Raw genomic sequence first — 72,089 nt, forward strand, 5'->3', positions numbered from 1 at the left:
ATCTCACATTTATTAATAAACCACACTCTTAAAAATAAAGGTGCTTCACAATGCCATAGAAGAACCTTTTTGTTTAAATGGTTCCATAAAGAACCTTTTGTCACAGTTTGGCTGAGATGAGGAGTGGAGATTGAGCAGGAGAACTGGATTGAATGAGATGTAAACAGTTTATTAAATCAAATACTGAAAATACAAACAAACAAACAAACAAACAAACAAACAAACAAACAAACAAACAAAAACCAGGAGCAAGAAATGAGCACATGTAACATTAACGACGGAACAAGGCGTGGTTACAAACAAGATAACGAGGTGACGAGGGGGAAATACAAATATGGGCAAGACTGAACCAACTAAACACAAACCAAAAGGGGGAGACAAGGACTAAACCATATGGACTAGAAACAGAAGGGGAAAAACATTGGGAAAACAGAACAGAACAGAGACAAAATACTGACACCTTTAACATCTGGTAAACCTTTCTGTTACCCAAAAGGTTCTTTGTGGTGAAAGAAGGTTCTTCGGGTTATGAAAAGGTAAGAAAGAGATGGTTCTTTAAAGAACTTTTGACTAAATGTTTTTTTTTTTTTCGGAACCAAAAATGGTTCTTCTATGGCAATGCTGTGAAGAACCTTTTAAAGCACCTTCATTTTTAAGAGTGCATATAAATCACAATAATGAGCCTTTAATTACCTACACAGCCTAAGATCTCAAGCGCATGCAAAAAGAGCTTGCCACAGCACACTGGCAGATATAATAGTTATGAATGAGTCAGGGACAAAAAAGCAAGGACACTGCATTACATTTTAATAATTTATTGATAAACTAGTGCTTTCTTTGTTTTCAGTTTAAGAGATGCAGTCAGCGACACTGACTCTCGTCGTCTCTGCAGTAGTGAATGCGCCTGTATGTTTCATACAGATTACATAATTTGAGAATATTTGTTTTCTATTTGAATTGGTTCATTTAGTAGACATTTCACTCTCTATAGATATATTTTTCATGTCTGTAAGGCAAGTATACACAGTTTTGATGTTTTGCACTCAAGTTCACAAAGACATGGCAGAAAGCGTGTCCTGTTTGCTTTAACAATGCAATGCTTCGTTGTTGTTCTGAGTCTTTACAGATTCATTACTCTTAGATGTATTACTCTTATCTGTATGATTGAAAATTTGAATTTTAAGAGCAAGTGACTGCATTGGTAGCTCCATCTGTCTTGCAGTAAGCACGCTACTACTCACCTTCCACACTTTGCACAGACACTTAAATGGTGCACATTTTTCTTGGTAGATTGAGCTGCAATGTAAATGCCATATTTGAGGTTGATGAATGATAGGTGAGTGTTTGGATGTCCTGCCCTATGTACTATATTACCAAATAGACCAGCCACTGGTCCGTAACGGACTGCGTGACTTCGTCATGCCCTGTGTAATTTGTTTTCTGCGACTAAGTGAGTAATAAAATTTTGGTCGTCCAAGCTTCTTTTTGTCAACTAACGGTTAGTCGACTATTTGGGGGCAAATCTAAAATATTGTGTCATCATTTTCTTACCCTTATGTTGTTTTAAACTCGTAAGACTTTCGTTCATCTTCAGAACACAAATGATGCATTTTTAATAAAATCTAAGAGATGTCTGTCCCTCCATTGAGAGCCTACACAACTAGCACTTTGATGGTTCAAAAAGGTCATGAAGAGATTGTTAAACTTATTTACATTAACTGAATGGTTTAGTTCAAATTTTCAGAAGAGACTAAAATAAGCAGATTTAATTTAGGCTTTTATTCACATATTTACATTAGTCAGCAAACATAAACATTAGCTTGACTGTACTTGCTTGACGTGTGAGAACAAACCTAATGAGTTCTTACAGAAGCTCAAATGTGCTTTGTAACAAATGAGAATGAACCTCAATGGTTCTCTGTGAAATTTCAGCTCAAAATACCCCACAGGTCATTATTGAAAATGCACATTTTGAGTGGAAGCAGAAACATGCTGTTTTCGTGCATGCCTCTTTAAATGCAAATGAGCTGCTGCTCCCCGCCCCTTTTTCCAGAATAGGACTGTGCCTTTACAGCTTGTGCCTCAGAAACTCTATACTATATTAGTTTAAACTTCTGATATATGGTTTTCTGAGTGCACACATCCGAAAGCAGCTGCCACACGACATGTAAATACTAAATTAAGTTCTCTTTAATGTCTTATTGCACTTAAACTGTCAAATACACTCAAGTTTATGTTAAAAACACACAGGATTTACAAAAACAGTTGGTTATGTCTGTGAACCCTGGTGAAAAAACCAGCTAAAACCAGCCTAGGCTGGTTGGCTGGTTTTAGCTGGTCAACCAGCCTGGTTTTAGCTGGTCATAGCTGGTCGCCAGGCTGGTTTTAGAGGGGTTTTGGCCATTTTTCCAGCCTGGCCAGGCTGGGAGACCAGCTAAAACCAGCTACTTCCAGCTTAAACCAGCTAATACCAGCCAACCAGCCTAGGCTGGTTTTAGCTGGTTTTTTCAGCAGGGAAGGTAAACATCTAGGAAAGAAATTGCATGTTTATATTAGATCTGTACGGCAGCAGTGTAATATACAGTAAATAAATTGATAATTCCACTGCTGTCTTGTCTCCTCTGAGGCTGTGACTCTAAATAGTGTTCTGTGCTCATCTGTGTATGAATGGCAGAACAGTTAGCATGCTTTGCTTGAGCTTTTGCCATAGCGTTAGAACTGGTATACTGTTGTCGCTTACAAAAACAAGGCTTACCAAAACAAAGTTACTGAGTTGTCCTTTTTCACGTTTTCTGGGTTGGTAGATGCATTAGAGACCTGATTATAGCACTTAAACACAGAATGATTTTATGATATGGCACCTTTAAGGTTATTTTATTGTAAAATTTTTATAAAGTGAAAAATGCATCATGAGAATTCCACATTACAAATGTAAGAATTAATTCTACCCATTAAATCCCTTGAGATGTAGATGATGACTGACTGCAGTTTGCTAAAATTACTGATGATGAAACTACAATTTATTTAGTAAATGTATCATTTAGCATGACATCTCAATGGGAGCCTTTGCTGTTTTTTGACTAAGGAAATGTTATCTAAAAGCTTTAGACTGAGAAACCATCTCTGATAATGGATGTAGTAAAAGCAGGGGCAGTTCTGAAAAGTGCTTTTCCAAAATGTCACTCAAACTTTCCTCTACATTTACCAATGGACACTCTTCACCCAACATTGATCAAATGCATCATTTCCAACACTGAGCTCTTTAAAGTGCCTCTCAGGCATTCTTTCTCTTAACAATGCAGACATCGAACTGCTACTTTCTGACAGCAGCAGTTCCGTCTCTCAAGCAGGTTGAGATAGCAGGACAATTAAAACCTCTTCATACTTGTGGTTGCCTGTCTCACAGTTGCACACATGCAGGCCACAGCTCTACGCTTAATTACAGGTTTTTATATAAATGTGGAGACGGGTTGGCTGGTGTCATTAGTGTTTCAATCCCAGTCTGGAGCTGTCAGCAACCTGCATTATTCACACGAGATGTGTTGAGCGTTGGTACGCGGTTTCTGAAATCCTCAGTGTTGGCATGCTGCTAAGCTCTGGTATCCCTCGAGAGGAGAGCCAGAGAGGAAGAAGCCAGCAGCCTGAAAGCACTTCATCATACACTCTAAAAAATCCTGGGTTATTTTTTCTACCCAAATGTTGGGTTAAGCCATTTGGGTCATTTTTGGGGGTTATTTTCTCAGTCTTGGGTAGTTTTTGAGTAGTTCTACGTAACCCAACCGCTGGGTTATTTTCTGGGTCATTTTCACTGAGAGTTGAATCAATGCACCCCTCCCCGACCCGGACGCATCAACCCAGCTCCTTGGGTCAAATCAACTCAGGCACAGGGTCAGCTCAGGTAGCGAGCGTAGCGCGGGCTGACTGAATTCGAGGTGGAGGTGGAGGCCACACACCCTCTGGAATTTGGATAAATAAGGTTCGTATCAGTATATTCATACGAATAACATGTGTTTTTTAACCTGTTTATACACATAACAATAATAATATTGAGGGCTAAAAGACAAATGTGCGATAAGAGTCTAGTTTACGTGCGCTGAGAGAGTTTCGTTCGTTTTGGTTTTACTGGTTTCTAATGTCAGCTTGTCTGGACAGTAAATAGGTTTCTTCGGTTTTCTACTTTTAAAAAAATGTTTTAAACGTTCCCTTTGGTCCATTACATATCTTAACCATATCTTTAATACATTTTTTTACACGTACAGTCAAAGCTGCACATCCCCCACCGCCCTGCAGTGCTGCTGAGTCAAAACAACCCAGTTGGTGGGTCATCTGTCGCGGGGATTTTTGAATCGTCAGCGGGAGGAATTCTAGACTGCACTTTTCAAGCAGACTGTCTTCAGCGTTTTTGTGGTGAAATAAAGGTTTGTATTTGTCTTCATATCATTTAATCATTACCGACTGGAAAATGTGCCTTTCTGAATCTAAAATATCACTATAATGATGGATCATAACAGCCGAGCGATCGCAACAGGCGGCCTGTGTGCATTTCTTGTTGCCCGCGTCCTGATGAAGCAACTTCAATTGGTGAGCTGATGTGCGATTTTTATCACAGAAAGAGGCAGATAATATATTTTATACAGTAATAATGACTAGTCAATTTATTATAATTATACTTTATTACTATGAAATGCAGATGGTTTGAAGAACACAAATAAACCATATATTGCCGCGTCGTAAGTTTTCTGTCCTAGCCTAACGTTACTGTCTTTGAGATTAGATTCAATCACACATGCAATCTTATTCATAAATGACAAGATTAAACGTCTATTAGAGCCCTAATCATGACACTCTGATTTATATTCAAAACTGCACTGGCGCTGATCTAGAGAGAGCAGTTTACATAATTTTATATGAAACATCTTTACAAAGTCGTTTGTATGGTTATTTCTGGATTACAATCTTTCACAGAAGTACTGGAATACAAGATAATATTTCGGATAAACACTGCTGTCTACAGAAGCGATCAAATCACCTTAATAAAGAGTGTATCAATTACAACATATGCCAGCAGGTGGAGACAAGAGACTTAAAATGGGATTTATTCAAAAACGTTGATTCGTTCAGGAATGACAAAAAAGTTAAATTTGACAAATCAGTGAAAGTTATTGAACCATTTGTTTAACTTATTTTTTCATCAGTTCGTTAAATATTGTATTTTATAAATAGACTGCAGCCGTTTTACTAGAAACTCTAGTAAATTACATGTTATTTTGATTAGTTGTCTGTTGTTTTTCAGAATCATTGTGGAAGAATGGTGATATGTATTACAAATGTTTATTAATACAATATAGTTAATATAAATATGGAGAAAAAAACTTCTTTCTAAAGAAATTTGTAAACTATATTTGCTCAGGTTTTAGCATTTTGAATTTGTTCAATACTAAGTATGAATGCAATTTTTTGTATTAATATTGGAAAGCAAACTTGTAATCCAAGTTTTTTGTTACTTATTTTTATACTAAATCATTATTAATGGTTATAATTAACAATTATTAACTTGCTTACTTTACAGTAAGGTCTCCTTTGTTAATATTAATGTGTATAACAATAACAATAAGCAATTAGCAAAACATTTGTTACAGTATTTATACATTTTTATTAATGTTAATTTATATATTAAAAAATAAATAAATAAATAAATAAAATTATTGTAAAGTGTTACCAAACCTCTTTTGACTTGCTTTGTATGCCTGTCAGTGGCTCTGTCAAAGTGGGCCATAATAATTTTCAGATATTTTGCCTCATCCAAAGCTCTGGCCCTTGATTTAATAAACATTTTGGATTAACTCCCCAATCTAACATACCCACACCCCAATATTCTGTTTCACATTTATTAATTTGCATTATCTGTCCTTTAGGTTGGAACAAATATGGTGGAGTACCTCCAGCAAGCTGAAGCATCAAGACCTTACCCTTACGTACTGTCACTTGAAAATGGACACATTGTCTCCCAGGCATTTGTCATCCTCACAGGAAAAGCTTTGGAGCAAAGCACTCTCATTGGGGCAGTAGATGTATACTTCAAATCATTTTATGTTTTTGACATAAACAAAACAGTGTTTCTATTGTTGGGAGTTTATTAAAAATGTTAATGAGTTGGAGCGAAGTGAATCCTCAACAGTGAAATTTTACACTTTTTTTATAACCAACATACTGGTGACTATCAATTACATTTTTGTGAAAATGTTTTACTGGCAAAATGCTGTAAGTTTTATTTTTGTGTTCATACTGTAGACTAAAAACAACATGTTCATAATTTAGTCTAAAAACAATACTGCTTTGTAACATACAGTTGTTCTTGAGATATATTATAGTTTTAATTTCATGTGCATATGGATTAATGTGCAAACTGTTTTACTAAACCATGGGTTTTGTGGAGTTCATGAATTTTTTAAACACTGTAAACCCTAATGTTGTCTTTACTTAAACAATCAAGTTAGGTTGACTAAACATTACTTACAATTTTGTGTGTTGGTCCTGTCACTTAAAAATGTGAGTTAATTTAACTTATTTACCATCAAAATGCATAAACTTAAGATTTTAAGTGTTGTGAGCTCAAAATCATGATTAATCCTTAGGGGAAAAAAAACATTTTCAAAAGGTCAGTTTCATAAATGTAGTCTTTTTCCTTTTTTAAAAATTATAATACCATGTGCAAGGTCTTTTCTCTTTTTTAAATCAGAAAACAAATTGCTTCAGTTACAATTATTCACCATAATGGGAACACATTTGGGCTACTTATTTTTATTTATTTTTTGTGACACTGGGTTGCACAGTTTGATTTTAATGCTTTTAAGCAAAGCTGAGGAGCTTCTACTCCCTTCGGAGAGGCGTGCAAATCGTACGATTCCCCACATCCACATTCAGCTGTGGTGCTTGCATTATGGTAAAAACAAGTGTTTTGCAAGAATTTTCTTTTTACGCTTGAACCAGATATTAACAGCACAAAGTATGCCAATCTTTATGTAATCCATATAGTAAACTAGTTTGTAAACTCTACAGAGAGCGCAAAATCACATTTCAACTACTAATAGCGAAAGTGCTTTACCGGAAATCTGACATATTATTATAGTTTGAAAATGGCCCGCGTTTACATGCTCACATTTCGCAGTTCTTTATTTTAATGTGATTGGACATGCAAGGAGTTCCGCCTAGCAACAAGAGAGCTCATTGGTCCTTTTGCCGTCGTCTGTTTTGTTGCTGACAAGTTTGAAGACAGATGTTTTTCTTCTATGTTCGGTAAGTAAATTATGTAAATGTTAATATAAAGTGACGATTTTGAGTGAAATATGCTTATTTAAGTCCTTGTGGTACGTTTCTATAATAAAAGACAACACAGCCATGGTCAAACTTTGACAGCGTAACGTTAGCCATCAAGTAACGTTAACGTTAACTTATATGGATTTGAGATGGTATGATAACTGAGATATCAAATTAGTCTTTATTTGATTTGTAAAACCGAAACATATTAGTTAATTCACTTAATCATAGTGTAATTGTGTATTTCTGTGGGAAAGAGCATGGCAGCCACTTCTGAGATCAATTAATTAACAATATATTGTGCATAAAGTTATCAAAGTATGAATGAAAAGTCGACAATTTTGACTTGTACAGAGCATTTGTAAAGTATGCACATTTAGTTTTATTTTTGGATAACGTTGTAAGACTACAATCTTAATTATAGAGTAATTTTTTTTTTTTTTTTTTTACTGATTGTTAAACTTATTATTTTCAACTTTTCTGTTACAGGTTACATGAGACAATTACATGTGGAAATGTAAGTATTGTGTTTTTGACTCTGCAAGCATTTTTGTTCAGCAAAATAAAATCATGTGTTTTACAACAATTTTCTTTTTTTTCTTCTTTTTTTTTTGTGGTCTATTCCTTTAACATGATAAAGAAAACCAATTCTTAGCCTTCATTATTTACTAATTATTTATTAGCCTGTAAAGCATTTCTGTGTGGAAGCTAATGTGATTAGTGACCTGATGTTTCCCCCAAGGTTTGCATGGAGTTCAACAGAATTAAAGGCAAAAATCTAATGCAGGAATTCTAGAAAAACCTGGACAGACACAGTTCATGGACCTTTGTAAAACCAAAAGGGGGTCTCCTGGTCAGCGCTTGTTGAACTTTTTACAGCAAATAAAGGTCAGTAATTATTTTAACATAACTTGAAGGATAGAAACCAAAAACGGAAATCCTCTCATCATTTCCTCACCCGCAGTTGTTCCAAACCTGTATAAATTTCTTTGTTTTGCTGAAACCAAAGGAAGATATTTTGAAGGAATATTTGTAATCAAACTATTTTGGTGCAGCACTGACTTCCCTATTTCTTTTTAGTATGTACATGTGAGTGGTGCATCAAAACAGCTTGGTTTGGAAAAAAATTTAGGGTGAGTAAATGACAGTATTTATTTTAACAATGTAATTTATTTATTATTTTCTCATATCAGTAATCTTTTATGTATTATAATCTAAAATTTAATTTATATCACATACAAATGCTTAAAATAGATTGAAATTGAGTTTTTTGGCTTTAATAGAAATTCATGTTTTAAAGTCAGCCCAGCCAACTGAGGTCCGAACCCTTGTTCTTCGGGGACTGCCTATCATGCTTGGAGATGATGATTCTTCTTTCTTCCAGTCATGTTTAGTAAGTAAATCTGTTCTTAAAAGGGATAGTTCACCCAAAAATTATTACCCCATGGTTTAATGACAATCAAGCCATCCAGTCAGAGTTATAATAAAATTTATCCTGGTTCTTCCAAGCTTTTTAATGAGAGTGAATGGGGGATGAAATTTTCAATCTCAAAAAATTCCATCCATCCATCATTAAACTGCCCAACACGGCTCCAGGGGGTTTGTATCAGTTTGTCTAAGAAAATATCCATGTTTGATTAGAATTAGTGTTTAAAAAAAAAAAAAGCGGGCATTCTGTTAAACATCCATTGATGATAAACCTTGGATTTCTGATCACAATACTATATTTATACGTCTTTTTTTCACTAGGTACCTGATGATCACAACACTATCCTTGATGTGCCAGTGGGGATCTTATTGGAGGACACTGATCTTCAGTCTTCCAATTCCTTGCATTTGACTTCTTTAGTTGGAATAATTCTTGAAGGCCAAGTGGTGATGGACAAAGTGCAGGACCTCCCACAGGCAATCTGACTTCTCTTCGGTCTGATATACGCACTACACCTGAATTAACCAAGATCACTTACCAACAAGATTGATTTCATCTGGCGTGTACTAATGCCAATGGGACAGAATGCTCTCAAGCCAAGAGTGCAGTCTCTGGCAAACCAACTTTTGCTTAAGAAATCACTGTGATACTTTAACATTCTTGGAATAAAAATAATGTTTAAATTGTTAAATGCAGAGTTCTACAACTGATGTGTCGTAGTTAATTTGGTATATTGTTACACATCTGTAGTATGGTTTTGACAGCAATATTTCAGTATTTTTTTTAATGAAATTTTGGTGAAATACACAATATGCTGAGTATGTTTTATTTTAGTTTGCTATGTTTGCACAAAGCTTAAATAGTCAAATGCAATGTTTAAATTAAAATAAATACTTGATACTTGAGTGAAGTATATATGTGACCCTGGACCACAAAACCGTTGCTGGGGTATATTTGTAGCAATAACCAAAAATACATTGTATGGGTCAAAACTGTTGAAGTTAAGATCATGTTCCATGAAGATTTTTTGTAAAATTCCTACTATAAATATATATAAATGTAATTTTTGATTAGTAATATGCATTAAGAGCTTAATTTGGACAACTTTAAAGGTGATTTTCTCAGTATTTTGATTTTTTTTTTTTTTTTTTTTTTTTTTGCACCCTCAGATTCCAGATTTTCAAATAGATTTATCTTGGCCAAATATTGTCCTATCCTAACAAACCATACATCAACAGAAAGCTTATTTATTGAGCTTCTATATGATGTATACATTTCCGTTTTGTAAAATTTTTATGACTGGTTTGTGGTCCAGGGTCACATATGTGCATAGAGTTGTACAATTGATGTACTGCACTAGTTTATTTATTTTTTTAACCACCTTAAGGTGTGGCTATAACTGATTTAGATTACAGTGTAGTGTTAACTGTATTTTCATTAATATTGTGACATCTTGACAATAAAAAAAATCAAAGATTAATTATCTTGTTCATTGTTTTATTTCAGTTCGGTGTGTGCACTAAGAATGCAGTCAAAAATAAGTTTCAGTTTATTTCAGTTACTTTCCATGTTGAGTTAACTTAAATATATAAGTGCATTTGAACATAATCGTTTAAGTATATTGAATAAGTACAAAGTTTATTGAACTGAATGATTTAAGTGTAGTCTACAAAACCGCTAAGTTAAATAAACTTAAATATGCAAGTTTTGGGAGACTTCATTACTCAATTAAATTGAGGCAACGAGTTTACTCAATCACTTTAGTCCAGTCAACTTATTAGGGTTTTCAGTGAATGTTAAAACATTTGCAGTTTTTCAACTTACAACTACAAAGAAATAGTTTTGAATGCTGTATATAAATCGAATTTTATTGTATATATTAAAAATATTAATGAAAAAATAAAGCTAATACAATGTTGACCCTTTTATTCATCATGTGGTATATTTCATTTTAAAAGATTATTTTAAAAGGCATAAAAATAAATTATTTGAAAATATAACCCATTTATTAAATAAAATTAACCCATCATTTTAGTAAAAAATAACCAAGTTTTGGGTAGAAAAACAACCCATTTGGTGGGTTAAAATTAATAACCCAACTTCTTGGGTTAATTTAACCCCATATGGGTTCTGTCCTATATTTACCCAGCCCCTGGGTTAAAAACTACCCAATTTGGGTTGTTTTTAACCCAGTGTTTTTTAGAGTGTAGGTTTATCAATGAGGTCAGAAAGAATATACAGAATTTATATTTGATTGGACACTGGATGGCCAATTTGTGCTCCTCTACTGTAGGTTTAGCAAAGGGTGATTCATCAAGGTCAAAACTTGTTGTGGTAATAAATAACAGATGAGTCATTGTAACTTCTGTGGCTGCATTGTTACTTTTTAAGGACAATAACATGATTAAGATACTTTTGCACTACTTTTCCCAACCACTTTTTCTCACTGCGAGCCAGCTCATACTGTCTCCTCTAGAGCAGGGGCATTGCTAGACTTTTTTTACTGGGGCACGGTTCTAGTAAAATACTGCTATGCCCCAGTAAAACATTACTGAAATATCATCAGTAAAAATAGCACATAAGGATTTATCAGTAGTCAAGTCATATGTGTTTTCTATGCACTGTTTATAATTAGAACTGGCGCCAGATATATGAGGGAATCGCTCTTTTTCTTCTAATTGGTTAAACAGGTTTGCAAAAAGGTCTGAATTTGTTCGCATTTCAGTTTGATTCATTCGGACTGTGAACTTACACGCTGGATAATTTGCAACGGTTTCTCACACCAAAATAGTAATGGGTTATTTTATAAGAATGGAAACAAAAAGAGTTGATGATGATTTTTTTCTTACTTTTCTGAGCCACTTTTTTAATTATTATTTTTTTTACCATTTTTTTTTGTGGATTTTGGGGACTTTAGTTTAACAGGTATTGTAGCTATGAAAGCCTGTTTACAGCACTGAATTAAAAAAAAAAAAAAGGTTATTGCAACTTTTTATCTCACAATTCTTTTCACAGTTCTCCCATTTTTTTTTCTTGTAATTGCAAGGTTACGTCTCAGAATTGTGAGATGTAAACTTGCAATTGTGAGTTATAAAGTCAGAATTGTGAGATATAAACTCACAATTGCAAGGTTATAAAGTCAGAATTCTGTAATATATACTCACAGTTCTGACTTTTTTTTCCTCAGGATTGTGAGATATAAACTTGCAAATGCGAGTTATACAGTCAGAATGGTTAGATATAAACTTGCAATTGCGAGCTATAAAGTCAGAATTGTAAGACAAAGTCGGAATTCTCAGAAATAAAGTCAAAACTGAGATATAAACTTTTTTCACAAAATTGAGATTTTATATCTTAAAATTGTGATTTTTTTCTCACAAATGCGAGTTTGTATCTTTCAATTCTGACTTTTATTTTCGCAATTGCGAGTTTATACCTGTCACAAGGAGGGTCAGACTGAGACGTGCGGATCCATTTGCAGCATTTATTGAGAATCGTCAACAATCAAGAGTAATCACCGGAAAACAGGAACAACGTAGGAAATCCAGTAAACGGTTCGATACTCAGGCAATGGTTGCAATGGCAGGTAGCAGGAATCGTCAACGGGGTACACAGTCCAGAGTCATACACAGAGAATCCAACACAGAGATAAGCGCTTAGAATTACGACCATAGGAACAATAAGACTTCGCAGAGTGGCTGTGTGTGTGAGAAGCTTAAATGCAGTCAGTGTGATGAGGTGCAGCTGTGAGCGGTAATCAGTAAAGTGAGAGCAGGTGAATGCAGTGATTAGTGCAGTGGCTTGTGGGGAATGAAGTCCATGAAGTGTGGTGCAAGAGTTCATGATGACAGGATAGACCTAGATACGTGACAGAGCCCCTCCCCAAGGAGCGGCTTCCAGACGCTCTAACCACCTAATACAACCTGGAGGGTGGTGGAGCGGAGGCGGAACAGGGGGAGGGATGGAGGGCCAGGTCCATGTAGGGGTACTGGAACCACGAACTGAGGCGGAGCCGACGGAGGGAGAAGCCATGGTGGAGGAAGGGTTGGCTCCTGCCTGGGGCTGACCGACGGAGGTGGAGCCGGTGGAACCCGAGGCGGAACCGGAGAGTCGATGGTCCTGGGCGACACAGAGGATCCTGAGGGCCAAGGCGGAACCCAAGGCTCTGGCGACCCCGGCGGAGATGGAGGTCCGGAGGTACGCAGCGGAGCCGGAGTGACAGAGGATCGAGGCTGTGCCCACGGGAGGGAGGAGGTCCACAGAGCCGGCAGGACGGAGTGACGAGGCGCAGCCGGAGGAGTAGAGTCCAGAGGCGAAGGTGGGGCGACGACTGACCGGGGCGGAGCCGGAGAGACGATGGAGCCCGGAGGAGCTGGTGGGCCGACAACGGAGACGAGGGAGCACAGAGCCGGGGTGGAGCCGCAGGGTCGGAGGGCCGAGGTGGAGTCCAGGACTCTGAGACTGGAGGTGATGGTGAGGGATCCTTCAGTCTGGACACCGATGGAGACTGGCAGTCCCACGGCAAGTCCTCTGCACCGAAGGTGGGATGTGGGTGAGCAGAGGGACTGTCAGGAGACAGAGGTGGCGGGACTGGAGCAGCAGGGAGGGTGGGTGGGAACCCACACAGTCCATGCATGGCCTCCGTGACCAGAACCGGGCAGACAGGAATCTCAGGACGACTGGATGGAATCAGCGGAGGCTCTGGAAGGCTGGGCGGAACCAGCGGAGGCTCTGGAAGGCTGGGCGGAACCAGCGGAGGCTCTGGAAGGCTGGGCGGAACCAGCGGAGGCTCTGGAAGGCTGGGCGGAACCAGCGGAGGCTCTGGAAGGCTGGGCGGGACCAGCGGAGACTCTGGAAGGCCGGGCGGGACCAGCGGAGACTCTGGAAGGCCGGGCGGGACCAGCGGAGACTCTGGAAGGCCGGGCGGGACCAGCGGAGACTCTGGAAGGCCGGGCGGGACCAGCGGAGACTCTGGAAGGGCAGCCATCTTGTGCAATGGCTCTGGAAGGGTGACCATCTTGAGAGCAGACTCTGGAAGGGCAGCCATTTTGCGAACAGACTCTAGAAGGGAGGTCATCTTGTGAAAAGACTCTAGAAGGGAGGCCATCTTGCTTACAGACTTGGGCGGTTGCTCTTCTAGATCACCCACAGTTAAAGGTGAGCCAGTCATTTGGAGTGCAATGTCCAAGTAGTGTTCTAAAGCCCAATGAGGTTCATAAAGTGGCATTGAGGAGCGGAGTGGTTCAGAAAGTCCTCCATGAAAAAATATCAGACACAGATTATCCATAGAAGTCTGCTTAACTAATTCCACAAAGTCCATAACGTAATCCTCAATAGACCGCTCACCCTGCTTGAGACGCATGATCTGTACAGCTGAATCCATGCTGGAACCGGATAACTCCACAATAGCTGCTGGATCCTTGTAATGGCGAAGTCTTCTGTCACAAGGAGGGTCAGACTGAGACGTGCGGATCCATTTGCAGCATTTATTGAGAATCGTCAACAATCAAGAGTAATCACCGGAAAACAGGAACAACGTAGGAAATCCAGTAAACAGTTCGATACTCAGGCAATGGTTGCAATGGCAGGTAGCAGGAATCGTCAACGGGGTACACAGTCCAGAGTCATACACAGAGAATCCAACACAGAGATAAACGCTTAGAATTACGACCATAGGAACAATAAGACTTCGCAGAGTGGCTGTGTGTGTGAGAAGCTTAAAGCTTAAATGCAGTCAGTGTGATGAGGTGCAGCTGTGAGCGGTAATCAGTAAAGTGAGAGCAGGTGAATGCAGTGATTAGTGCAGTGGCTTGTGGGGAATGAAGTCCATGAAGTGTGGTGCAAGAGTTCATGATGACAGGATAGACCTAGATACGTGACAATACCAGTGCAAAAAAAAAAAAAAAAATCCATATTTTGAATTGCGGCTCAAGCGTCCAAATACTTTTTTTGGGGCCAAATTCACAGGAATAAAAAATGCAGGAAACCATAAACCATAAACCATGTTTTTGACAAAAAAATTGATTGGTTTCCACAGAAAAAATCCACCGCAGTGTTATTTTTTCCACTATACAAAAACTTGTACTTCATTTTTATTTACCAGGAGTATTTAGAAGTCTTTACCACATAAATCAGAGTGGCTGAAATAAATCTTTGCCAACTCTGTTTGTCCTGAAAAGCTACCTTGTGATGAGACTCTTTTAATACTGGTAAACATCATACACAGTCTCTAGAATAGGGGCCGACAACCTATGACATTCATGTCAGCACTGGCAAGCAGAGGTGTAATCAATAGCACCTGAGCAATAGAAGGTGAAAGAGAGGTGTATGTATTTCATTTCAATGTTGATTTAGTAGTTCCTCGCACCTCACACAGCCTGTTTTATTAGATTAGGAGCTATAAATACTATCAAATGTTAAACGTAGAGAGCGCACTGATAACAACACAGATCTTTGGAAACCGAATGGCACCGAAATGTATTTTTGCTGTAGAAAAATTTTACCACTATCACTAAGTAATAGATTGTTCATAAAAGATTTGTTAATTTAGAACAAATCCTTTATTTGAGATTTCAATTCATGTTGTTTTGGCTGCACATGCGCAGCATCCTTTCATTCATCGGCTCTTTGCAGGCAACAACTCAACTATGGTTCAAAGTGCTTTGAAATCATTCTGAAATGCATAAAATGATTTTATGCTTAAGACATCAGTACATTTCCAAGAAACACCTTTGAAGTTCAATGAATGAAGAAAGGAAAATTTAGCAACAGCATTAGTGGTTCTTAAGGTTATTTCTATCTGCGTTAAAGCACTCTTTACTTCAAACAAGAAAAAGGGTGAACTTTTTTTTGGCCTTTTCAAATGTCAGTGGTACATGAGGTGTAATGGCCTGGGTTGAGCACATAATGAAATAAGCACCTCTGAGTATTGAATACGGGCTTTTGCTTCACTGAATTACAACACGTCCTCTTTAAAGGAACACAGCATTCATTTGTATGGAAGAGGTCCTTGACAACCAGACACTTAACATCCTCTTAGCGTAATTGGATTTATCGAATGAAAAATAACCAATGCATAGCCATTGACAACATTTCTATGACACTTCTATCCCTTTAGTAACTTTACCTATGGCTGCACCAACAAATAAGCTAGATATGGTATAAGAATTCTAAAGGCAATCAAACTACCACTCACCAAAAACCTTTCGTCTTCAAAGACAGCTCTTGTAATGACTTAAGAAATCTTCAGACTGGGATCATTAAATGTCAATTGAAATGACTTTGAATGAAATCTGAAGTTCAGAAATGTAGCTGATGCTTTCAGACTGTCCGTTTGAGGTACAATAGCCTATTTGACTCTCAGATGTTCTTTTTTTTGTCCATTTTGCCACTTTTTGTTACATCTCAATGGCCCCTGGTAGCAAAGAGAAGAGAAGCAGCCTATCTTTAAACACATTAGAGATTCTAAGGGGGGGACCATGAATATTTTATGCTGTGATCACTTAGCCAAAGGTTTATGCGGTTTTGTTGAATACGTGTGGATGGATTGTCAACGTTGAGTAAATAAATATGAACAAACAGCAAGAAACATAGTCTGGATGCGAAAAATCAATGCGTTCAGGCCAGGAGCCAGAATCAGTCTCCTTCCTCTGTGGCGAACCATATACCCCACAATGATTATTCCTCAGAGACGAGCAATAACACTTCCTGTACACTCTATAGCATCTGTCTCATAGTCTGGTGCATTGCATCAATGATGTATGAGGAGATGGCATCGAGGGAGGTTTATACTGTAGGCATGAAAGATTCATAAATGTCATTCAAAACAGAATATTAGACAGCCACCGCAAAAAGTCTGGACGCCATTTAGAGAGAGGGGCTCTGTTACGAAGAAAGAAGCCTTTTGTCACCTATGGAGACTGTGGCTTGAGCTATTTTTGGTCTTGCTTAATGGACTCGTGAAAGGTTTCGATGTAAGCGAGCAACTCAACCTCAGTGGGCTTCCTCTGATTGCATCCACAAGCTTAGGAAAAAAGGCAATTGGGGTGGACAATTAACCTTTAGATCTGGGCTCTGATTGGCTGGATTGTGGTTTGACCTTTAAATGTAAGTTTAAGGGGGACAGTGAGACAGCTGTTTGTTTTTAATACATCGGTAAACACGCAGAAAGCAGGTCTTGCCCCAGTGGTTTTACAAACACATCAGCTGTATTAACAGCTCATTATGAACTTTGCTGATGATATGTGGCGTGCCCTGCGATGTTTTCCTTGCTGTGATCTCAGTGAGGGATGCATGTGTGCATCTGTGGTGTCAGCATACTTAAGATATACTGATACAACACTGGTGATTTCTCAGAGGATATAAGTATCAAAACAGTGTCCTACCTTATTGCATCACATCAAAATAGTCAGTACATCACAGTAAAGAATAACTTAAAGAGGTTTACTAAACTGTGGACTAGCTTTGACTCTTGCTGCTGATTTGAACGGTGACGCTTCCAGTTTGTTGATGGCCTTTTGTGATGTTCATCTAATTTTTCGGTGTTTTTCCATTTGCCAAATCCAGTCACTTGAAATATGTCCGTTTTGAATTGTTGCCACTAAAGGCGAAACACGTGAATGGTCAGTTGTGGGACTATATTAAGTCATGAATCGCATACCATTAAAAAATTAGTTGATTTCCAGAATAAACATTTCTTGATAATTTACTCAACCCCATGTCATACAAGATGTTCATGTCTTTTTTTTTTTTTTCAGATGAAAAGATATGAAGGTTTTTGAGGAATTTTTCTTCATATAGTGCACTTCAATGGTGGCCAATGGGTTGAAGGTCCATATTGCAGTTTTAATGCAGCTTCAAAGTGTTCTACACGATCCCAGCCAAGGAATAAGGGTTTTATGAAGGTCATTTTCCCCCAGAAAATAAAAATGTGTATACTTTTTAACCACAAATGCTTGTTATGCAGCTCTGCAATGTGCGTCTATGACTTCACACATTACGTAATCACGCTTGAAAGGTAACACACGATTAGTTCTTTGTCTGTGTACTTTGGTTCAAAAAACTAGGGCTGTCCCCGACTATGAATTTTCATAGTCGAATCAGAATTTTCGAATCTTTCTATAGTCGACCGATAGTCGAATCATCTAGGCCTATGTGTGTGTGTGTGTGTGTGTGTGTGTGAATGGGTTGGGAGGGGCACGACACTATAGTCAGCAGGAGGGTAAAACAGTTTTTATTTTATTTTACACACTGCACACAGCAACAACTTTTAATAAAGTGACCAAAACTGCCTGCCAACTGACAGACGAACTTATTTAGGTTTAAATAAAAACACAGAACGCGTCTTTTAGTTCTAAAAACGCGAGGCGCACAGCACTGCCTTTTTTGCTAAGCAACGACCGAAACAGCTGTCCTGTCAGTCAAATCAAAGGATCATAGCGCGAACGCTCTAAAATCTTAGTTTTTTGCTGTTAAGTAAACTGTCATATTAGCAGAAACCCTAAATAATACAGCTCCTGGTTACCCACGATAGACACCAAAGGTTTCTCCTCCATTTCTTGCAGTCTCCGGACTTTTTAACCAACGGTAAACTTTCGCCATCACAACAGAAGACCCGCCCCTCCATTCATTCGATTGGACAATGGAAAAGAACGCGAATAACGTTGGGCGTTTTTCCGCTCAGAGTTGATTTTTTCTTTTTCAACTTCAGGCGCTCAGAGCGCTCCTGCAATAACGCGAGGCGCGGGGGGCGCATAAACAGAGCGCAGAACGCTCACTGCCAACAGAAAACCATTCAAAATAGAGCGCCTCCAATTGCAAAAACGCGTTCGGTGTGATCGCCGCCTAATCCCTGCCGTCAAGATGGTCCGCATCTCATCATGGATCAGGGCAAGTGAAAATTAAATCTGTCACAGGGGTGGTTAGATTTATTCACAAACACGTTAACAATATTTATTGAAGGCTTCTTTCTTTTCAATTTTGTTTTTACTGCATTATCATAATCAAAGGCTGTATATAACTTAATATAACTGTACAAAACCAGTAGTTCTGTGTGCAATTAGACATTGAGCACCCCCATATTGGCAAAATGGTATGATGCTCGTTTCACCCGCGAAGATTCGACTGTGAGATCGGTGGTCGAATCAGGCTCCGCATATCGATGCATCGAATCTTCGACTATTCGGGGACAGCCCTAGAAAAAACTCTCATTTTCTTTTCCAACTTCAAAATTGTCAGACATCATTGTTTATAATATATCGTCACATTATTTTTTTATTTTTTTATTAATTTCTTTATTTTTTTAGAAAATGACAGATGGTTAGAAAATGATTGCTCGGCTGGGATCGTATAGAACTTTTTGAAGCTGCATTGAAACTGCAATTTCAACCCACTGGTTCCCATTGAAGTCCACTAAATGGAGAAAAATCCTGGAATGTTTTCCTCAGAAACCTTCATTTCTTTTCAACTGAAGAAAGAAAGACATGAACATCTTGGAAGACCTTGGAGTGAGTAGATTATCAGAAAAATGTTATTCTAGAAGTGAACTAATTTTTTAATTTCTGATATTGCCTGATATCGATAAAGTTTACACGTTTTTGATCCATGAACTGGATCGCGCTCACAGTCTTTGGAAGTTTGGCAAGGCCTGGTTCCAGAATTAAATCACTGATATATTATTTTCTCCAGGTCAGTCAATAATATTTCGAGGGTGAATCCAGCATAAATATGCAGATGTCATTACCAAAACTCTGTGGCAAAAAAAAACAAAAGTTCCATAGAATTTCTGAATGTTTACAAAGTATGCTCCCTTTATAATCACTAAAAAGGCATCACTCATCTTAGTTCTCGCAATCTCATAAGGTTGTGTTATAATAAAGGAATCTCTCATGTACACTTTATGCGTGCAGAACTGCACTGGACAAAACTGGACTGGTGTTTTAAAATGCCTCTGATTGGCCATTGCGTTCAAGAAATTAACAGATATGTCTGTTATTGGCTACATTGCTCAATTCTGCAAAAATGCATTGTAAATAGAAACTTTGATGCTTTCCAGAGTGTGAACACAAATATGCACTGGATAGCTTGCCAGATATTTAATTGAAGGTGCTTTTGCTTTTGTTTAAGTGTATCTAGCCTCTTGCATCTCCGCAGAACCGGGCCTAAGCTTGGCTAACTGATCCACATTGCAGCGGGGCTGACATCGGGGAAAGCAAAACCTATAATACCCTCATTATAATTAATTGAAACTAAAACCATATTTATGTTACTTGAAATAACTAAACTAAAGCATTTCAGCTAAGGGAACTCACGAGTATTCGCGGCCATTTGTAAATTTTATGGGTCTAACTTCCGGTTTAATCCACACCCAGCTATTTTTAACTGTTCAAAACAGCTTGTTTTGCCATTTATATTCCAAACTGGTGTGTCTTATCATGTTATTTTAATGTATTATCTTAATTCTGAACATACAGGTTTGTAGTGCAAACAGTTTTACCGTTTACTGCACTCTGTTATTCTTCTTGTTATTTCCCTATAGCGGCTAATGAACTACAAGTCTCACCCATTGGCTTACTTCCATGTTGAAGAAAAAGTTGGATAACGACATCAAAAAATAATAAAAATGTCAAAAAAACAACAACAACATAAACTAAACAGAAAAGCAGAAAATACAAAAACTTAATGACTTTGCCTTTTTTAGAATTCTACCAATTGCATAACTGATGCATACTTATCTCAGGGTAGGTGAACAGTTAGGAATTGTGCATGTAGTCTGAACGTGAACTCAGCACTTGTGGTGTGTTCTAAGCATGTGCATCTTAAGAGAGCAACCCACTAGGAATATATACAGTATAATAATGTATGAACCAACATCAGAGGAAGAGTTGACAGAAGTATGAATTTTTTATGCACATGTGCAAATAATTCTGAAGGCTCTTATACACTGAGCAGAGGAGGTTTCGCTCTGGCTGAGATTCTGTCTGTATCAGTGTGACTCTGAGATTCACAGCTGTCTGCCTGCTTATCTCTCCTGTTGAGTTTCTTGCTCGGAGTTGCTCTATAATTCATGGATGAAGAGTCAGCACTGGAGGATCACCATCTACTAACCAGGGATCAGATGTTCAAGTCCCGGTTAGTGCTGCGGATGCAAATAAACGACTCTAGCTTCATATCTGTGACCATTGACAAACAACAACAAACAGTATGTCCTCAGAGAGAGAAAGTGGAAGCGAAAGAGCCATTCATTTTAGTCATATCCACTAACATATTAATAAAGGAAGAGGCCAATATCATAAAATGTTGATGTCCCCGTCCTGTAGCGGGAGAGCTGACTTGTGTTCTTGCAGGTTATGCTTTATGTTTTAATATTGAATAAATGTCTATATCAATATTAGATCTAATACTGCTCTCCTTGCATCTTAAACAGTGCTGAGCCTAGCTTTTAGGTGCCGTCCTGGCTGAAGAATAGGAATTTTCATCATTCCCCCTGACCAAATCTTTCCTGCAGCGCCCTGTGACCTTCACAACATTCAGACAGTCATTAGGTGGAATTAACAGTGGCAATTAACCTTTCACAGATCACAGGAAGTGAGAATCACAAGGTGTGTGTGAGGACTGCATGATGTTTTCACGCGTCACTGTGAGTATGCAGACATTACGAAGCTATTAAGAACCCATTAGGAAGCAAACATTTCTTAAAAGTACAAGACGTCTGTCCTAGTTCACATACTTCTGCACTATTTTACCGAAAATGGGGTTAGTTGTCACACAGCTGATATGTTTGAAGATAGTCGTGAAGATAGCTGGAAATGTATGACAGCAGATCTGTGTCTATGGATGTGCTTTTTTTAGCTAGAAGGAGTGCTGGGTGTTGGCATGACTGATCAAACAGTGGCACAGCCTGGTCAGAGACTGAGGAATGAGAAGCAATCTGAGCAGGAACGGGCTTTGATGAAACAGATTTGGACTAATCTATCGCTCTGCTCAGTCTCGACCTGTTATTCTTGCACCAAATGAGATCTTAATCACCACATCGATTACACCTTATTTGTCAGAGAACAAACAAATGATCCTGCATGCATCAAAGAGGATGGTTTCAAGCTAGTGCAAAAAGAATGAAACATAAAACGGATGATTACAGAGGGTGGCTAGGGTATTTGTATCGTTTTTGTTGTTGATATATGTTAAAGGAATTTCTTACAGTTTTTAATCTTCTGATTTATGTAACATAAACAAAGGTCTACAAATTTTCTGATTTGTGAAACCTATAGATAGGTTTCTATGTTTTGCAAGAATATTTTAGTCTGCTAGGACAAAAAATTGCTCCAATGTATCAGCAAATATGTCACTAAACAGTTTTCCATACAGTCAGTTCAAAAATGGACCACATATTTACAATAATATCAATAACATTTTTAAAAATGTTTGACTATTTTAATTTAAAATATATTATTAATTATTCATACAACAAAACTCTTTTTACAACTGAATGTTTATCTTTGTTATATTCATTGTTTGTTGATTATGTTGCCCAAACAAAGTGTACCTTACAGTCAATTCCTTCCAATTAGACCACATTATGTTCAACAACAGCAAATTATTTGTAAAATATTTAAACATTTGAATTATAATTACATTAATAAGATTAAAAATGCTGTTGTATCTGTATCTTTGTCATTTTCGTTGTTCTACCGGATATAATTGCAAAATGGATTGCGGTTCATTGAAAAGAGACAGTTTGCCGTTATACCGGAAGAAAACACCGTGCCGAACTTTAACAAGATGATCTGATGAAACCGCATATGGACGTTGTACAGAAAGGTTTCCTGACTATTCGATTTAATGCTCTTGAAAAGACTGTTAATATTCTATGGAAGCAGTATTTCACCTCATATAGACGTCGTACACAATGTTTCCTGACTACATTTAAAGAAATCTTTAAAATACTCGATTTAATGCTCTTGAAAAGACTATTTATTTTCTATAGAAACAGTATTTCACCCAGAATGTACGTTGAATATGGACGTCGTGCACAAAGGATTCCTGACCACATTTAAAGAAATCTTTACAATATTTTATTTAATGCTCTTGAAAGAACTGTTTATAAATATTCTATGGAAGCAATATTCCACCTCTCAGTAAAATAAATAAGTTGAGAAATGAAGACAGAAAATCGCATTATAAGGAATAACGTTGTGCAATTACCTGTTATTTATTTATTTATTTATTTATTCTGAGGAGGAAATTGGTTCCAAAAGATTTGATATCTAGAGGTGAGTGTTGCTGAATGAGTCACGAATATGGCATAGATTTTAAAGAGGAGCGGGAAAAAATTACTTTTTGAAGCTTCATTCCAAGGTATGTGAGCCATGTTTGCGTGTGTGAGAAGAACACACACCTTATGTTTGCGTAAGGATTATCCAGTGTCAGCAGCTCCTGGGTGGAAGTGGAACAGATTGCTTCATGTACAGATGTTTCATGTGCTGTCACGGGGATCAGTCATTTGCTGAATTCTTTGTTTCTCTCTACCTCATCCGGTTATCCTGCAAAACCCTTATCTTTGAGTCTTTCTGCTGCGTCTCACCTTTGTGCCTCTGGCCTCTTATCGTTGCACAGGAGCAGAGGATCCGGGCCAATCCGAAGGCTAGGGCCGCTCACTGCCTTTGAAGTCAGGAGCTTTGGCGGTAGATCAGCTGGTTTTATGAGAAAAGGTGCCTTTGAAATGCGGAGGCACGGAGGACGCGGCATTCCTCTGACTCACGTTAACCATCTATAGAGTCAAAAAAAAAAAAAAAAAAAAAGGGATGGAAGTGTGAAATGTGAGGCGTTAATAATGTAACTGCTTTAAATATATCCGTCATCAATTTATATTCAAGGGCAGGAGGCCCTTCGGGAGGCAGAGGGAGGCTGGAGGAATCTCAGGAGAGCGACTTAGTGTAAGTGCATGATGGGATGGGTCAGTGAGGCACTGCTCAAGACGTTACATTAAAGCACCAATCTTTTTCTCTTCTCAGCTTTCTGTGTTATTCAGCAGGGGCTGCAACACCAAAAGCCACACACACCGAGTTCTCATGTCTGACTTGCTGCTGCTTGAGGAAGAGGTTCATTTCAGATGCAGTCTTTCTCCCCCACTGATTTACTTTGCAGTGAAACAGGGGAAACCTTCAAGTGAGACGGATAAAGGCAAGAAACTGTTCTAAAACTCAGTTCTCAAAAGTTGGTTTAATTTTCTTTTGAAATTATAGCAGTGGTGCATTTTTTTCCTCTATAGGTCATTTTATGAACTGGGCACCTAGTCAATTTTAATCAAAGATCTTAAACTTAGTATCAAACTAATGATAGGTTGAGATGTAGGTGTTAAGTGCATTGTGCCATCCAAGGCTAAATTAATACATGGCAATATATAATTGTGCCTTCAGTTTCAATTTTATAATTTAATTTGATATTAGAAGACTTGTGCTCGAGAATTTGTCATACTTTCTTTAAGTTATCAGTTATTTACTGTATAAAATGATGGCAACAATGTTGAGATTTTACTGACAAATGCAAAAAAAGGGATAAAGGGATTAAAAAGAAGACTTTGGATTGTCCTTGACGACTACGATTAAGTACTTTTTTGATATGCAGAGTAGTTCATTAACCTGGGGTTACTTTTTTAAATTAAGATGCCAACTAAACTAAAATGTGATAGATAGATAGATAGATAGATAGATAGATAGATAGATAGATAGATAGATAGATGTCTGTTATTATAGTATTATTGTGTTTTTAACCTAAATCACAGCAATGTCCATCTATAAAGGATGTAGGCTGTCAAACATACATAACTATTATCCAATAATAGCAGTGGGCATTTACTTCCAAGTTTAAAATCCGCCACACCTATTCAAACAGAGGGTGGTCCGATGAGGGTGGTCTATACAGCACAGAAAATAACCTATTTCTTCTAAATTATGTTTTTTTTTTTGTTAAAAAAATGATAGCATTATAAGTGGACCTCAGAGAACAGTACAAATAATAATAAATACCAAATAATAAATAATAAAAACCAAATGGAATCGAAAATTATCCTTCTTCCCATTGGTCAGAATAAAGATAGTCCCACCCTGCTTTTTGTGGGACTTTACAATAGTTAAAACCTACAGATGGTTTACTTATTGTGTCTGCAAGTAAAATGAAATAGGAGAAAGTATTTTTACATAAAAAAAACTATACACTTTACCTGGGTTTTAGTTAAAAAGCCTTTGGCGACATAAGCACATCAGCATAGAAAAAAACAACCTGTGCTTTTCTTTTTTTTAGCAGTGAAATCAGAGACAATCTTGTTGGATATTTTTTCCAAACTCCTTGTAATTGTTCACATAGTGTAATAGAGAGCTACATCAGGAGAAAATAAGTGAGCAAGAGAGAGAGATTACCAGTACAGAGGTCATGTTCCCAGCGATTAACCACAACTAATCTGAGCAATAGTCATTACTTAACAGTTTTTCTCCCTTGAAGTGTCCAGGGCCAACAGGAAATCACAATGAGAGTTCGTTGGAAGAAAACAATTTAATCTTCCTTTAAAAAGCAATTAATGTTTGTTTCATCAAACGCCTAAAGGTCAAACATTGATTGAATTCCCCTGTTATCGTTTAGCGATGAGAGAGATATCCTACCGGACTGCTTTCAGTTTCTGTCAACGTTAGCGTACCTGTATGGTTTCATATGACCTTCATATATAAATAATTTCTTAGAGAAAATTTCAACCATTGTGAGGTTGTGCAGAGTTCATGGCTTTTTAGAGAGAAGCATAATCTTTGATGTTAGCTTGCAAAGGGAAGAAGTATAATCAGGGATTTGCTGCTTGCATGGTTATGCTACTGTCTTTTCCTTTTGGTTATAAGTTAAATAATCCTGTCTATATTTTAGCTGTCAAACCTAGTTTTATTATTTCATATCAATCCATGCTACCTGAAAAAAAAAAAAAAAAAAGATTTTTATGAAGATGTCTTAAAGGCATTAAAAGGATTATGTGATTATTAACGTCATCTGTTTGAGTGAGGCTGATATATCTTTCTTAATTTAGCTTAAAAAAAAGACTTTGGGGCACAGACATCCGTCTGTAGTCTCACACATTTAGTCATATCTAAATATTAGTCTAAGAAAGTGCTTAGTAAAATCAAATCAAGTCATTCTGAACTTTACAAATACATGTCTATACACAGATACAGTATTTGGCTTGTTTATACTCTTTATGCATTCCTTATTCGTAGCAGACTTGCAGAAATCTGCTTACATAAATCTCATTCATATTCAAATGCCCACCATTTGCATAGTTTGTAATAAATACTTGACGTTCAGCTAACAATAAGAGTAATTTCAGCCCTGTTTTACACATTGTACTTTAAGTAAATCCATTATCTATCTGTTTACATAGCTTTTCCATCACAGTCAGCAGAGAAAATGTGTAAAATAACTGTCATTGTCATGTGTTTCCTCCTGTGACATACATCTCTACTTGTTTCATTACATTATTTATACTTGTCTACTTGCTTTTTCCACATTAGAGTTTATCTACTAAACCACTTTATCAACTAAATCCAGTATTTTGTATTTCTTTTTTTTCCTTCTTTTTACAAAGAATGGCAAGAACTAGGATATGGATTTTGACTGTGGGGGAGCAGAGATGACAGTGAAGATGCTTTTAGCAAGAATGGCTGGATGAATGAACACAGTGATTCATCATCATTATTATTTCTTTGAAATTCAATATTTAAGTGTACCTTCATGAGTGAGGAACAAATGGGCCTTCTTATTCCTGAGACCATTTGCATTTGCATAAAAGGAGCTCTTTTCAGTGATCCGCAAAGGTAGCTGGATTGAAAAAGTCTTGAGCGTCAATTTATAGCCACTCACAAATGAATCCAGCAATCATTCCTCAAGCCTGCAAGATCAATTGGTCTTTCCAAAGACAGAGACTAAATGAAATGATTGCTTAGTGGAATAGCGCTTAATTGCCAAGTCCCATGTCACAGTAAAAGTCAAGCCATTCTAGATTTAGTTTATTTTTGTTGTGCCACTTCAAGAATAAAGATCACTTTGATAACAAAAGCATCTCAATGTCATCGAGACTAAACGTCTTTCTGTAGCAATAAACATGCACAGCCTTGCCTTGCATCTCATTTCATCTGGATGTTTACCAGTGATGTGATGTGATGCTGTTAATGCACACTCAACCAGGCTGTTCCACTCACAAAAAGCACTCTGTCAAAATGAGGATGGCTATGAGAAGACTGATGGCCTTCACATTTGCCAAGCGCACCATTAAGGAAATGTTTAGACCCATAAACAAAATGACATAACGGGCGGCTATAGCCCTTAACAATGCCATAAGGGGAAGGTTATGGCATTTGCTTGCACTCAAAAGCAGAGTTTTAAACCCACAGCCTGTAAATCTGCCCGTGTCACTGAAAATTGTGACTTTCATCAGTTCCTGTCACCCTGAACCGTGAAACGTGACGTCACTTTTAGTGTGGCTGTGTGATTGATTAGGACGAGGGAGCGCAGCCAATGGCCTGTCTCGACATCAGTCATGTCAATGTTACCAAAATACAATTCAGTCAGAGTTAGTGTAGTCTGGGCCTCAGACGGCACACCCACAGACTGCTCACTAACCATCTATTGCAAACTACACTCTAAACTGGCAAGCACTTTCTTCGTCTGGCAAGCTCTAGTATGACTAATATGGCTGGTTTTACACAACTTTATCGGTTCATGTGGAAAAAAGTTCTTTTAAAAAATGGTCAGGTTGATACAATGAGTGTGGTTGAAGAAAAATCACTTATTTAGTTATGTTTCATCCATCCGTTTGTCCATTCATCCATCCATTCATTTATTTGTCCATCCATCCATCCATCCATCCATCCATCCATCCATCCATCCATCCAGCCAGCCAGCCAGCCAGCCAGCCAGCCAGCCAGCCAGCCAGCCAGCCAGCCAGCCAGCCATCTGTCCATCTCTCTGTTTATCCAGTCATCCATTCATCCATCTATCCATCCGTCCATCCATCCATCCAGCCATCCATTCGTCCATCTATCAGTCCATTCATCCATTGTAGTGAATTTAGCTTTTGCCCACTAGGGAGGCGAAATAGTGTAGTGATGGGTACTCTCGTCACAGATGACGTTATGATTCTTGGATCACGTGTCACTTAATGTGTGGTTATGAGTACATCACACAAGAAAGATTGGTGGGATCTAACTTGTAGAACCTCTCACTGTATTATCAACACAAGGAAGACACATGTGTAATAAAATAAATTTTAAAGAATAAATCAACAACTACTAAATGAATACCATAAATGCAAAAAGGAATAAAGTGTATAAGATGCATAAAATGCAAATGATTCAGTTGGGTGTTGCTATGTTATCTTATGGAAAGATAAACTGTTGCTACTCTGAAACAAATAAGGTGAAGAACCTTATTATGCATCAAACAAATAAATGAGCTATTATTTGTTATCAACTGCAATCAGCAATATAATATCTAATGTAAATTTGAAAGATCATATACTGATAATACACAACAATGCGAAGGTCTCTGGAAGAGGTTTGGAGGTGATATTTAAGTTCTCTGTGGTTGAGTGAGCAGTCCGGTGGCGGTGAATTGTGCTGGGAGCAGTCAGTGGGAACAGGGGCAGGAATCAACAGCCTTGACATGAAGCACTGTAGGATGCTGATCTCCTGTAGCACCAAAGGGTTCTAAGATCTGGAACACGCAGATGTGACCCTGGTGTAGGTGCTGAAGGCCCTTAGCTTGGAAAGCACAAGCAAAGGTACCTGAAGTGAAGGTTTGCTCGCTGGAGCTTAACCTTGCAAATGTCTGTTTGTCTTCTGCCTGTCTGCGCTAGAGACTCAGAACTTGGTCAATCCACTTTGTCTCTCTCGGATGGAGACTCAGGACGTGCTGCATTTGTTGTTGCCTCGCTGGACGAAGACTCTGAACGTGGAAAGTATCTCTTTCCTCACAGGCAGAACGTGGTTGACATGGGGTGGTCTCCATGATCTCTCTTTGTTTCACCCACTGCTGCTGTGTCTGGAGATCCTAAGGAATTTTTATGACCATCACAGGACCAAAACCTTAGGAAACAGTCTCAAGGTGGGTGGAGGGCAGAAACTGCATTTTGACCAATAGGAAGTTCTGTCCTTCCCGGGCTTTGTACCAAAGGTCTTCTTCATGCCCTTTAAGATGTGTCTGGCAGTTGTCCTGGCATCCTTATCTGATGGCGTTGGACAGTTTGCTTATGTTAGTCCACCAAGATCCAACCAAAATGTAGCAAACCTTTGTCCACTATTGTGGTCAGGGAGAAGCCCTCACCATAAACTGGGCCCTGGAATGCACGGTCCACTACACCATCATCCATCCGTCCATCCATTATCCATCCATCCATCCATCCATCCATCCATCCATCCATCCATCCATCCATCCATCCATCCATCCATCCATCCATCCATCCATTCTATCATTCATTCATCCATCCATCCATCTAGCCATCAATCCATCCATCTATTTATCTATCCATTCATCCATCCATCCATTCATCCATCCATCCATCCATCCATCCATTTATCCATCCATCCATCCCTACATCCATCCATCCATCCATCTATCAGTCCATTCATCCATCCATTAATCTATTCATTAATCTATCCATCAATCCATCTGTCCATCCATCCATTCGTCCATCTATCAGTCCATTCATCCATCCATTCATCCATCCATCCATCCATCCAGCCAGCCATCCATTCGTCCGTCTATCAGTCTATCCATCATCCATCCGTCCATCCATCTGTCCATCCATTCGTCCATCCATCCATCCATCCATCCATCCATCCATCCATCCATCCGTCCGTCCGTCCGTCCGTCCGTCCGTCCGTCCGTCCGTCCGTCTATCAGTTCATTCATCCATCATCCATCCGTCAATCCATCGTCCATCTATTCGTCCATCCATCCATTATCTATCATCTATCTATCTATTCATCATCCATCCATCCATTTGTCCATCTGTCCATCCATCCATTCATTCGTCCATCCCTCCATCCATTCATCCATCCATCCATCCATCCACCTTGAAACAAGACACATTTACTTAAAAAGCAACAACATATAAGATATTAAGACTTGTTTTCAGAAATGCATCTTTAATTTGAGTGCATTTTTCTTATTGCCCTAACAACATTAAACATAAAAAAACAAGTGAAAAACAAATGCCAGTGCAGAAAGAGAAAGTGCATTCATATTTAAGACACAATCAAATAAAACAAGTTCTAAAATCTAATGCAGAGTCAAGTGTATGTCTTGTTTTAATTTTTTTTTAAATATATATTTGTACTGGCACTCAACAAAAAAAGTAAATAAAAGATCAAAAAGTAGTCATGTAACTCAAGGTACTTAAATGGGGAGAGACCAAAATGTCAATGTTGTAGGATATCAGCGCGAATCAAACAATTTGGGAGATTCGATTGGAAGTAAAACTACTTCTTCAACCTCAAACTCCACAAATTCCACAAGAGGCCCCGTCATAAATCTGACGTTTGATAGCCTGGCGCCAGACCGCCAGCCTGAAACTTAACTAACTAAGAACTTGCAACATTAATACAAAAGACACTTCTTCATAATCAAATCCTCCAAGGAAGGAGATTGTCAAATTTGGAGCAAGTAACCAAGATTAATTGTCAAAGAGATGCACATCTTGAACATCACATGAGTAAAGTCATTAGCGATATGGTTGGTTTTCCCCCACACAGAGGACAGGTCCTGAAATTCCTTCTATGGCCTCTCGACCTCTTTGTTCCTCACCGAACACAGTATGGCACAGAAAACTGCCATTGATATATGTATATATACATATGCACCCAAAATTATGCTAAAAGGACTCATGAGCAACTCATCATTTCTCTGCATAATTTCCTATTCATATATGTAACCCATACATTTGCCTATTATGTTTTAATCACTTATTGTGTATGTCCCTTTTTGATAACTATTGAATAGTTTGATGGTTTATACTGGTGTTTGATATGCATGAGTTTGAAATAAGATTCTTGAAATGTTTCTATAAGTCAATTCTTTGCAAAATGTATTATAGTCTTGTTATCGAAATCATGTCCAAAGTTAACTTTGCCAAGAGCTGGAAAGTTGGGACCCAAGGGACTGATAAGATAACATTGTGATTTATGGTTGGTAGGAGGAACCAACAGTCCACCGGACTTCGAACATTGTTCTAATTGGTCAAGACACCATTTTGGGATGTGTCCAAAAGCTGAGTTTAAAACCCCAGGACACCCTAAAATCACTCTCTTTTGCTCCTTTACTCTCTTATCTCTTCACACTCTCTTATGTCTCTCACGCCGCGTCTTGACGCTGCCTGGCCTGCGTGCCAGACGCTCCTCTAAAGGAAACATGAGGAGATCATTCCACTGCTGTCTTTTACTTTAATTCTTTTTATTTCTTTCCGTTGAGAGTTTCGTGTCTAGTTAAGTTTGTGCAAGCCGCGACCGGCTTAAACGTCTTCGCGGACCTGAACTTTAACAGCGCACGCACAACTCTCATATCCAGCCAACGCCCAAGAAGACATCACATTGACCGACCACCAACCAATCAGCAACCTCGGGAAAACCCTTTCTGGAACGAGCGACGAAAGGAATTCCCTTCACAGACAAAGGCAACGCAAGTAACTTCCAGGTTCTAACTGAACTGGTGCATTTGATAAAGTTTAATAACCTCTTTGAGAGACTCAATACGAGGGTTAATTAAGTGATTGATGGTTGTTCAGGTCTAAGCAATTGCACATATTGCTATAACTTGGGACTTCATATTTTCATTCCTTTAAACTCATTCTTTCCTCACTTTCTCTTTCTGCAACCTGTGTGAATGCGTGTGTTTATGTTAGTTTAGTTTGTATGTGTTAGGTTTATCCATTAAAATCATATTTTTATTAGAAAAGATAAATATCTTGTGTTTTGTGCTTACAAGTTATTGCCTTAAACTGCTAATTTTGCTACTGTGCTAATATATAGTGTTTTCACTATATTCTGGATAGTAATATCCATTGCAGAGTTTCTGTTACAAGGCTTGTGAAAGAATCGCGGGTCGACTCTGGAACAGCCGTAAAACAGCGATTCTGTTCAAATTCCCTATTGAATCATATTCGATTCCCTTTGAGCTAAATTATAAATTATTATGTAATTAATCCCTATTACTTCTTACAATGTCGAGGTTATGTTTCAAAAACACATAAAATCAGCAAAAAATAGAGTGAAGCAGTGGTATCAGAAATTTTGCTCATGTATTTTTCAGGTTGGTCCAGTGAATGCACCTAAAATAAACAGGCCTCTATCAAAATAGTGATTGGGTCTTTTAACTGAATGGTGAGACTCGCATTCCTATCCACCATATTAAGAACTTTTTCCACATTCATTTTTTTTCTATGAGTTTTAGTTTAGACTACTCTTGTAACATCTAATTTAAAGGAAAATCAAGCCAGTAATTAAGAGAAAAATCTTACAGTACAAGGCTTAAGGGATTATAAAATTAATTTTAAAAGGGCAGCAAAGATGCTGAGGCAATGATCAGAAGATCCTGTGTTGCTTCATTCCCACACTATGCAATATAGGGAGAAGTATATTGGAAAGGTTTGACTTGCCTTGCTTCAGCAATAGATTCAGACGCCAGACGGAGAATCAATAATGATGTTCTCAATTACAGGAACAGTGAGAGCCCCAAATGAACGCTCTAACGAGTTACTTAAGCCTCGCACGGGTCAGAAAGTGAGAGAAAGGCAGAAGTGAAAGATGGTGTAAAGAAAGAGAGAGAGAAACTCTGCTCATCATAAATAGATCAGCATGCTACTTGAAACTGGAGGTTTGTTAGTCGCAATCATCATTATTCATCAAACCGTCAAGGTTCAGTGCTAGTGCCATATCAAGGTCAATTTGGCTTGTGTTGCATGCTTGAGTGTTTGGGATGGTGTATATAATTATATAGATATAGCACATCATAATGTAATGAAAACTGTTTGCTTATATTTAAGAAAAAGAAAAATACTGAAAGAAATAACTGTCAAGATGTTATGCTGTTCACATTGAAGTATATTGATTGCTACAAGCTCGAATGCACATATATATTTTTGTTCAGATAATAGAGGAACCATCACATAGACCATCTCTAAATGGGGAAAGAGTCAGTAGGAAATAGATTGCTTGCTCACATGGTGAAATGACACTCTTATTGACAACACAGACGTGCTCAAAACAATAACCAGGAACACAGACAAATAAAACCAGTGTCTGGATAACAACGTCTCAGAGGAAAAAAACTTTCTATTTCAAAAAATTGGATTCAGTCAACTTCATTAAAACAAAAGTCATTATTTTTTATGTTTTCTTTGTAATCAATAATTGCCACTTTTTAAACCCCCATTGTCAGTCATTTCAGTTACTTCATTTATTGTTTTTTCAACATTTTTCATGCATTCTCTGTTATAGATCAAATCTCATTTGAAACAGTTGAGTTGGAAAAGAATACTTAATGAACAACATTTCTAAATCTATAAAGATATACTTTTGCAATCTGCACTTGCCAAAAGAAAAAACAAAAACTTTTGAACGGTACTGTACAAAACTGTGATACTCTAGTAAGCATAAAATACATAGCAGACACAATTATAGGTTAAATTAACTGACTAATACTATTTTATATAAAACTATTTTATTGGTACCTTTGAGTATTATTTATAATTATTATTTATTATGAGGGCTGAAAAATGATCACAATAAAATATTTAACATCAGTCAATAAAGATAATTATCACAATAAATTTCAAATCTTTCACATTTAAAGGCAGATTTTTACTACTAAGTGAAAGTTGTAAAAACCAGACCTTTTATTGTGGTTGTAAACTACTCTTTATGGTCAGAATATGACAAACACTCCATGTTTTTTTAATTGCTTTGCAACTTTGCAAATGTAATAAAAATAAAAAACTGAAATAAGTACATTGCATAAGTATTCATACCCTTAACTTGCAGTGATGTTACTTTCATCTGCATATATGATCATGGAGCCTAACTAGAGTGACCATCAGCTTGTTGGTCACCAGTCTAACCAAGGTCCTTCTCCATCAATTGCTCAGTTTGACCAGGAGTCCAGCTCTAGGAAGACTTGTAGTTGTTTCAAACTTCTTCCATTAAGGGTTATGGAGACTACATGCTTCTGTAAACCTTCAATGCAGCAAAAAAAAAAATTCTGAACTCTTCCCCATTTCTGTAACTTGACGCAATCCTGTCTCTGAGATCTACAGACAGTTCTTTTAACCTCAGGGCTTGGTTTTTGCTCTGATATGCATTTTCACCTGTTAGACCTTTTATTTAGTGTGTGCCTTTCCAAATTATACTCATTCAGTTGAATTTGTAATGAAGTGTAGTAACATCTACAAGCGATATGAATTTTCCTGAGCTAAATTTCAAGTGTCCCAGAAAATATGTATGAATACTCACTTCACATGTTTATTTAACAAAATGGGAAAAAATGAAAGGGTATGAATACTTTTGCAAAGGCATTGTATATATAAATGGTCGGAGTGGCACGGTTCAGATGAGTAGTGCTGTTTCGTTTCGCTTTTGGTGCATAAATATTATATCGAACATTTATCCTTTTATCGAGGAAAATTATATTGCAATATAATGTTATCGTTTTATCACCCAGCCCTAATATTTCTAGTATTTTTCTGTCCACAATTTTCTCTACTGAGCTTTGCAAATCATTATGGGATTGCATGCTCCACTAATTATACATGCAATGCTGTCTAAGCATTTGGTGAAAATAAGGTGGCTTTGCATTAAAAGCATGTCTTTAATGGCTCAAATTGCTGTTTTTTTGTATAGGCAGTGCACTAAACTTTGAGACAGAGGCTTGGAGTTTGAACATGGATGACCATGGTGGGATTTGACTGCCCATCATTTCCTTTCCCTTCAAAGCACACTTATTTGTTTCCTTATGTGAAAATCACTACTTTCAGAGTCAGAGTGGGGTGAGAGACTCTGACAGCTTCAGCTGGCTTGTCAGTGTATCAGGTGGAGAGGGTCAGTATGGTTATGCACCCATCAGACTGTCAGCTTTACAGTGGGTTCAGGCTGCCAGAAAGATGAGGCCACTAGTGGTCTGATTTCATCACTTTACACTGACAATATAAATTGTTCTGCTTCCCAAACATCACATTAAGACTGATACCAGATGCTCAGCTAGCACAGCACACTATTCTTTTAATGCAGACGTACAGCACATTCAACATGTTCATATTAAAGTTGATGTGTTGAACTTATGACCTTGTGTTGCTAGTATGTGTCATTATAACTTGAGGTGCAGAAACGCATACATGATGATCTGATGACAACAGAATGAGAATTAGTTTAAGTTTAATTGACAAACCCAATTTAACCCAATTTACATAATTTATGTGCAGTCTCCATGTACTGCCACCATGGTTCCATTTCAACATGTTTCCTATGAGATTAAATGAGGAGTTGTTATCTAATTACTTGTAGACAGGTTTGCTGTAAATGACAAGTCCTTCATGACAGCCCTTGTCTTGATATGTCACATGATGGCATAGCCAGTCATTTTTAATTATTCATTCATGTTCAGATGCATCATAACATAAGCCAGCATTTCATCATATTCAGGGCATATTCAAACCTAAACAGTGTTTACTTTATGTGGCCGCTTATATGTGTGCGATCAGACTTCATTTTTGTTGTGCCGTTATCTGATTTGCATAATTTCTTTAGGGAATTGGGTGCTAAAACAATAAAGACAGAGAGTACAAATGATGCTTACAGCAGATAAATCACACCCCCTTCATGTGTTCCGTATGTCTTTAATTATCTTTGATTACCACACTGAGTATTTCCTTTAACAACAAACATAAATTATATTATCATGAGTGGGCCTTTGAGAATAATCAGCCTAAAAGCTATATCTGTTAAAGGGTTAGTTCACCCAAAAATGAAAATTGTGATATTTGCTATTTGCTATTACAGCAATCAAACGCTTCCTATAATTGCTGTAGAGGACCACGCATTCCAGGGCCCAGTTTATGGCAAGGGCCCCTCCCTGGCCACAATAGTGGACAAAGGTTTGCTACATTTTGATTGGATCTTGGTGGACTAACATAAGCAAACTGTCCAACGCCATCAGATAAGGATGCCAGGACAACTGCCAGACACCTCTTAGAGGGCAAGAAGAGACCTTTGGGACAAAAACCCGGGAAGGACAGAACTTCCTATTGGTCAAGATGCAGTTTCTGCCCTTCACCCACCTTGAGACTGTTTTCTAAGGTTTGGTCCTGTGACGGTCATAAAAATTCCTTAGGATCTCCAGACGCAGCAGCAGTGGGTGAAACAAAGAGAGATCACAAAGATCCATCCAAATCCATTCATAACTATGTTTTCAAACCTTGAAAACATGCGAACCATAACACACACATCTTATACTTATTCAGAGAAATAAGTATTCTCACTGACAGCGATGTGTAGTGCAACATCTTACACAAACTCAGCTGTTAATGGACAAATGAATGCATGTATGACAGTTCAATCTTTTCCCATCATGTGTGGACTTAATGTGTTCATTACATGACCAAATGTTTTCTGATTGTGTTTTGGAAAGTGAGAAATGCACCAGTAAAACATTATTGACACTTTTATAACTTTGTGTTTGGACTATGCAAATGACTTCCACAAGAGGAAAGAAGGGTGGGCTACCCCATGTCCCCCCGCTCTGATGGAACCAGCCAATCACAGCATGGAAGTGGAGAAGCGCCAAACTGCAATCTCCTCCTCATCGGAAAGTTATAAAGGTACCTCTCCAAAAGACACTCCTTGTACTGAGTCTGAGTCCCGTCGGGGAAAGACATAACAGTTACACCAGTACTGAGTCTGACCTGCAAGGGTGAGACAATAACAGCTACACCTCCATTCTGAGTCTGCGGCCCGTTACAGGGAAGGCAGCAACAGATAACAAAGTTCTGAGTCTGTAGCCCAGCAGGGTAAGACACTAACAGAGCAACAAAGTACTGAGTCTGACCTGCAAGGGTGAGACAATAGCAGATACTACAACTTTCTGAGCCTACTGTCCAGAGAGGCAGAAACAGACGCTCCACGCTTCGAGTCTCCAGCTTTGAGGCAGCAGCAGATACGACCACGTTCTGTCTGTAAGGAAAGAGATATTTTCCACGTTCAGAGTCTTCGTCCAGCGAGGCAACAACAGATGCAGCACGTCCTAAGTCTCCATCCGAGAGAGACAAAGCGGATTGACCAAGTTCTGAGTCTCTAGCCCAGAGAGGCAGAAGACCAACAGACATTTGTAACAAGGTTAAGCTCCAGCGAGTAAACCTTTACTTTAGGTACCTTCGCTTCCGTGTTCCAAGCTAAGGGCCTTCAGCACCTACACCAGGGCCACATCTGCGTGTTCCAGATCTTAGGACCCTTTGGTGCTCCAGGAGATCAGCATCCTACAGCGCTTCACGTTCAAGGCTGTCGAAACGGATTCCTGCTCCTTTTCCCACTGACTGCTCCCAGCACAACCAGTGGAAGAATTCACCGCCACCGGACTGCTCACTCAACCACAGAGAACGTAAATATCACTTCCAAACCTCTTCCAGAGACCTTGGCATTGTTGTGTATTATCAGTATATGATCTTTCTAATTTACATTAGATATTATATAGCTGACTGCAGTTGATAACAAATAATAGCTCATTTATTTGTTTAATGCATAGTAAGGTTCTTCACCTTATTTGTCTCAGAGTAGCAACAGTTTATCTTTCCATAAGATAACATAGCTCTGACACAGCAACACCCAACTAAATCACATTTTATGCATCTTATGCACTTTATTCCCTTTGCATTTATTGTATTCATTTAGTAGTTGTTGATTACTCTTGTCTATCTTTTGTTAATAAAATATATTTTATTACACTTGTGTCTTCCTTGTGTTGATAATACAGTGAGAGGTTCTACAAGTTAGATATCCCACCAATCTTTCTTATGTGATGTACTCATTACCACACTTTAAGTGACATGTGATCCAAGAATCATTACGTCATCTGTGACGCGAGTACCCATCACTACACTATTTCGCTTTTCTAGTGGGCGAAAGCAGAACTCACTTCATAATTGGCGTCCCTAGGTGGGCCAAGTTAAAATGAGATGAGTCTCCTGTAAAATTCACTACATTGCTGACCAGCTTTTTGCATGTCTCCACTGGTATTTTTGCCCATTCATCTTTAGCGATGAGCTCCAACTCTTCCAGGTTGGAGGGTCTCCTTGCCATCACCCTGATCTTTAGCTCCCTCCACAGATTCTCAATTGGATTTAAGTCAGGACTCTGGCTGGGCCACTTCAAAACGTTAAGGTTTTGTCTGCTAACCATTTCTTCACCACTTTTGCTGTGTGTTTTGGGTCGTTGTCGTGCTGAAATGTCAACTGGTGCCCAAGGCCAAGTTTCTCTGCAGACTACCTGATGTTGTTGTTGAGAATTTTGATGTATTGTTCCTTTTTCATGGTGCCGTTTACTGTGATTAGGTTCCCTGGTCTACTGGCTGAAAAATAACCCCCAAAACATGAGGTTCCCACCACCATGTTTGACAGTGAGGATGATGTTCTTAGGGTTGAAGGATTCTCCTTTTTTACGCCAAATGAAGGCTACGTCATTGTGGCCAAACAATTAATTTTTTGTTTAAATTTTAAAGTCTTCTTCTTTGTCCAGATGAGCATTTGCAATGGTCAAGCGGGCTTTTGTGTGCCTTATCTGCAGAAGTGGTGTCCTCCTTGGTCTGCGTCCATGGAACCCAGCAGTGTGCAGTGTCCATTGGACTGTCTGCCTTGAGATGTTGCCACCAGCAGAGCCCAGATTCATCAGGATGGCCTTGCTGGTGATCCTTGGATTCTTTTACCTCTCTCACTATCCTCCTGGCCAGCACAGGTGTCACTTTTGGCTTCCGACCACATCTTCTGAGATTTTTCACAGTGCGGAACGTCTTGTATTTTTTAATAATACTTTGCACTGTAGCCACTGGAACTTCAAAACATTTATATATGGTCATATAGCCCTTTCCTGACTTGTGAGCAGCCACAATGCGGATCCTCAGACCAACAGCAGAGAGCTTCTGTTTTTCACCTGTTGAGTTGATTAAAACAGCTGTTCCCAATGAATCAGGGTAATTAGGATGCTTTAGAACAGCTTGGACTATTTGGAATGGTACAGAACTTTGTATTTTCCCATAGACTGTGACAGTTTGCAAATGGTATGCCACCCTTACATGCCACTTTTTGTTCAAATGTAAATAAAAGCTGAGAATTTTTTTTTTTCCCACAATGATGCCTCTTGTACATCATCTTATTATCTTTTGGGAGGAGCCTGTCATTTCCAGTCAAAAAAAAAAAAAAACTTGCTGGTTGAATAAAAGTAGTTGTGAAACAGTGAGCACTTGTAATCGTTTTCACACACAGTTATGATTAAAGCTCCATGTTTTGCTTTCTAGACGTACAGTTGAGGTCAAAAGCTTACCCCCCCCCCCCCCGCCTTTCAGAATTTGATAAATGTTAAATATTTTACCAAAATAAGAGGGATCACACAAAATGCATGTTATTGTTTATTTATTACTGACCTGAATCAGATATTTCACATAAAAGATGTTTACATAATCCACAAGAGAAAATAATATTTGAATTTATGAAAATCACTCAGTTTAAAAGATTATGATGGATCATTCAAGAAAGAGCACAGTATTAAGAATCTTTTGAACTGAGTCATTTTCATAAATTCAACTATTGATGTAAACTTTTGAACGTAATTTTTATAAACACTGTTGAAAAAAAAAAAAACAGCATATGCTAGTTAGGTAGGTTTTTATGCTGCTCATTTGCTGGTTAATGCTGGTCCTTAGCTGGTTTATGCTGGTCCTTAGCTGGTCATGTTGCTATTGAATGACCAGCATAAACCAGCTAAGAACCATCTTAAACTAGCATACCAGCATTAAAGCCTACCTAAGCAGCATATGCTATTTTTTCTACAGGGAATTCAACTGTTATTTTCTCTTGAGGACTATATGTAAACATCTTTTATGTGAAATATTCTGGTCAGTACTAAATAAAAAATAACATGCAATTTGTATGATCCATCTTATTTTGGTAAATAATTAACGTTTTGCAGATTGTAAAAGGGGATGTATACTTTTGACCTCAACTGTAACAAGCTTGCTGAACTGGACTTACGATGCAGAATCTTTGGGTACAAATCCTGTAAAAAACATGACTCACAATGAAAGAGCTGAAAAGATTGAAATGAGAAATCAAAAAACAAGCTAAAATGGCATGCTTGCAATTGTATTTGACCTTTTTTAGTGCCACTCAGTGGACATTTCACATCAAATATGTCACAAAGCATACATAGTGGTACATATATTTGCGTCTTTGCAAAAAAGTTCCCACAGGTACATTTTCATGAAATCAGGTTGAAATCATCGTTCCAAACTCGTAAGACCTTTGATCATCTCTGGAATACAAATCAGAATATTTTTTGATTAAATCTGAGAACTTTCTGACCCTTGCCAGAAAGGTAATAAGAACATCGTTAAATTAGTCCATGTGACATTAGTGATTCAACCTTAATTTTATGAATTTACAAGAATGCCTTTTGTGCACAAATAAATGCAGCCTTTGTGAGCATAAAAGACTTTTAAAAACTTTTAAAGAGTATAGTGTACATTTGCATACAGGCTGAAATGTGAAATGGACATATGACATATCGAAAACTGCTTTTTTACAATAATGACTGAATTATGACAGTGAACACAATAAAAATAGACTTATATCATATTGCATCTTGAAGCTACGTTTCTGCTATTTCTGCTATGCTCCTGTTCATTTGGGCACTAAAATAAGTACGCACTGCTTTAGAGTGCGGTTCGAAACAAGGGCTGAGGTCATAACAGCGGTCATTAATCAAGGTGAGTTCTGAGAAGAACCACTTATAATAATGGCAATTATGTGGACTGCGGACATATTGACAGTAGTTGTACATTCTGTATGTGTGTGATTAGTATAAAGAGCAGCGCTCTTGGTTGTTCTTCTCAGGTCACTGAGTGACAGATGAGTTTAATCTAAGGGGCCGGACCAGCTGCTGAATATTGATGGGGGCAGAGAACTAGTTAACCTTTCTGAAAGCAACATGATTCCAATTTTTGCGGTGTCTATGTGTGTGTGTGCTTGACTGTTTGACATCTAAACTGAAGATGTCACAGATTAGCCGTTTAACCATTGATTCGAGTATTGAGTTCTTAACGCTGCTGGCATTTGGGTTGAATGCAATCTGTCGTCCCTAAAAATCGAACATTAATGCTAATATCATATTAACTTATCATTATATGATTTCTTGCTAATTTAGTCTGATAATGACTTTTTATAGTTATAGATTTACGGTTTATAAATGACACTAAACTTTCTCCTCCTTTTAACTATCTCAGCCATCTCATTTCCCAGCTCCCCCTCTGTGCCACTTCTTACAGCAAACAAATCTTTATTGAAAATCAGATTCTCTGAGCAGAGAGCTTGTAACAAAAGCTAAGAGCCTGTTTAATAATGTAGGTGGTGACCTGTGTGTTATTGGAGACAGTATGATTGGATATTACATTCAGCGGAGGAAATGTCAGGATCTGGGCTTTCTCCGAGAGGTGTGTGACCTCGGTTATTAGCAACAGCTGCTCTGAAAACCACAAATGTCACTGGCTGGGGAACCGGAGAGCTGGGACTCGGAGAAGAACGGTTAAGAAGGACTGGTGGATGCAGGACCACCGATCACAGACACACCACACCTGACCTGTGTTAATGAGAGGTCGTGAGGAGAAGAAACCGTTGGGCACTTACGTTTTCAGTCTTGAGTCTGAGTGCCAAGTGTATCTGTTTGTGTCAGGATTGCAGAGCACAGCTACAACAAGTTACGCCTACTACCACTGCAAAGAATACCTAATATAAAGTCTGCTCATAACAGATAGAATATTTTTAAATTTCTGTTTACAACATTTTTTCTTCTTTTATCATTTTCTGGGAGTTGAACTAATTTAATTATTAAACTGCTGTTAGAAAATATTTATGAAACATGTTAAACAATGTTCATCCAATAGGCATTTTATAGAGTAGATTTAGGTTATTTTGTACCTCTAAACCCACTAAACATTGGACGTCGGATAGACGTGCAGATCATGTTTATATTGGGTCCGTCGGTCCATGACAAATTCTGGACATCTATTCGACGTCCAAACTAGGTCCACTATTTGGACGTCCAACCATGACCCAACTTGGACGTCATTTTGACATTCAACATTTGACCTAATCTGGCTTATTTTTTTGGACGTCATTTGGACGTCTATGGCAGTTGTGATTTATACATTGGACGTCGGATAGACGTGCAGATCATGTCTATATTGGGTCCGTCGGTCCGACCAATTCTGGACATCTATTCGACGTCCAAACTAGGTCCACTATTTGGACGTCCAACCATGACCCAACTTGGACGTCATTTTGACGTTCAACATTTGACCTAATCTGGCTTATTTTTTTGGACGTCATTTGGACGTCTATGGCAGTTGTGATATATACACACTGGACGTCGGATAGACGTGCAGATCATGTCTATATTGGGTCCGTCGGTCCGACCAATTCTGGACATCTATTCGACGTCCAAACTAGGTCCACTATTTGGACGTCCAACCATGACCCAACTTGGACGTAATTTTGACGTTCAACATTTGACCTAATCTGGCTTATTTTTTGGACGTCATTTGGACGTCTATGGCAGTTGTGATATACACATTGGACGTAGACGTGCAGATCATGTCTATATTGGGTCCGTCGGTCCGACCAATTCTGGACATCTATTCAACGTCCAAACTAGGTCCACTATTTGGACATCTATCCATGACCCAACTTGGACGTCATTTTGACGTTCAACATTTGATCTGGGTTTTTTTGGACATCATTTGGACGTCTATGGCAGTTGCAGTAAATGTGTTTTACAAAATAGAACCTATCAACATGATTATACATATGAATACAGATTATTTATAAACAAACAAGCTTTATTATCTGTATGACTATTTATTTATTTGGTAGTCCATATGTTTTTTTTTTTTACATTTTCCTGTTTTCCTTTAACAGTTTTTATTTTATTTAAAGTAGCCTATAATCAAGTTTATTTTTTTATGTTATATATAACGGAGGCCATCTAGTAAGTGCTGTGTAGGTAAACCTCACTCCCTGCTCTCAAGAGACGCACTAACCTCCTTGTGAGCGTGTCTGCCTCCGGTGCCGGAGACCCGGGTTCGAGACCTGCGTGGAGCGGGTGCGGTAGGACCTGGGTGTGAGGGGTTACATATACTGTGTATGTATATATATAAATTTATATATTTTATATAAAAAAAAAATCACGTTTGGACCACTTTTGGAGTAGCCCTTACATGGAGGTCCCACCAACGTCAACATTAGACGTGCGGTAGACGTCGAAAAAAGACGTCGCCTGGCGTTACAAAACAACCCCATCAATGGACGGAAATTGGACATCCAAAAATGACATGGAAAAGACGTCACTACGACATCACATTGCGCAGTGGGAATATGTGACCTTGGACCACATAAACTTAAAGTCTTAAGTAGCGCAGATATATTTGTAGCAATGGCCAAAAATACATTGTTTGGGTCAAAATTATTGATTTTTCTTTTATGCCAAAGATCATTTTTCTATCAATGTAAACCAATGTTCTAAGTAAATTTCAAAAATATATTACAACTTAATTTTTGATTAGTATTATGCATTGGTAAGAACTTCATTTGGACAACTTTAAAGGCGATTTTCTCAATATTATGTTTTTTTTTTTTTTGCAACCTCAGATTCCACTTTTCAAATAGCTGTATCTCGGCCAAATATTGTCCTACCCTAACCATACATTAATGGATAGCTTATTTATTCCAGGGTCACATATTATAAAAGTTTTTCAGTTCCTCTTTCTGCAGGTTACATTGATACTCCAGTAGGTGGCAACAAATAACTGATCATTCATTCAACTGATTTGTTCAAAAATGCCATGCTTTTATTCAATTCAATTCAAGTTTATTTGTATAGCGCTTTTCACGATACAAATCGTTGCAAAGCAGCTGTACAGAAAATTTTGGTTACTACAAAATATATAGTAGCTTACTAGTGGTGACTACTATGTCAAGTTGATGTACATATGGTATAGATGTATGTAAAAATCAGTAATGGTGTAATCAAACAGACGATGAACACTATTAATAGTAATGATTATGTGTTGCAATCAAACTTGTAGCAAAATTTTGTAGTGCTGTATGTTTTTTCAGGGCTAGCATCATCAGAGGTCCAACCCTGAAACAACATGCTTTTAGGAATTAATCAAGAGGCTGTCTTTATTGAGTCACTGAACCACTCTTTTGAATGATTCGCTCAAAACGCTCTTTCAGAAATCAAGCAGCAGTTTTCAGTGAGTCATTTGATAGATTTGTTCAAAAACGCTAATTTACACACGTCTTTATAAATGATTCATTGAATCGTGCACCAAATTTACACTGATTTGTTCAAAAATCCTGATACTCAATCAAGTGGCTGTCTTTATTGAGTCACTGAATAAAATGATTTGTTCAAAATGCTGCTTCTTTCAGAAATCGTAGCTGAGTGAGTCATTTGATATTTGCTTAAAGGAGTAGTTCACATTCAGAACAAAAATTTACAGATAATGTACTCACCCCCTTGTCATCCAAGATGTTAATGTCCTTCTTTCTTCAGTCGTAAAGAAATTGTGTTTTTTTTTTTGTTGAGGAAAACATTTCAGGATTTCTCTCCATGTAATGGACTTTAATGGTGCCCCAGAGTTTGAACTTCCAAAATGCAGTTTAAATGCAGCTTCAAAGGGCTCTAAATGATTCAGCCGAGGAAGAAGGGTCTTATCTAGTGAAACGATCAGTTATTTTCTATAAACATTTACAACTTATATACTTTTAAATCTTAAACGCTCGTTTTGCCAAGCTAAAGACAAGACGAGCATTTGAGGTTAAAAAGTATATAAATTGTAAACCTTTAAAGAAAATAACCCATCGTTTTGCTAGATAAGACCCTTCTTTCCTCGGCTGGGATTGTTTAGAGCCCTTTGAAGCTGCATTTTGGAAGTTCAAACTCGGGGGCACCATAGAAGTCCATTATATGGAGAGAATTCCTGATATGTTTTACTCAAAAAACATAACTTCCTTACAACTGAAGAAAGAAAGACATAAACATCTTGGATGACAAGGGGGTGAGTACTTTATTTGTACATTTTTGTTCTGAAAGTGAGCTACTCCTTTAAAAACTCAAATTCACTCCATAACCACATGTCTTTTTAAAAGATCAGTTGAATCATGCACCAAATTCACAATGATTTGTTAAAATGCAGATGCTTTTAAGAATAAATCAAGTGGTCTTTATTGAGTAGGTGAATCAAACGAAACTAGGAGCTGTTATGAGTGAGTCATTTGATATTTGTTCAGAAACACTAAATTATATAAATATATATAAAATGGCTTTTTATTGACTCCTTGAATCAAATGATTCTTTCAAAATGTTGACCTTGCTGAAAACACAGCTAAAACCAGCCTAGGCTGGTTGGCTGGTTTTAGCTGGTCAACCAGGTTGGTTTTAGCTGGTCAGGAGGCTGGTTGTAGAGGGGTTTTGGCCACTTTCCCAGCCTGGCCAGGCTGGTCTTAGTTGGTCAGGCTGGGAGACCACCAGCTAAAACCAGCCTGACCAGCCTGGGAAACCAGCTAAAACCAGCTACTTCCAGCTTAAACCAGCTAAGACCAGCCAACCAGCATAGGCTGTTTTTAGCAGTTTTTTTTTCAGCAGGGGATTCTTTCAGAAATCAAGCCATTATTTGATATTCGTTCAAAACGCTAATTCGCTCCACAACCACGTGTCTATTTAAATGATTAATTGAATCACGCACCAAATTCACAATGATTTGTTAAAACGCAGATGCTTTTAAGAATAAATCAAATAGCTGTCTTTATTGACTCCTTGAATGATTCAAATGATTTTTTCAAAATGCTGATTCTTTCAGAAATCAAACCGTTATGACTTTGATATTCCTTCAAAAACGTTAATTCGCCCTACAACCACACGTGTCTTTTTGATTAATTGAATCATCACCAAATTCAAACTGATTTATTCAGAAACAAATCACCACTACTGTGTTGTTTCCATCAGACTGAAGCTTTGTTTGAAAGGATTTGTCATCGGAGGAGTAAATAGACAATATTTTGTCTAAAATGTACGTTACTAAACTTCTTGTTTACAGTATATAGGAATATCGTCGATCATGTCATTCTCCTAGGTGTTATTTTAAATGAGGATTCGATTAAAGGGAAATTCAGCTACAAACTTATTTTAGTGTCAGCGCCTACAGACAAGTGGTTTCCAGGGACGTTTCTAGTTGGGTTTGACAGGACCAGTCGATTTTTTTTAATGCTTGTAGTAAACTCATCTCTGGTAGCGAACAAAAAGAATCAGGAATTAAATTCACCCAGCATTTATTGGAAATAGGATTGGCTAGCAGACAGTACAAGCTCTTCCTGACGACTCGGTCATAGCTAAAAGTTTTACGGGTATAGAGCACCAAGGTTACAGAAAAAAAATGACAAGATCTTACACAGGCTACAACAAAAGCACCACAGGCACTTACTGAAAGAATAAGCTACAAGCAAACGTGACCACTTGTGTACCTCTCTATAGACCACTACAGACATCAAGCAGGTAATGGCAGCTATACAGCTTTATCTGATAAATGCAATTATCTAGGAATGTAAATACATTTAAAAGTACAGTAGAATTCATTTATAGTTTATTAGATTAACTGTAGGCTTGTAATCACATGATTATTTGCATTGAAAAGCCCTGAATGATTTCACGCATTACATAAAAATAGAAAATTACTTTTATTAGTAGTTTAAATAGTAAGTTCCTATATTACATTTTCTATGTATATTAATACAATTATATGCAAGCAAGTATGTCTTATTTGATTTTATATATTGGCACATATAAATAAAAATGATTAATATCTTTCTTGTGTTTATTTAATGAAAAGCAATCCTTGATTAGTTTTTAATTAGTTTGGCTACATTGTCTCTTGTCAAAATAATTCTTCAAATAATACCAAAGGCTGATTTAACTGTATGTATACTTATTCAGTATGAATGCAATAAAAAGTACATTGCTGATTAAAATAATAGACTTTTTCTAGACATGCGTTATTGCTAGTTTAACTTATCTGCCAGATAAAGAACATTTGTGCCATATTTTGCATTCAACATCTGTCTCCCGTCAACTCATCTGTTCTTCATTTTCAATGTAACATGCAAGTTATATCAAGGCAATGTACACAGACACCTAGCTGGTGATGTTTTGCTGTTTACAGGAACATAACAATTGAATATTCACCCGATTTTCATTGGTAATACAAAGGCAGCTCACAGGTATCTACAGGGAGTTAAAATGCTGATTAACTTCTTGCTGTGTAATGGCATCAGAATCCTTCAGCAGTGTTTTGCATATACACAAGGGGTCTTACAGAGGATTCAAGGCAGCGAAGAGTAATTTAAACTAGGATTTTGCTTATGGAGTGCAGGAAGAAGATTTTACTTGTTCTTGCACTCAAGAAGTCAAATAAATAAGGCCGGTCTTCATGCACCGTGTGTCTCTGTGACATTGCACTGAAATATGTTGGTATTGTGCGAATGAACTAGACACATCCAGGCTCAGGTACAAGGCTTTGTGGGATTTCAGAGGTGAGGGTGCAGGATGTACCATGCAAATGGCTTTCTGTGAACTTGAATGAGGACGTGCTGGTCTTTGACCTGTTTTCATGGCAGACTCTTTTGCTGACAGTGAGGTTGTTGTGTTTTGAACTGTTTATATGGCTGGTAGTCCTGCTGTGAATAAAAGAATAACAGCAAAGTTAATCGCACTGTATGAATAGCAGCTGTGGCATGTTTAGTGCTCGGCATTCAGAAATGATTACGGTTGGAGTTGTTATTCTACATCTTTGCATATATTTGTGTGAATAGCTAAATTGAGAGTCGGTGAGTGTGTGTATCAAGTCTTGCACTTACATGGCTCCGCTCTTATTTATGTAGACATCTAATGCAGCTCTCAGCAATCAAAGTGCTGCCAAACATGGTGTGATGGTGAGATTAAATTAATAATGCATATCATTCTCCAGAAAACTCTGTATTGCTTTTCTTTTAGCCTTGTTTAAATTTTTATTTTTTTAATTTGTTAATTTATTTATTTTTTATTTTAATGTTTTAGTTTAATTTTATTTTACAATATTAAGAAATTAAGTACTTACTAAATATTATAATAGATAATTCACACTTGTTTATTAAATGTTATAATATAGTTCAATTAAGTGTTATCATTATTATATAGATTTTTCTGATCATTTTAAAATGTTAACATTTTAATTTACTTTTTGGTTAGTTTTTTTATCAAATGATATACATTTTGTAAATAATATAGATAGTAAATATTATTTTTTTAGTACTGCATTTGAACACAATTATTTGTTGTCTCTTATTTATATAAGATGACACTTTCATACACTACCAGTCAAAAGTTTTTGAACAGTAAGATTTTTAATATTTTTTAAAGAAGTTTTTTTCTGCTTACCAAGCCTTAATTTATTTAGTCTAAAGTACAGGAATTGTAGTAAAATTCTGAAATAGTTTTGTTATTAAAAATAACTGTTTTCTATTTAAATATATTTTAAAATATATTTATTCCCGTGATTTCATAGCTGAATTTTTAGCAGCATTACTCCAGTCACAAGATGCTTCAGAAATCAATCTAATATTCTGATTTGCACAAAAAAAAAAAAAAAAACAATTGATGATGATGATGATGATGATAAATAATAATAATAATAATAATAATAATAATAATAATAATAATAAATGTTAGTTGAACAGCAAATCAGCATATTAGAATGATTTATAAAGGATCATGTGACACTGAAGACTGGAGTAATGATGCTGAAATTTTTTGATTTAATCACAGGAATGAATTACATTTTAAAATGTATTCAAATAGACAATAGTTATTTAAAAAAATAATATATAAAATATATTTATTATATATTTATACATATTAAAATATATATAAAATATTTCAAAGTTTTACTGTTTTTGCTGTACTTTGATCAAATAAATGCAAGCAGAAAAGACTTCTTTAAAAGCATTAAAAATCTTTCTGTTCAAAAACTTTTGACTGGTATGTGAACTTGCATATTGCATTTTTGTTGTATTTATAGTTTTAGACCATGATAGATAATGTTTATTTCTTATATTAGTACTTCTGAATGTGTACTGCTTAAACTGCACAGTGGTTTTTGCAAGGCAACAAAAAGCTGACCTCTGTTAAATCATTTCCACAGATAAATTCAATTGCATTGTGGATAAATTATATTATGCCGTAATTCTGTTGTGGTTTGGCCTAATTTGATGTTGTGTTTTCAACCAAAGCTCTTTGTTATCAACTGTAGTTTGCTTTGCAAATACTGATGTGTTGGGCTTTTCAGGGCTTTACTGTGCGATGAATAATTGATGACGGACCACTGATTTATTTAAAATTAATGTAAACCCTAGGTGGCCATAATGCAGATGCTTTTCATAGATATTAAAAGTAATCTTGGGGAAAAAAATCAGATTGTCACATACCTAATTTGCTTGGCCTCTCTCCAATCAGAATTGAGCATTCAACCATGCTGTGGTATAAATATGCACCTAATACTTTTAGATGCTGAGGGCCATGAACCATATTAGAGTGTCTGCTCACCAACATTGAGATTTGCCTTGATGTCTATCTGAGACCAATGAAAGCTGCTGCGCTTGAACACTCACACAACAACAATAAGAAAAAAAGTGGTGTTGAAGCTTTGACCACAAGGCCTGACTTCAAAGTGCAGATGAAAGCTTTTCAGATGTGGACGGCTTCCCAGAGAGGGTTTGCTCGATACTCAAAATGCTCTGCATCTCCACTTCGTGAGACCCAAAAGAGCCGGAGTGGGCGTTCTGACAGGCCAGGCTCTGGTAGTGGACTTAGAGGCTTCAGACAAGCCTGAATATTGTGTAATTCTCAAATGTTTTTGGTACAAAGCAGTGCCTAGAGCAGAAGACTATGACAAGCTTTGTAGGAAAGGGAAATCTTGGAGAATACAAGACATATTAGATTTTTTCCCCCTCATATTTTATTGAATTTTATCTGAGGACACTACTGGTGATGAAAATTATGGCTAGCGCCCGTGGGAAGACTACGGCTAGTTGTCTGTTTTTACTTTGAAAATTTTTACTTTCAATGTAAGGCCTTCCAACTATGTATTTTTCATTTATTTTAACTGGCCACTGACCATGAGCTGCATGGGGAATTTAATTAAAAGCCCTTACGTCCATCATACGGTTGATTCTACTGAAGTAAATATGAGAATGAATAAGGAGAAGCTTATCACTTGAATGAATGTGCTGTGATATTAAGCTAATGGAGAAAGAGTGAATATTAGCGTGAGTTATAAGCTTAAATTAGTATGCGTAAGTGAACAGAGATGAGGCATGTCAGACTGGTTGCTCTTAACACTATTAGGGGATTTATAACCCTCAGGGCCATAGTATGATAAGAAAAGAAGAGCAGAGAGCCATCAGACATTGACCGTTTTAGAAATGTCAAATTACTTGGTTTGGTTCAAGATCCGGACCGAAAGTCCGTGCATTCAAATTCATAAGCTATCACCAGTGTTCCCTTGACAAGACATTTGACATTTGCCATATTATCAGACAAGCTTTTGCTCTTTTCTAAAGGAACTGCTATGTATTAGGATGGTTTTATTATTCACAATTATGGTAAAATGTTCTTGCCAGGGCAGTTCTAATAGTGGCATCCAGTTGCATGTGATATTTGTTTTCTTTTTCCAAGTCTTTTTCAAAAGAATCTGTTAATGGAAATGGGAGGGCGATACAACCAAAATCGGATTTTATTTTTATTTTGTTTTATGCTGATGATATAGACCAGTTCAGTGTTTGCAAACAGTAATGATGTTTTTTTGTGGGCGGTTTTCAAGTAGCAGTCTATGAAGCCATGGAATAAAATAATAAAAAAAGGTCAATTTCAGTTTATATTTAATTTCTGACTTTATTTTCAAAATTCCAAGATTAAATCTCACAGTTCTGATGAGAAAAAACAACTCGTCATTCTCTCTTTTCCCTTCCGCTTTGGCTTTTTCCAAAATAAATAAATGTTATGTAAAAAGTTAATAGTAATAGGTTTGTTGTAATTGTAGGGCTAATACAATGTGTCCCCTATGAACAGCATATGTGAATATTACGTAGATTTATTGTTTAATCAAAATCATGCTTTAAAAGTAGAGTAATCATAGCAGTTTTTATCCATAGTCTGTCCATTTAAACGTCTGTGTTTAACTTTAAATGGCATCTTTGACGTCAGTATTCTATAAAAATTATTTGCATTCTGATTCTGGCATCAAAAGGCACAAAAATCGTTTTTTCTCTTATTCCACGGATTTCATCCATTTTCCTTCACTTGTTACCAGTGCTTTTCTGCCTATAGAGCACAATATAGTTATTATTTGCTTTAGGTAAGGTTTTTATGAGATCAAAAAATGTTTGATACCATTAAAATTTCATAATTCTTGTCATCAGTTTCAATATAACAAAAACGAATAGTCTACAAAAACAAATCAAGTGTAGTGAAAATAAGTAAACAGTCTGTGTTGAAATAAGAATAAAACACTACAACAGAACAAAAACACAAATGAAAACAAAAGTGATTTAGTTGAGGGCAGTGAGAGTTTTTCTCATTTTTGTTGTTTGATTAACATTAATGGCACAGACGGCACAAGGTTTATTAGCCTGCAGTTGCTTTAGGACAGAACGCATGGATCTAATATACTCAGTGGTGTCGCTAGAAATTCTGGGCCCTGCGCACTGAATACTGATACATTTGTGTTCTTTCTCAGCTTCCAGACGTAAATGACTGTGTTTACTAGGATACTTGCAAATATGGGTATTTTGATACAAAATTGTATGTGTATTTGACCAGTCAAACCTGTTTAGGTGCCAAAAAGAACTTGGTTCTCACATGCTGTGAGAGAAGCAGCTTTATGTGTGTGGCTTTCAGGTGTGTGCAAGTCGGAAATCAATGAGGGCATGTGGCAAAAATGACACCAAAATGAACAAAAATGCCCCATAAATTCAAGACAAAGGGCAAAAAAATCCCTATAGCACAATTAAACAAAGTATTATGGTTGTCACGATTAAAATGAAATGTGAAAATGAACGAAAAGTGTTCGAGGAATTACATTTAGATTCACTTACACTGCATCAGATTGCTTTAACATGCATTTTGTGCAGCGTTGAGCCTTATAACCAATCAATCACATTTCTGTTGAACTTAGGAAAGCATTGGCCAATCAGAGGCTCTTAGATTAGTCAGCGCTGAAAGCACGGGAGCTGTTGTTGAGTGTGCATGCTCGCAAATTCCTTAATCATAAAAAGCACAGTGCAGATATAGTGTAAATAAAAGATTTCATAGCTTCAGTGACTATAACAGGAGTTTTTGCATAACTTGTGCTAGACTTGGCTAATGTCATGGACTGACATGTTTGTCTGTGAAGCCAGAATGTGACGTGCCCAAAATTAAATGAAACGTTTTATATTGTCTTCTATATCGATATTAATGATCTACAATAATGATTTTTGTTATGATATTGCAGCCCTACGAGCTCCTATGAGCTTTTCTACATATATAATTTACATAAAATTTTAAAGAGTCTATTGTTATTGACAACAGTTTAAAATATTTATGAAAGTAACTAGAAACATTTAAGTATTTGACATTAAAGACAACATACTGTATGGTTTTATAATGTTAAGGTGATTATACAAATTGCCCTCACAAATGTAAAAAATGCTTCTGGTGTGCACATATACCTATTTTTTACATATACAATTTTTCTGCTGCTTATTGCACTCAGACAGTTTGAAATCACTTGTTTCTAAACCACAGCATTTTAAAAAGCATTCAAATGACAAGAGACAACAGAAGAAAATCTCTACTAGTTGACAAATTTCTACCGGTCTGTCATGTCTACTGGTGAATAACCCACCTCTAAATGGAAATTTCTGATTCATTCCTAATTGATGTTTTGTAAAGGTTACTATTTTTAGACAAGCATGTGGCGATGCTTTGCGATAACACAACTGTTGACACAGTAAGAGTATAGAACTACAAAATTTGATGGAAAGCTCAGATAATTTGATCTTCAAAGAATTTTATTAGATATCCCTTGCTTTTTATCACAGGCTTTTATACCTTAGTGAATCTAAGCACAGTGTTGTGATCAATTCAGTGAAAAACTAGTGGAGACATATTATTACTGGAGTCTTATTCGCAGGAGAAAACTATAGATGCAGCTATATCACATGAACGCCATGCTCATATTTAGCATACAGATGGCGATGGCAATCATCATGCTAATTTATGTAAATCTCTCGTCTGATACAATCACTTGAAGTGACTTAACCTTTAACCTCATCTATGTTATACATTCTGAGTGTCATAAAAAACCAATTACATTTTGCTGCTATCACGCTCTCAGTGCTGTTACAGAAATAAGCTTATGAACTATGATACAGAGTGAAACACATTGCTGAAAAACTTCAATATCTGCCAATGATTGCAAATGACTCTAAAAGACAGGAGATGGTGGAAGTATTTTTGCCCGATCAGAATGCAGTAAAAATGTTGGAAAAGGTTAGACACTTCTCAAAATCATGTCTGACATTAAAATATTCTCTCAGAAATGTCTCCACTTTGAGGGAATAACGGTTCTGTCTAAGCCGACCACAATGTGCGCAGTTGGTTTTGAATAGCTTTTGTGCTAAATAACACAAAAGGGCGGTTAAATGGTTAGGAAAAGCACTAACGCATGATTCAAGCAGTTATATATCCTATGTTTGAGGTCTAGAATTGGTCACAAAAGAGATTGAAAACAGAGAAAGGTTTAGAAATAGAAAGCCAGTGAGCCCATGTATACACTGTATGGTATCTCTGGTGTATGATGGGAAATATTTCTGAATTATATACTGTACCAGGGGGACTGTAATGTTTGAATAATTTCTGAAGGATCGTGTGACACTAGAGACTGCAGTAATAGCTGAAAAATTAGCTTTGCCATCGCAGTAGCAAATGACTTATTTTAAATTGTATTAAAATAGAAAGCAGTTATATTCAGAATGATACTGTTTTCACACATAGGAGACTACTTTAAAAAAACATGTAGGCTAAAAATCTTACTGACCCCAAACATTTGAACAGTAGTGTACCTTAAATACTTCAGAATGTGAATTTAAAGTATGCTTCCTGTAAAACTACCAGTGGCTGTGTCAGTCTCGGGTCACCCGGCAATAAGATTATATCGGCTTGCTTTAAAACTTCTAGAAGGATGATACTTGTTTGGATATGTACTAGAGAAAGTGCTGAGGACTTGGCAGCACTTTCTGAATGTGTGATGAGAGGCGAGCGCTTACATCAGTGTGTCCTGACGCTGCAGTTCTTCTGCTGTTCAGTGGGTGGTAGCAGAAACCCCTCTGACAGCCGTCTCGCTTTAATAAGCAGGACTGTACAGGGAATTCAAAGCCCACCTTCACAGTCACAGAGACAGTGAAACAACAGAGAGCAGAGGAAGAACGTGACTTGTAGCAGTATTATCAGTTTTTTTTTACACTCATATGAAAGTCAGCTGATATTCTCCTGCTCTGTCAGAGCCTGCAAAGGGCTGGACTTTAATTACACCTCTTTCTATTCTGTTTTTTTTTTAGCATTATGCCAAAAGTGTTTCCTGTACTACAAACATGCTGTCTATGCAACAATGTTTTATTAGGAATTTGACTGTCATCACTTTCCAGCTGAAAATTAACTAACTGGATCATAATACTGAATATATTTTAAAGGCCATTAAATTTTTATTGACAGCATTACAGTGAGTAGCCTATAGCAGAACTTTAAAACTACTTTACCAAACTATATGGAACTTAGTCTCAGTCTTAGACATCATGCCCATGGACCATTGCATTACGTCTGATGCATACAGAACACAAATGTAGAAACACTTAAGGAGTTTCGAAATTGTCGTCGGATTGGTTGAATTATACAGGATTTTCAAGATTGTGTGTCGTGTTCTTTAACGTTTCGCTTGGAAACAAATATGCCGTGATGCCAAACCCCCTCATGGAAGAAGAAAGCCGTAGTGTTTACAACTATGACAATGTGAAATATTTAAAGTTTGCGCCACGAAAACTTTAAAATACATCCAGGAGTTTTACACACTGGTCTGTTTTTGTAGTGGCGTTTCCACGCCTCTAAACATAATGCGGCACAAAACGAAACATGATTGGTTGCTTTACCTGTCAGTCACATGGCCTCTTGGGTAGGCCCAGAGCCATTTCTTAAGGGCTCTGGGTGGGCCTTGGTCATTCAAAGTGGCTAAGGTTCCCAGACCTGTGGCCGTCAGTCAGATAGTCTGGCTACGTGGGACTATAGACCTTTTTCCTGAGTAAACGATGAGCGCCGCCATTACGAATTCTAACGTCAGATTGAATGCTTTTCTGTTCCGGTTTCCATAGGAACCCATTCAAATAGCGTCCATCTGTTTTTAATGTAGCTAACGTCCGCTGCTTCGTGTCATCTACACACTCATTAAAGTGAGGCACTGACAAATGACGGTCATTGCGACATTGCCAAGTGATGGCGCTATGGAGCCATGTGCTTTTTAAAAACATTTTAATAGGTTTAACATTAGTTTATTAGCTCGGAATATACCCTAATTTGACTAGAAACAATGCAGACCGGAAATGCAAAGCATTCTTTCAGTTAAGAGTCGGACTTACTTCCGTGTTCAGGAAAAACGTCTATACGGGACTATTTTTGGTTCAAATAAATACCAGTACATCAAAAAAACCAAAAAACAAATAATAATAATAAAAAACAACAACAAAGATTTACATTTTAAATAGTTGGATAAGATGTGGCACAATATCTCATGTTTAGCAGAAGATAGCATAGATAGCATATTTTTCAGATGTCTATGTCTTGTAGGAATGGACGTGACTCTTTAGCTAATGTAAGAAACTTTCAATTTTATCTTTTAACCATAGATGTAAACAGAAGTAGTTAAAAAGGTAATATAAAAAGTAAGTATCAGATGATATATTTTAGTAGAGCTGTTTTTTTTTTTTTTCATACAAATGTTACAATTCAGTTAGATTCTGATTCACAAGCTTGCAATTCAGTTTGATTTCCAATTCGATTACTTTGGATATATATCAGGTACAGTACAGTACATGCCAAAATTTCTCAAGGAAAAATAAAGAGCTATGAGAGCCAGTCAATTACATTTTTTAATAACAAAGTTATAATTACATAATTATATTTCTATTCCAATTAGTTTTTGGAAATATAAACATTTAAATGGTGATTGTCATAAAAACCTGACAGATTTATTCAAACATAAATTAAACATTGATGGACAGTAAAAATTACAATGAATGTGATGTTATGTGACATTGTTTACAAGCTGTTATATTGACATCTTTCCACAGTTTAAACACTGAAAGAACGATTGCTTGAGAAAGGATATGGATTTCGTTAAGTTGTACTCTTTCTTTTAACATACCTTCAGAAGTTAATTAATGTTTATTTCATGCTGTAACTGTATCAAAGCAGAAGAGATGATCAGTTCATGTGCGCTTTACGCTGCTGCTTCTTTTGAACTGAGGCGCTACAGCGAACCGTCAATTCTCATTAAACAGCCCCAAAACTGCATTTATTGTTTAAATATTGTAATAAAATGAACAGAATTTGAAATATGAGACTTTGTTTCATATCCAAAGAAAGCACAAAGCTTTTTGCAATTTATTGGATGGGATGCACGCTACAATATTCTATTCAGTAAATATTCAGCTCCTCACGGAGCTGCTGGATGTTAGACACATGGTGCTTCTCCACCTTACGCTTGAGGATGCCCCACAGGTGCTTAATAGGGTTCAGGTCTGGAGACATACTTGGCCACCCCATCACCTTCAGCTTCCTCAGAAAGGCAGTTGTCATCCTGGTGTTGTGTTTGGGATCGTTATCGTGTTGGAAAATTGCTGCTCTGCCTAGTTTCTGGAGGGAAGGCATTATGTTCTGCTTCAGAATGTACTGTACATAATGGAATCCATGTTTCCCTCAATGACCTGCAGCTCCCCAGTACCAGCAGCACTCATGCAGCCCCAGACCATGATGCTACCACCCCATGCTTGACTGTAGGCAAGACACAATTTTCTAGGGACTCCTCACCAGGGCATCAGTTAGACCACAGGACATGGTTCCAGTAATTCATGCTCTTGGACAGGTTGTCTTCAGCAAACTGTTTGCAGGCTTCCTTGTGAGCCAGTTTCAGATGAGGCTTTCTTCTGGGACGACGCATATGCAAACTGACTTGTTGCAGTGTGTGGCGTATGGTCTGAGCACTGACAAGCTGACCTTCTACTTCTGCAACCTTTAAAGCAATGATGGCAGCACTCATGCATCTGTTTTTTGAAGCCAGTTTCTGCACCTGACGCACAGAATGAGAGCTCAACTTCACTGATTGACCGTTGCAAGGCCTGTTCCGAATGAAACCCATCTTGGAAAACCTCTGTAGTGTAACTCGGTTTCAGGGTGTTAATGAACCTCTAATAGCTTTGCCCATCTTTGTGGCCCATCACAACTTTGTATAGCCCTGTCAAGCAGATAAAAACATAAACACAATGAATAGGACATGTGGCTTTGCTTTGTTAAACAACATACTGCTGTTATCACTTAGGGTGTACTCACTTTGCCAGCTATTTTAACAATAATGGCTGTATGCTGAGTACAGTAAATCTATACTGCTATACAAGCTGCACATTGACTACTCTTAAATATATCCAAGTTTCATTTCTATAGTATTGTCCCTTGAGAAGATATACTAAAATGGTTGCTGAAATGTGAGAGGTGTACTCATTTTTATGAGATACTGTACATCTTGTAGGAATGTTAGGGACTCACTAGCTAATGTAAGAACCTTGCAATTTTATGTTTTAACCATAGATGTCAATAGAAGTATAGTTAAAACGTAGTAACATTACAATACTATTAAAGAGTAAGTATCAGATGATAACAGAATCCCAATTAGTTTAAACAGATAAATTTACACTAAACACGTTTAATAAAACCATACTCAAACAATTAATGAATTTGTTCATTTACACGAAACAATGAAATGGACAAATGGCCTATTTGATATAAAAAATGTGACCTGCAAAATGATCCTAAAATACAGTCACATTTAGCTGAAAAAGTGTTTAAACTCCAAAGAAATTGAAGTGTTTCTGTGCCTACAGAAATGGTTCTCTGACTCAATTAACACTGCAATCGATCAAGGCTCCAAACATATTAACTCGTTTTAATAGCCTTCATTTGACTCTCATCCTCCATATGACGAAAGCATGAATAATGGTGTCATTAATTGCGATCACTATTCAGATTTCACTGTCCAATCCTGCAGTGTCATTACCTGCCTGTTGCCATCGATTATGATTTAGCACACAGCCAATGGGCCCACATTTAATTGGGTCAGTTATTATTTATATGTAAATGCATTTTTATATTACTGATTTTATCGGCCTGTGTCTGGAAATAAACGGAGTGTTTGTGTTTTACATCTGCTCGCAAAAACATTCACAACGAAGCTGGTGATATAATTACTGCAGGTAGTCTCCAACCTGAATAATAACTTTATCTCTGCTGGTGAAATGGCAGTCTAATGGATTTTCCCCCATGAACCCTGTTCAATGAAAATGATTATGTAAACAAAATACATATTTTAGGCTGGGAAACTTTAAGGTTTCATTAAGATGGAAAAATGAACAGTTTTGGTTCACAATGTCTTCATCGATACAGTAGTAATTTTTTCTCCTCCCTGACAGGACTTTAATTCTTGTATTATACAGCTCGACGGGTTCAGACAGGCTAAACGGACAGTTCACAAAGGGGACTGGCTAATTTTAATCAAGTCAATACAGACTAATGAAACTAATGACTTGCACTTCAGATGAGGGTAGTGACTGTTTAGAATGAAGATATTCCTTCGCTTTTACACAGCCTTGTTAAATAAACTTTTCAGTCCATTATGATTCATTTGTCTGAACACAACCTTTTTCGGTAACACTTTATAATAACGTTCAGTTGTAAGTCACTTATAAGTGGTTAGTTAATGATAAAATAATAATTTGCAAAACATTCATAAATGTTTAATAAGTGATATGCTAACAATTTGTGTATGCTTTGTTAATTAATTTACAAGTAATTTACAAGTAATTAGTTAATGGACTAATCATTTAAAAAACATGACTATGCATTCATAAATTATTAATAAGTGATATGTTAGAATTTTTATATATGTTTTGTAGATTAAGTTATAAATCATTTACAAGTGATTAGATAATGATCAACTAATAATTTACAAAACATGATTATACGCTCACAAATTATTAAGTAATATGCTAACAATTTACAAATCTGTCATAAGTTATTAAAAAAAATAACAGATTCTTAGTAAGTGGTTAATACGTTACTAGCTAATATATTATTTGTCACTTAAAAATAATTAAAATATCAATCATTTAAATTTTTATCCTTCGCTGAAGATCGCATCATGAATAAATCATTTACAAATCTTTCGCATCCCCTAATCTAAAGTGTAAACAATTCATCAGTTGTAAATGTTTTACTCATTATTCAAAGGTCTTTCACCCAGTGTATACCCACCTGACACCCACACAACCTGGAACCAGCAGGTTTGTAAAACATTTACAACTGATGAGTAGTTTACACTTTAGATTAGGGGATGCAGAAAGATTTGTAAATTATTTATTCATGCGTTTACACAACAGCTTTTGAATACTTTGTAGTGTGTAGGGCTGACTGGTGAGGGTAAAGATGTCTTCTTTGGCAAACATGAGCTGCATCCCAAATGACGCACTATACACTCTGCACTTATTCACTATGTACTTATGCACTAATGCACTTTGCACCATGTAGTGTATCAATTATATAAGGTTATTTTGTATTTTATAACGCCCTAAACAAGCTTCCACAGGAACCTCTTTTTTTCATATCAACTTCAAATTTGGAATAACTTATTTAGATGTAAGGCTTCAAATTGATATCAACTTTAGCATAAAACCTGTTATGTAAAATATGTATTTTATTTAAAATATAGTAAAAATTGTACAGTGTATTTTCTTTACAGTAAATTTAAACTTCTGTAATTTGTTAATACTTTATTTATTTATTTTTTATTCCACTTCTGCAATAATATGCTGATTGTTTTCTTTATAAAGAGACCTACCTTCGATCTGTATTCTAAAGTGTTCATGAATTACAACAATTTAAGTTTGGATAGTGCACTTTCATGCCTATTTTAGAAAATGGGGGTGACAGTTAAGGGGTTAACTAGTAATTTTTTAACCATTTAATAAGGATCTGTTTGATTATTTTATGATATGCCATTTTTTAAGATAATTTAGGACAGATTGGTAAATCGTTAGCATATTACTTACAATAAAATGAACATATCACTTATTAATCATTTATAAACACATAGTCATGTTTTGTAAATAATTAGTTTATCATTAACTAATTACTTGTAAATTAACTTGCAAATGATTTGTAAATGAATTAACAAAACACACAAATTGTTAGCATATCACTTATTAATCATTTGTGAATGGTTTGTAAATGATTATTTCATCATTAACTAATCACTTATAAAAGAGTTACAACGGAACGTTATTATAAAGTGTTACCCATTTTTCTTGTGTAAACCATCAGCCTAGACTCTTAATAGCACTATGTTAAAAACAACCCAATTTTAGTTGTTTTTAGCACAGCATCTTGGCAAATATAGGACAGAACACATATTGGGCTAAGCTGACCCAGCATAATGGATTGATTTTACCCATTCATTTTTTTAATAGTAATGGCTTATTTTTGCCCCATACATGAATAAGTACTTACAGATGAACTTAATCCTCTAAAGTTTTGTAAAATACATTACACAAGCACTATTTTACAAGATGTCTTCCTTTATTTTTGACGTGAAGAGTTCTTAATATAGCATAATTTATTTTATCTTTAACAGTATTTCAGAAGTTATTAATGAGTCTCTGTTATGCTGTTTCCATCATAACTCCCACAGAGTGCTGGATCTGATGTTGGAGCTGAGAAAAAATGTCGGTGTAATGTTCATTTTTTATTTAGTCTTAGTCTTTATCTTGAGACGAAAATGCTTAAAGGGATAGTTCACCCAAAAATGAAAATTTAATGTTTATCTGCTTACCCCCAGGGCATCCAAGATGTAGGTGACTTTGTTTCTTCAGTAGAACACAAATGAAGATTTTTTTTTTAACTCAAACCATTGCAGTCTGTCAGGCATATAATGGCAGTCAATGGTTACCAAATCTTTAAGAGTAAAAACCACATATACAGACAAAACCAAATTAAACCCTGCGGCTTGTGACGATACATTGAGGTCTTACGACACAAAACGATCAGTCTGTGCAAAAAACTGAACAGTATTTATATCATTATTTACCTCTGATCTACCACAACGTTCTACTCTCCTGAGTGCGTTCACAACAGGAAGCGATCTGTCGTGCGTATATATCACTCATTGTTTACATAGTGATTATTGGCCTCTCAAATGGTAATTATTTGTGCTTATCCTGTTTCTAGCAACCGATTACAAACTAAAAATTTACGTTTCCTTGTGCAAACTCATCTGGTAGTGTTGACTTTTCACCAACTACATTGCCAGAGCACGCTATATAATGATATAATGATATAATGATATAAATACTGTTCAGTTTCTTGCACAGACCGATCGTTATGTGTCTCAAGACCTCAATGTATCGTCACGAGCTGCTAGGTTTAATTTGGTTTTATCTGTGTATATTTTTTTTACTCTTAAAGATTTGGTAATCATTGACTACCATTATATGACTGACATACTGCAACGGTTTGAGTTAAAAATCGTCTTTTGTGTTCTAGTGAAGAAACATTACATTTACATTTACATTTATTCATTTAGCAGACGCTTTTATCCAAAGCGACTTACAATTGGGAATACAACAAGTGATTCATCCTAAGGAGGCAGTTCAACATAGGAAGTGCTCAAAAATACCATATATCTCAGGCATTGTTAGATGAGTGCTGGAAAGAAGATCAAGAATTTTTTTTTTTTCTTTTTTTTTTTTTTTTTCTCTTATTGAGTCAAATAGTGTCGAAAAAGATGGGTTTTCAGCAGACGCTTGAAGGCTGTTAAGGAGTCTGCATTCCGGATAGGGGTGGGAAGATCATTCCACCAGACAGGAACGTTGAGGGAGAATGTTCTGCAAAGTGATTTCATGCCTCTCTGTGGTGGTACAGTGAGGCGTCTTTCATTAGAGGATCTCAGACTTCTGGAGGGAGTGTAGATTCGTAGTAGTGGATGGAGGTAGGCAGGAGAAGAACCGGTGGCTGTCCTATATGCCAGCATCAGTGTCTTGAATTTGATGCGAGCCATAACCGGTAGCCAGTGCAGAGATATGAAGAGCGGTGTGACATGGGCCTTTTTGGGCTCATTGAAGACCAGCCGTGCTGCTGCATTCTGAATCATTTGTAGAGGCCTGATTGTACATGCTGGAAGACCAGCTAAAAGAGCATTGCAGTAGTCTAGCCTAGAAATGACCAGGGCCTGGACGAGGAGTTGTGCAGCATGCTCTGTTAGGAAGGGCCTGATCTTTCTGATGTTGTGCAGTGCAAACCTGCAGGACCGAGCAGTTTTAGCTATGTGGTCTTTAAAAGTCAATTGATCATCAAAGATTACTCCAAGATTCCTGGTTGAAGTTGATGGGGTAATTGTCGATGAACCTAACCGGATTGAGAAGTCATGTAGTAAAGTTGGAGTGGCAGGAAAGACAAGGAGCTCGGTCTTTGCTAGATTGAGCTGTAGCTGGTGTTCCTTCATCCATGCAGAGATATCCGCCAGGCAACCTGAGATCCGTGCAGCTACCGATGGGTCATCTGGTTTGAATGAGAGATAGAGCTGTGTGTCATCCGCATAGCAATGGTAGGAGAAGCCATGTGCCTGTATGATGGGGCCCAGAGATGTGGTGTATATGGAGAAGAGGAGGGGACCAAGAACTGATCCCTGAGGAACCCCAGTGACTAGTTGATGAGTTTTGGATACATCCCCTCTCCAGGCCACTCTGAAAGACCTACCAGAGAGGTAGGATTTGAACCAGCGAAGTGAAGTCCCTGTGATGCCCAGCGATGAGAGGGTGGACAGGAGGATCTGATGATTCACTGTGTCAAAAGCTGCAGATAGGTCCAGCAAAATGAGTACTGATGATTTGGACTCAGCTTTTGCAGTCCGTAAGGCTTCAGTGACAGACAGTAGTGCGGTCTCAGTTGAATGGCCACTCCTGAACCCTGATTGGTTAGCATCCAGTAGCTTGTTCTGTGAGAGGAATAAAGATAGCTGGTTAAAAACAGCTCGTTCTAGTGTTTTTGCTATGAATGGAAGGAGAGAGACGGGTCTATAGTTGTCTATAAGTGAAGTGTTAAGTGTAGGCTTTTTGAGCAGCGGGGTTACCCGGGCCTGCTTAAATGTAGTGGGGAAAGTGCCTGTGAGAAGAGATGTGTTTATGATGTGTATGAGTGCCGGTAGGATTGTGGGAGCGATTGCTTGGAGAAGGTGTGTGGGGATAGGATCTAAAGGGCATGTTGTCGGACGACTGGAGAGGAGAAGTTTGGTTACTTCTGCCTCAGAGTGAGGACTGAAGGAGAAGAGGGGAGTTCCAGTTGTGGGTGTGGTTAATGTTAATTCCTGTATGTGTGGATCTGAGAACTGGTTACTTATAGATGCAGTTTTGTTTGTGAAGAATGTGGCGAAATCATCAGCTGTTATAGAAGTAGTGGGAGGTGGTGGAGGAGGACAAAGCAGAGAATTAAAAGTTTTGAAGAGGTTGCTTGTGTCCGGAGCATTATTGATCTTGTTGTGGAAGTATGAAGATTTGGCAGTATGGACTTTTGTAGAGAAGGATGAAAGCAGAGACTGATACCTACTCAAGTCAGATGGATCCTTAGATTTGTGCCATTTCCTCTCAGCTGCCCTAAGTTTGGAGCGCTGCTCACGAAGAACTTCGGATAACCAAGGGTTAGAAGGAATAGCTCGTGAAGGCCTGGATGAGAGAGGGCATATGTCATCTAGACAAGAGGTAAGAGTGGAGCACAAGGTGTCAGTTGCTGTATTAGTATCCAGGGATGAGAAGTGGGTTGGAGAGGGAAGAGAGGAGGATACTGTGGAAGAAAAGTGGGAGGGTGAAAGAGAGCGAAGGTTTCGTCTAAAAGTAACAGGTAGAGGGGTTGGGGGTGCACAGTTAGCGAGATGTAGCTCAAATGTAATGAAGAAGTGGTCAGAGATGTGTAAGGGTTTGACTGATATGTTATCTGTAATACAGTTTCGAGTGTAAATGAGATCAAGTTGGTTGCCAGATTTATGAGTGTATGTAGTGCTAATGCGTAAAGAAACAAAGTCACCTACATCTTGGATGCCCTGGGGGTAAGCAGATAAACATCAAATTTTCATTTTTGGGTGAACTATGCCTTTAATAGTCTTAGTCACATTTTAGTCATTTGATTAGTCTAGTTTTAGTCGACGAAAAGTGCATTTTGCCAACTTTTAGTCATTACTTGTAGTCAAACAGCAGTTACCAACATTTATTTTGGTAGCTATTTTATAGTCTTCAAACAAAAAATTGTCATTAATTCTTCTCTCTTTAGACCAAATTAAGCTTTTAAGAAATTTGATTCAAGGATTGAATTTGGAAAAAAACTGGAATAAATTATGACAATTTTCATTTCTGGGTAGAAATACAAATTAATAACATTCTAGTCCCCTTTCGTCTTGTTAACGAAGATGCGGCATAAATTTCGTCATAGTTTTATCATCAGATGTTAGTTTTAGCTTGTCAACGTCTCATGTTTGTTAACAAATATTTTTCGTCGTCCTCTTCATTGACAAAATTTACACTGGAGGAAATGCACCAAACCAGCATTTCACTTATATAGCAAAAGATGATGTGACTGACCCAATAACCTCCCTATAAACAAACAGTGCACAGCTCTGAGAACATATTTTAACATCATCCAAAGTAGATTCAATATCTTTAGGAATAAAATAATTTATTTTATGCAAGGCATCAGACATTTCCCACTATTTCCCACTAAAATACAGATTCTAGGCTCGTTTAGGTGACTGCATCTCAACCCTGTATGTAATTGTGTGTGAAATAAATTGATTTTATAGATGAAATACATACACAAACCATAGATGAAATACATACACAAACAATTTCTATGGTATTTCACCATAGAAATTCATGATTACGGAATTCATGATTATGGAAGCATGATTACGGAAGCACTGAGAACTGCTCTCCCCTAAAGAGGACACAAAAGCCCCTGCTTAGTAACTGAATCGCTTGGTTGTTACTTTGAGTGATGAGGAAGCACAAAACTACCCAACGTTGAAAAAATAACCCATAAAAATGATTCAACAGGCTCAACCTAGTGTTTGGATTGAAAAAAAATAACACAGAATTTTTTTAGTGTATTTAAACCACCATTTTATAAGTCAATTTAATATTTTAGCCAAAAATGAATATTATGTCATCTTTTACCCACCATCAAACTGTTCCAAAAATCTCTAAGAAACATAAACTAAGGTATTTTGGAACTGTTTTTCCAATAAAATGAAAGTCAGTGGGGTTCAAAACAATATTGGAGCCTAGTGACTAACAAAAAAACAAAGCACAACAAAATACTATATATCTGCTTTGTGGTTTTTCATTTTTGGGTGAACTATCAATTTAATTATGAAAAAGGAAATTAAATTGCATTCTAAATATGGATGCCCTGTCATGCATTTGTAAATTCAGACATTGCTTTGATGCACTGAGACAGCTTATGAGGCTTCAGGTTGTTAAATACTAGATAAATAGACAAATTAGACAGATAGTCTAGTAGAAGCATCAATGATGCATGTTTTACAGACTGAACTAAAAATGAAATGTGAAATGGGCAGTTAGTGTGAAACTTTTAGAAAGCAACTTGCAGCTATGAGCAGCCAGAGAGAAAAGGAGGGGTCTGACGTGGGTTTTTCTTGGTCTGGTTGAGGATCAGACATGCTGCTGTGTTCTAAATTGTCTGAAAACGGCTTGATAGTTCTAGATGGGAGGCCAGGTGGTAAAGCATAGCAGCATATTTACTGTAGTTTATGTAAGGTCACAGAAACTTTTTATGAAGTTTCTGCACATCGTTCTCACTAAATGCCTTTTTGGATGACAACTGTTTTAGATGGGGACGTGATGCAATTTCAGCATTTACAGGTGGTAGTCTGTGATTTTATTGTTTTTGAATCAGAAATGTCTGTCTTTCTCCCACCATTCAGGGGAAAATTACATCCAAATTACCTAGTGTTTTTGACAAGCACCAGAATCATGTGGTAATTTAATTTCCACCTCAATCACAGGATTGGTCAAAAAGTCATTTTGGAAAATCTTCTCTGACCGCTTCTAAGTGCTGTCGGGTGCTGTTTAACACTTTTCCAGGTAGTGATAGTTTCGGTGTTTGGCACAAAGGATGCTTGTACTGAGAACTATAATTAACAATGGCCAGAGTTTTGCTAGAGTAAATTTCTTGTTCCGTGTCTATGGAGTCCTGAATTTTTGATGATTGACAGCAGCAATTTGGTATCTTGTGACTATAAAGACCAAACATGGAGTTTGAATTGTTTAGTGTTGGATATTGCATTATCATCCTTGAATTTGAATATCAGTTCATTATTGTTAAAACTGCTGCTTTTATCCACCTTATTCTTCAATGCGGAAGTAAGCCTATGGGTGAAACTTCCGGTTCATTAGCTGCTATAGGGAAATCATGAGAAGAATAACAAAGTGCAGTAAATGGTAAAAGTGTTTGTGTGTTCTTAAATAATATGGTAAGACACCAATCTGCAATATCAAGCCGCAAAATTAGCTTTTTTGTACTGCTAAAAATAGCTGGACACAAATGAAACCGAAAGCCAGACCCATAACATTTAAATAAGGTGGATGCAGAATGCTTTCTCTTGACTATCATGTGTTGGTGATGTGTATGTGGTCTACAGGATATAATATAAATAAAATTACTTTGTCTTGCCACTTTATGAATTAATTGCTGTCCGAATGCATGAGTTTTACCACAGAAGATCCATGCAGCTGATTAGTTCTCAGTATAGATGCTGTATAGAAGCTGCACTAAGGTATGCTTTCTCTGATCTGCATTACCCACTGCCCCCCATAGCCTGAAACCCTTTGGAGAACCTCGAGGCACCCTTTAATGGTGCTTCAACTCCTACTGAGTACTCGAGGAATATCGATACACATCTCAAATGCCTTAAAACTTTATGCCTTTTCCGTTACTTACTAGGAGAACTGACAGTCTTTCGTGCACAAACTTGTGGGTTCCTCTGAGTTTCTCAGAAACCATTCTTATATTTAGAAGTTCTTCAAAATGCAGTCTTACAAATAAAGTTTCCAAAGGCAGGTTTTCACAGCAATTCCATAGAATTTCCATTTTAGATTATCTATTTAATAATCTAATGACCTTTCGCCACTAAAAAGAACATTTTGGGCAGTAGAAAAGTTGTTCATGGAACCATTGATGCCGATGCAGAACCTGAGCGTGTGCAAACATCATTAATTCATGCCCTAATCTAATAATGTCGATGAGCATTAGTAATATTTTGTGTATTTACTAAGCTTTCAGTGAAAAGTAAAACATTGCGCAGAGAGATTTGAGTTAGCATCCACGTACAACACAATATTTTCAGAAAGATTTCTGAATCAGTATTCACCCCCTCACTCACACTTTCCACAGTGCCAGGAGCAATGCCATGGGCTTCCAACTAGGCTTCTGTTAGCAGTGCCTTAGGATCCTGTCATAGCCGACTGGCACAACCTGAAGAGCTCAGCAAGAATAAGTAGAACTTTACATCTGCCATCATCTGAGGGTCAGTTTCAAACCCTCCCCTTGAGCAGAGTTCTACGAGATCAATAGAGAAAAAATTGCGAGAAATCAGAAAATCGTAAAGCCTAAATGCCCTTCTGCAAACTAGCCCTGAGAAGAATTGATCACGGCAGGGATGAAATGAACAACAGTGAAGAATGATAATTCAGTTTCTATTCGTAATGGGAATCTCATCCTTTGTTTGGTGACAGTTGGCAATTGGGAAAATCATTACGTTAATCTACACCAACAGTGCATTCACTTTATAACTCTGGCAGCAGTTTTTGCCGGTTCGTTCTGCATTCCAAAGAGTGGCGAGAAAATTAGGGGGTGTAGGAGGCACTGCCATTTTTGAGCATGAATTACTCTGCCTAGATTTTCACTCCATCCTGCGCACTCCACAGCCCTACTACTGATGTGAAATTCCAGAGTCTGTTGTGACAGTGCCTGTTTTTCTCCTCTTATCAACTGCACCGTCTGGGCGAAGCACTGGCGGCTAGATATGGATGAGAAACTTTTTAATGCACTCTACACATAAGGCTAAGGTTTTATTGTGTGTTTATTGTGCATGAAAAGATGCATTTAAATATTGCATTGCTAATGTTAAATAGCTTGTGGACCAACTTGACTGACATCCATTATCTAATGTAAATATGATGAGCCAAATTAAAAGACTTAAATGTATAAGGAAGATCATAAAATGGCACAGTACATTTTTCTTAGTTTATTTACATAATTTGTTTTTCCCTGAATTTTTTTTCTTGCATATTTAGGTGTTCAAATGCTTAAAATGGCCAGCATTCTCCACCTAAAACTGATCGGGCAGACCAAACCGTAAGTCATAGAGCAGGGGTCACCACACTCGGTCCTGGAGGGCCGGTATCCTACAGAGTTTAGCTCCAACCCTAATCAAACACACCTGAACCAGCTAATCAAGGTCTTAATAGATATACTTAAAACCTCCAGGCAGCAGGCTTGTGCACAATTCAGAATTGAATTGAGAATGACTCCTAAATTCCAATTCAATTCTTGAATTTGAATTGAATTTGAATTGATGTCAAAAACAGGATCTAGAATTACAATTTGAATTTGAATTAAAGGAAGCAGAATTGCAATTCAATACAAATTCAAAGAAATTCATATACATAAGTGAAGTGTTTAACAATGAAGCTTTACAATATATGTCAGATATGATTTCATTACATATTCTATAAATGATATTAGTTTGAACTACTTGTACAGATTGCATTGTGTTATTTGATTACTTTGAAATGAAAATAACATTTTGAACAAAACTAATCAAACATCGAGGGAGTAATTTATTTCAAGAATTTGATCATTAATCATCATTAATCATGAGATTCAACACATTCTTTCTGTTGTATGACTGTGTGGAATGTCTTTGAATTGCCATGAATTTAATTCCACTTCCTGTCATTCCAACTCCAATTCAAATACAACTTCCTGTGGGGCGGAGTCAATTCAATTCAAATTCCAACTCATGAATTGAATGGTGGCCAATTCTGAAATTCTGAATTGTGCACAAGCCTGCCAGGCAGGTGTGTTGAGGCAAGTTGGAGCTAAACTCCGCAGGACACCGGCCCTCCAGGATCAAGTTTGGTGACCCCTGTCATAGAGACTTGAAACTTGGAGGAATGGTAGTACTCATACAGTCTACAACGTCACCAAAGCTTGCCCCAATTGGCCTGATGGGGGCGCTACAGCGATCAAAAGTATGAAATCGCTCATCACTAAACTGTTAGTTGCAGGCTTAAGTGTCTTATATTATTGGAATTCTTGGCTCACAACAGGCAAAATGCACAATTGTCATCCCGGTGATCCTTTTAGGTATTTCGGATTGTTTGCAAACTAGTCCTAGGTCCCTTAATATCAGTAATTATCAAAAAAAAAAAAAAAAAAAAAAAAAGTGGAAATTCACACATCTCGAAAAACATGGCCGCCAATGAATTTTAAGCACCTATTAGACAAGGTTAACGGAGTCCGATCTGAATTAAATTTGGTAGGCCTGTTCAACTCATGGCCCTAGAGGTCTGTAAGAATTTTGAAAGAAATTACTTTCATTTAATCACTTGGTGTTTCACATATTCACACAATATTCATATAATTTGATAGATCGTCTCATACTGAGCAACTTTGCCTCAAGAACCAGTGCCGTCAATCAAATTGTTCATTAATTATTTTCGAATATGTAAAAAAAAGTTTTGTTTTTTTACTCAACCTCAATGTAAGCACCGCAGCACAATTCTCTGGACTACATAAATAATTTAAGATAAAAAAAGTAAACTTTACCCTTTGGGTAACTATAACGAGGTAGTTTAGATAAGGGGTGTGTCATAATATATTCAAAAGCCTATAAATTCTAAATGAAAACTTCATGAAACTAGGTGAGCACAGGTGAGTTTGTAGTTACATTGCTAAGCAACTGCAAGTAACTTATTGTCAGTCTAATGAACAATGTTATTTGGTGGTGGAATTAAGTAATTTTGTAGTAATACATTTAACTCTTTATTAAACATTGGTGTCTTATATTCTATTGCTATTGTTATATCTCTGTATCTTAGATATAACACAATTATAGTGAACTTCATAAGATATTTGTTATTCAGAATCCCTCTGCAAGAAATAACCAGAGGGAGAAGTAATTACTGCCAGCTAATCCACACATAGACACTCATTAACATCAGCATAATAATGGTTCTCAGAATTCCCCTGTGTTCAAAAGATACATTTCTTCTTATACCAACATGGTTAAGCACGGTTACTGGGTTTATTTGGTTTGAGCACTTGGCGTACTGAGGATGACAGTTCATCAAAACTTCATGGGAAAAATAAATTTGAGTAGGTGCTTGTGGCTGTTCTAATTCCAGATCTTCAGCTTTGCCCTAGACGTCCTCATTAGTTCAATAACACAATCCAGCTCTGGTGATGTCTTCCTGAATATTTTTCACGCTGTTTCTGTAGACGTTCCTTTTTCATCTGCCCATTCACACTCTCTGACTACTTGCTGCTTTGTCTCCCTTAGTCATCCTTAGTCATGAGTTTCTAAGTTTCTGTTTCTAAGCATAATCATCTAAAGCTCAGCAAATGTTCTATCAGTTCAACTATTAGTTGCTTGGTAACCATAAAAGTGCTTTATATTTGTACTCATATTCATTGTCTGTGTGATTATGTGGCTCCTTATCTATATTTAAGTAAAATTAGTAATAAAAGATCACATGACCAGACCATTTATCTCAGTAACCTGCCTGTTTTTATGGAGGTCCATTTCCACCACTGAATAAACAATCTCACAATTTATCTCCCTTTTTTTGACTGTTTTCTTGCAATTATGAGTTTACATCGTGCAATTCTGACTTTATTTCTCACAATTGCAAATTTATATCCCACTATTCTAACCTTATAACTCGCAATTGTGAGTTTACATCTTTCAATTTTGATTTTCGTTTATGTAAAAAACCTACTTTTGCGAACTAGTCCTAGGTTTTTCACTCAACATCAATGTAAGCACCGCAGCAGAATTATCCAGATCAACGACTCTCTCGATCAGTAATTTAAAAAAAAAATGTTGAACTTTACCTTCTAGCTCTAACGGTGTAATTTAGAAAAGGGGCGTCTCCAATACCCCAAAGCCTATAAATCCTAAACGAAAACTCAAAACTTCACGAAACTAGGTTTTATGGAGATCTGACCATAGTGGTGCTATAAGAGCCATAAATGTTAATAAGCATAATATTTCTATGGTAAATTACCAGGAATTGCCAAAATGCTCTTTTTAATCATTGAATTAGCTGGTTACAAGCTCTTAAAAGTGCTCAAACCCTACTAATTGATGCTTGCAGCTATATTTTATATATTTTTTTTACTTATTTTCTAACTCTTATATATATATATATATATATATATATATATATATATATATATATATATATATATTCTTACAATTCTGACTTTATTTCTCGCAA

This window comes from Garra rufa, chromosome 8 (genome assembly GCF_049309525.1).
Source record: "Garra rufa chromosome 8, GarRuf1.0, whole genome shotgun sequence".
Lineage (NCBI taxonomy): Eukaryota > Metazoa > Chordata > Actinopteri > Cypriniformes > Cyprinidae > Garra > Garra rufa.